This window comes from Euprymna scolopes, chromosome 3, assembly GCF_053919585.1.
Source record: "Euprymna scolopes isolate OS-2025 chromosome 3, ASM5391958v1, whole genome shotgun sequence".
Classification (NCBI taxonomy): Eukaryota; Metazoa; Mollusca; class Cephalopoda; order Sepiida; family Sepiolidae; genus Euprymna; species Euprymna scolopes.
The window spans coordinates 111,677,464-111,749,552 of record NC_136484.1 but is presented as its reverse complement, the minus strand read 5'-3'; positions in this window follow the sequence as shown (position 1 = coordinate 111,749,552).

Here is a 72,089-nt window from a genome sequence, read left to right as displayed (position 1 = left end):
AGAAAGAAAACATTTGAGAAAAAAAAACATACGCTGAAATTACGCGGAAATTTGACGTTTTTCAAAAAAAAAACACTAATTAAATATTCATTAATTTTAAAAGAATCGAAATCGGGAATCGTATCGGAATCGGAAGTTTAAAACAGAATCGGTAATTTTATCGGAATCGGGAAAAATTTAGAAATCGTCCTATCACTAATATATATATATATATATATATATATATATATATATATATATATATATATATAATTACAATAATATGCTTGTTGTATGAAAAATAAATGAGATTAAACATCGTTCTGTTATAAGGGGATTATAGTCAGCAAATATGTTGAATGTTTGTAAGAAGTGATCGTCGCAAGAAGTGCTCTGAAATACTTGTTTAGTCGGTATGCGTTCTTTTGCGCAGCTAGGCCACCTCGCCTGAAAGAGTTTTGCCAAATTAAACGCCAGTCTCAGCTGGTGTCGTAAGTTGTCGTTAATTAAAAGGGCGTTGTTTCTGAAAAGATTTGCCGAATTTTGTTCTGATTCGAAACTTAATCAGGCGGCAACAGATTGACAAGTGCACTCAAACATTGCACATCAGTAAAATACCCAAGAAAATTATATATATATATATATATATATATATATATATATATATATATACCTATGTATATTTACTATCATATAAAAGGAAGTGTGTGTGTCTGCGAATGTGTGAGTTCGTTCTCTATGGACTCGAAAACAGCTGGGCCGATCTTTATGAATTTCACAGGTAGGTACATTATGTGCCTGACAGTGTTCTTAGGTTTTGTATCCGATTGTCTTCAATAAGAATCGATAATAGATAATCAAAATAAACCAATGAAAGAATAAACAGGCGATTTTGACCAAAAGTAACACCTTACACAGCTATAAATCACAAGTGAATTTCAGAAGTTTTATTACCGCACAAGTCGAAAGGCTCAAAATCAACAGTTCGTTTTTTTACATGAAACTTGCGCGTTTGAAATAAATGTTTTGGTTTAAAGCTCAATTGAACCATGATATTAACTTTTTCATCTTAAACTTTAATTCAAGCCATTATCATCGTACAAGCAGTAAGGCCAGTCAGATAAAATTAACAGTAGCTTCATTGATATGACACGGGCGGGCGTTCGGAATGAATGATTCTATTAAGAGCATAATTGAATTATGATACTTTACTTTTTTCATTTTAAACTTTAATTCAAGCCATTATATATATATATATATATATATATATATATATATATATAAAATGATTTTATAAAATAAACAGTAGATTCTCTACAGTGCAAAGTAGACTACAATGTCTTGCAGACTATGTCACTGCGAGAGGAATATAAAGCTTCCGCCAGGTGTTTTGAGATTGATGCCCAAATAGAGCAGACAATCAATCGATTTCTGAGATTTTGATGACAATAAAAATATGTGTGTGTGAAATATTCGTTGATCTTCATTCAATCACGGGCAACGTCGCAGCAGCTTTGTAGTATATATATATATATATATATATATATATATATATATATATATATATATATATATATATATATATATAATTTAAAAATTATCCATTAAGATCGGAAAAAAGCAATAACTCCGTCGTTCTCAATCAGATGCGTTTGAATAATGACTTGCTGCGAATATATATATATATATATATATATATATATATATATATATAAAGTTCAGGTATATGGTTAACATAACCGAAACCCCACTATTTCTTCAAAAGTGCTCAATATGAGTATATAGCAAATAAAATTATATTTATATAAACATCATATAAATAGACGCTTTATAGTGTTATATATCATAATTATTAGCAATAATTTTTATACCTACAGATACTAGTGTTACATGCTTGTCGGTAGATTTAAACCTTGTCACAAAGCCTCGCTGGACTTCCTATGCTAGAATTTTTCCATTAGCAATTGACACAAGAATTGAAGGGAATTAATTACCTATATATGCCATGTCGACTGGCATTCATAGTAAAGGTATATGTATGTCTGCCTAAAACTTTTAACAGAGGCGACGAATTTTCACGTTTTGAAGCTCGACCCTCTGGACGACAACTATCCAAAAATTGTCTAAAAAACATTTATTTATTTACTCCCAACTGAACACTTTACTACAGGGATCGCTTTTTTCGCCGATATTTTCGAAAGTCATCACCATCTTTTCGGTTGACTAACCTTAATTTAAACCTACGTCACTTCCGGTTTGGCGATGGGTGCAACAGCAAAGACGTCACTTTTATCACGTTCTTTTCCTTTTTTTTGCGGTACGGGTTCGAGCTTGCCTACCTACTACCACATTTTTTCGTTCGTAATTTTCCTTCTTTTTTTTCTGAACCCACACCCTTACAGACACCTCCCCTTTCTTTTTCGCCTTCGCGTCACGGGTTCAATCCTGCCTGCCTACTACAAATTTTTTTTTTTGCTCAACACACCTACAAACACCCGGGCAACGCCAGGAACTCAGGACAGTCTATAATATAAATCTCACCTGTCTGTTTAAATCTATATATGTATGTATGTATGTATGTATGTATGTATGCATGTATGTCTCGCAAAACCTTTCGACAGAAGTGACGGATTTTAACGAGATCGGTATCATTTTAAAACGCGACCTGTCGGACGACAAATATCGAAAAATTGGCCAAAAACATTCATTCTTTCGTCCTAAACTCGGCCGTTTTGTACAAGAAATAGTCGATATTTTTCGCTGATATTTTAGCAAGTCGTCGTCACCGTTGGATTGACCTCGATTTATTCCAATGCTTTTGGCATCTGGTCGTGTCATGGAGACATCGGCTAAGATGTCAGATCTTCTTTCGCGTTTTTTCCGCTTTTGTGTCATGGGTTCGAGCCTGCCTACCCACAAGAACTTTTTTTTTTTGCTCAACACAAACCTTCAAACATCCAGGCAACGCCGGGCACCCAGGCTAGTCTATAATATATATCTTACTTGCCTGTTTAAATGTATGTATGTATGTATGTATGTATGTATGTATGTATGCATCACAAAACTTCCGATAGAGGGGACGGATTTCCACGTGATCGGTATCATTTTGTAGCTCGACGTCTTGGACGACAAATATAAAAAAAATTGGCCTAAACCATTAATATCTTCACTCGATCGTTTGTACAATGAGGGGTCGATGTTTCTCGCCGACATTTCAGCTAATAATCGTAACCGTTGGATTGACTTCAGTTAATTTAAATGGAGATTTCAGCTAAGACGTCAGATTTTCTTTCACTTTTTTTTCCACCTTTTCGTCACGGGGTCGAACCTGCTTGCCATACTACTATCACTTTTTTTTAACACTTCTCTTCACCCTGGTTGCCTACTGCTGTTTTAATCCCCTCCCCACACTACTACCATTTTTAACACCTCTTTCCACATTCAAGGGTTCGAGCCGGCCTGCCTGCAACCACTTTTGTTTTTGCTCAATACACTGACAAACAACACCGCACTGTTATCCCTGGGACGTTTACATGTGTTCCACTGTAACATAATGATTGGTGCAATTGTAACGTTTAATTAAACCATTTTATTTGAATGTAACCTCGTCACTCAAATAATCTTGTCTGAAATCAATTCTCTTCTACACATTTTGCTTGGTACTAATCACAAAATTGAATCGCAATCATCTTCATTGAAAGTGTATAGTTTAATTTTGAGGTGATATTTCTCCATAGGACACCTATTAAAATACGATGGACACTGGATTTTGGAACTCGTGTCTCTAGGGCTGATTGCCGAACAGATTTTATAATCTCTAAACGACTCCTCTTGCTTTTGTGGAGTATGTGGATGATCGTGTTCTCCAAGGATGGTTCTTATGAACATTCTTTTCTGTTCATTCTTCCACAAATTTATCTCGCAAACAAGTACTTGTGAGTCTTGTTCGTGCAACTCCGTTCTAGAATATCATTGCACTTCGCTTATCTTCTCGATCTTCGAGTAGCACTTTAGAATTAATTTTCCTCTTTCAAAGTTTAGTATTCTTTGGTCATTATTCAGATCTTAAAAAAAAGTTATTAATAATAAATGTTGGAATTGCGGTCATTTAAATAATGTATACATCTTATTGTACAACCATGTATATTTCTAATAAAGTGTTAGTATATGTTTTTCTGGAGTCGAAAGTAATAAAGTGTTAGTATATGTTTTTCTGGAGTCGAAAGTAATAAAGTATTAGTATATGTTTTTCTGGAGTCGAAAGTAATAAAGTGTTAGTATATGTTTTTCTGGAGTCGAAAGTAATAAAGTATTAGTATATGTTTTTCTGGAGTCGAAAGTAATAAAGTATTAGTATATGTTTTTCTGGAGTCGAAAGTAATAAAGTGTTAGTATATGTTTTTCTGGAGTCGAAAGTAATAAAGTATTAGTATATGTTTTTCTGGAGTCGAAAGTAATAAAGTATTAGTATATGTTTTTCTGGAGTCGAAAGTAATAAAGTGTTAGTATATGTTTTTCTGGAGTCGAAAGTATGCTATTATTCCTATTACCAGTTACGTTCAAAATGAATGCCGATGCGCAAAATGTATAATCATTTTGACCCCGTCCCCTTACTTAAAAATTAACCAAAAAGCAGGCAATTAAACAATTTTAACGAAATTTTCAGTATTTATCAAACAATGATCACGGAATATATTAAACTCATTACTTTCATTTCAATCTTGGTGGAAATGTATAATTTTCTTTAAATAAACAATGCCTTTAATAAAGTTATGGTTTTCTGTAGTAAAAAAATGAATTTAGTTTTGCTTTTTTATGAAAACAAAACATCATAAACAATTAAAAAGATGTATTTAATTTTTGCAGGAACATTGCGAACAATGCCACTAAAGTCCGTATTAATGAATTCGATATAACTTGAAGAAAAAAAATTCTAGAACTACCGATATTATCATTAAATTAAGCATTGTTTATTTAATATTATATAGCCAAAAATATTTCTATATTTTTTTTTATTACAGGTTTTACATAATTTGTATATGTAAGATTTTAATATTTTCCTTGTTTGTATAACATAATTTTTATATAATCTTGAACTATAATTTTTTAAAAATTGATTTAAAATGGTAAAAATGATACAAACGTTCAGGATAGGAATGTACGGATGCACATCTGGGAAAAAACGGAAAACTAACACCTCTCCTACATCCCTTTTAATTACATGACGTCATTTTCACAGTCTTTCGACTGGATGAAATTTTGGGCTTCCGTATATTCCGTGTTTACAAAACTTCTGTTTGTTGCGATTTTGAGAAGAGCAAAATCGCTCGCTTCTTGGGCTAATTAAGCTATTTTTTGTACAAACCAGGTGTTTTTTTTTTTTTGATTCTATATTTTAGGACTTTACTTTACTAATTATCTTTGAAATAGACCCAGAAAACTAAAATTTATCTTTTAAAGGATTTTTATAATGAATTTATTTAACTTTAAAATTTAGCTGAATTGGTTAGCTCGACGTGAAAACATTTTTTATGATATTTTCTTTTCACTTGTACAAATAGTTTTTGTCTTTTGGGAATTAACTTTAGTCCTTAATATTTCAAATACAATCAAAAAGTAGTCGGAAACCAACAAAAAAATTATGATAGATCAGCTTTCAAAACTAGGTCCCGCTATCTTTATTCGTCTATTTTGGCACGTACCAACTTACTAATGGAGATTCGGAATCTGTCTGCCTAAAGTCGAAACTAGACTATGATAATCTCATAACGTTCAATGGCATGATGTTATCTTTCCACACATTACCTCCCCTTTTGAGAGGGGCTACGTGGTATCTGTTATTTCGTTATAATACTGTCCTCCCACGAAGTCCCTCACTCTTTTTAGTTGTAGGGTAATGTCTTACCTGTTCTGCTATAATTAAATCATCCTCTCAAATATTACATTATCTTTTAGGATAGTGTAATCTAACTTTTGTTGCTATTAGATTGTTCTCATTTGTAGTACAGTGTTGTATATATTTGATCGCTATATATATATTAAGAAGGGGTGCGTATTTTTGCTTATATATGCATGCAGCATAACCTGGATATAAGAGACCTTAATATAAGAAAAACGGATATAAGAGAAATTTTCTTTGATCCCAAATTAGAGTCTGTATTAATGTACAGTGTAACCTGGATATAAGATCCCGGATATTATTGTAACCCGGATATGAAATGGATGTAGGGTTCGTATACGAAGTCTCTTATATCCGGGTTTCAATATACATATATATATATATATATATATATATATATACATGTGATTACTTCATTTAACCAGATAAATTAATATACGAAGATATAATTTTATGTGTAAATTTTCAGTATTTACTTCAACAGTGCTCAATGCATAGGTGGAGCTAGGTAGTAAGTTATGAAAATATATATGGCAATTAAGCTGCACAGAATTTTCCGCGTTTCGTTCTCGTGAGAATTCGTTAGGCTTTAAACGAGAATGAAATGCAGAATATTTTGTGTAGCTTAAATGCCATATATATTTTCATCACTTACTATATATACATATACACATATATATATATATATATATATATATATATATATATAGAGAGAGAGAGAGAGAGAGAGAGAGAGGGGGGGGAGTGAGAGTGATAGATAGATAGATTTTATTTGTTTTTGTTTTATCGATATGTTTGGAATGAACTCAATTATTTACGAAAGTGCATTTTTACCTAAATGCGAGTTGCGAATAATTTTCCCTTTAACCAATTTTGTACCCCTATATGGGGAGCGCCATATACATTGTTTGTTTGTTTGTTTTTAATATAATTATCCACTGACAAGTGTTTTGTCGTCTACAACTCATCAGAGTGCCTGATATATATATATATATATATATATATATATATATATATATATATATATATATAACGTTTTTGAATACTAAACGCACACACATATAATAAACAAGCATATCTTAAGAAACAATCTCTGTTGAAGGGAGAATGCGGAAAAGATAAAAAGTGATCGAGTTGAAATGCGATGCGCTTTCTTGTTGAGCCTTTTGTGAAAAGTACAAACGTAACGACCCCTGCTTCAAACTGAACGTTTCAATATTAATAAAACATGGCTAATAAAGTCTAAGGGGGCTGGTATACAAGCTAAGAAATGTCAACCAGTTATATCAGGACAGTTAAGAGTTTGTTTGTTTGTTTGTTTGTTTTTTTCCTCGTTTTTATTTCCATATTTGTTCTTCCGGCCTTTCATTCTTATCACTTCCGGTAAATAATGAGTGAAATAAAATTGCTCGTTTTTTTTTTGTTTTGTTTTTGTTTTTTTTTTTGTTTTTTTTGTTTTTGGTTTGCTTATTTTGTTTGTTTCTTTTTTTTGTTTTTAAGATGTTTTTCTATCTATGTTTTGTTTTCTATTTTCGAAGAAAAATGTCACTTTCCCTTAGTGAACCATTTTCTTTGCATTCATAAAACTTACATTAAGATGCCATATATTTCCTATCCCTGATCTTCTCGCGTAAAATATGTATCTTAGTCTTTATCATAATTTTATTTGTTTCTTCAATTATTCGTATGTAAGAAGAAGAAAAAAGCAAATTAATACTTGAAGATAAAAAGACAAGTAAAAAGGGAGAACTTCGCTAAAACATCGTTTACACTCTTACTTCCAAGTATATATATATGTGTGTGTGTGTGTGTGTGTGTGTGTTTGCGCGCATATATACGTGCGGTATGTATGTCTGTTATATATAAGTCAAACGGTATCGCATGTACTTGGAAGTAAATGACGTTTTTAGCGAAGATATCCCGTTGTAATTGTTTTTTTTTTTATTTTCTAGTATTAATTAAATTTTTGATAGAAAAAAATTAGCATAACCATATTGATTGCTCTCCAGAAATGAAACACGTCTGTAAATGTACCGAATTTTGATATGTTGAAAGAACTGATTGTTAAAATAAATACAACCTTGGATCTTGGAATATACGATATATATATATATATATATATATATAATATAGTCAGATCTTGCTACGTATTTGTGGGATTGTTCATTTTATATACCCTCACAAGAATGATATCAGCCTATATGGAGATGATGGATTAGCTATAATAAAGGATTCTAGCAAAGTCAAGGGGGAAATCTTTAAGAAAACCATACACAAGGAAATGAAAAAATGAGGCCAAAAAGTAGACGTACTAGCTAACATAAAAATCACAAAATTCCTGGACGTCACGTTAAATTTAGATAAAAACACATATGAATCCTACTTAAAAGTAAACGCTAATCCAATATACGTAAACCCTACGTCCAGTCACCCTCCCCAATTATAAAACAGATTCCTAACTCGATCGTAAGTAAACTCAGCAATAACTCAAATGATGAAAATGTATTTAACAAGTCAATCAACATCTACGACACAGCCTTATAAAATAGTGAGTACAAAAATATTGATAATAAATATAAGCAACAAAACACCGATAGCTATAATAAAATCAAAAATGGAAGAAAAAGAAATATAATCTGTTATACGCCGCCATACAATCAAATTATAAAAACAAAACTTGCCAAGAAATTTCCAGACCTCATCAAAAAGAACCTCCCCGTAACCAATCCCCTACACAAAATCTTCAATAAAAATAACCTAAAGTTAGCATACACCTGCTGATAATTAAAGCATATAATAACAATATATTACATAAGACCAGTGAAAACAATAATAACTAAATAAATAATAAAAAGTGAACAACGTGACAAAAATATAACTAACACAATAGACAAAAATGTAATTTGTAGAAATAATAATAATAATAATAATAATAATAATAATAATAATAATAATAATAATACACCAAACCTAAACAACATCCCCAATAGAAATAAAAATAAAAATACTAATAATGAACAAGATAAATTCAACTGTAGATCCCGCACACTTTGCCCATTTCAAAATAAATATCTAACAAAAAGCGTAATTTACCAGGCTACAATATTTGCCAACGAAAACCCTAAGAACAAGAAATATTACGTAGGCATGACTTCTTTAGATTTCAAAACCAGATATTATGACCATAAAAGTGCGTTCAAAAACAAAAAGCACCGAATGAAAACAGCACTAGCAAATCAATGCTGGGAACTCAAAGAAGGTGGACGTTCGCCGATAGTCGAATGGAAAATAGTAAGACAAGCAAGTAAATGTAGGGACCTAGACAATCCATGCCTGAATGAAAAATTCGCTATCCTATTCTTTACAAAAAAAAAACACGTAAAGAGTTATAACACCCAAAATATGACCACAGAAAATGAAACAATGCTTCTTGGGGAAAATGCAAACGAAAAGGCTCTCGAACTAAAAAAAAAAAACACGCCGCCATTTATGAACGTAAATATTCGTTTCTTAAACTATGATTTGTCACAGGTGTTAGTTAGTTTTAATAATTTTATCAATTTATTCAAGTTTCCCGATACTTTTTTATTGTTATTAAATTGTTAGGCGGAAGCACAGAATAGTTACAAACCATCCTCCCTTCCCCACGTTAATAATAGGTTTCGAAATACCGTTATTATTTCAGCGCGGTACCAAAAATACATAAGTACCATATTTGTTGGTTTTGTTTGTCTGTGGAAAATTATTTTGGTATTTTCTTACGACCTGCCCCAGCGTAGTACAAAAACACCAAACCTCCGCATGTTAAGAACGGTTGTCGGAATAAACACTCCCAACCTCCCCATGTTAAGAACGGCTTCCGAGATTTGGTGTGTTTATTCAGAAAGCCGTTCTTAACATGGGGAGGTTGGGAGTGTGTATAATACGTTGGCATAATGATATTCTGCCCTTTCTTTTCTTTTTCCTTTTAAACTCTTTCCTTTCCTTTCTTTTTCCGGAAAAACGAGCGTTAAACTGCAGAGGTACCTAAATTGTAAAATAATTGCACGTGTTTGTTTGTTTTTTATAATTTATATTTAAAAGCGTTGAACAATACAAAGTACAACTTTAGGTACTTATGTATTTTTTTTGGTACCGTGCTGAAATAATAATGTTTTTATTTACAAAGTCATTTTAACCTTGGGTAGGGTGTTTTGTCACTATTCTTCCACCTTAGGATTGAATAAAAAAAATTAGCATGAAACTTGAATTTAACCTGAAAACACTATTTACAAATAGTACGGTAATAAAATTGCATAAGCACCAAATTTTTAAGTAGACATTGATCTCAGATGCATATGATGGCAGGGCGTGATACCATCTGCCATTATATGCATATGAGAAAGCTAAAGCACAGATTAGTTACAAAACACCCTCCCTATGTAAAGAATGGCTATCAAAATAATAACATTATTATTTCATTATGGAACAAACAATACATAAATACCTAACAGTTAAAACTTACTCTTGCATTATTTCTTCTTTTTTTTTCAACAGCATTTATAGCTTAAATTAAAATATAATCGTATGGTTATATTTTACAATAACGTGATTAAATGTAACACATTTAAAGTTTATTAGGCAGATCAAATTAAAACAAACTTAAGTGCTTATACATTTTTGACATCGTGTTATTTGTAAATAGTTTTTTCGATATTTTTTAAATAATTATTTTTTCAGAATTATGTTATTTTGCTTTTTTGATGTAATTCAAATTATATTACTGAGAAAAAAAATTATTTTTTAAACGGAATAATATTAATTTTATGCCCAATTTCATTTACAACTTTAAGATAAGTGAAATAAATAACGGAATTATATATATATATATATATATATATATATATATATATATATATATATATATATATATATATATAAAATAATGCGCTGGTTGTATAAAAAATAAATAAAAGAATTTTTTAATTATTTGATGTTTACAGCTGTAAAAAAATGTTGACATTTTTATGAACCTACATTTATTTTGTTTAGTTTCCATTACATGAAATAGGGGGTGTACAACACCTAAAATATAATATTTCCTCTAATATATTTCACGATACCTACTTATATTATGTAAGGTTATTTAATAATGAATAAATATTGAAAATTCCATGAAAATAGGAATATTATTTTATTTTTTTCTAGATTTTTTTAAACATGGGTATGTCTACGGCTTCACAAACGTCACTACATAGGAACGTTGTTTTAAAGCGTCGATAATGTAAAGACGATTTTTATCTCGCGTTTTCAATTTTTTTTTTTAATGTTGTAAACGATTTCTAAAAGATGATAATATTAAATTACACTTACATAGTGTAACATATTGGGGGGTTAAGGCTGTAGCGCGTATTGGAGGTACCTATTATACACTTTTTAAAAAGGTAAAACAACCGATAAGCTATTTTGGCAATACAGACCCGTTTTTCCCCCTGCGACCTTAGTACATTAATTATTTAACAGGTTGATTATTAAAAAGAACATTACGTTTCCTTTTGCCATAGATATCGCTCTCGTGGTACTCTGTTTTATCATTAATTTTTATAATCATTGTCCAACAAAACTAATCTGTTGGTTTAATTGTAAAATAGATAAACTTCTGTTTATATTATGCGACTTATCGATGTCCACCAAACGAGTTACTTTCAGTGATTGTTTAAAGAAGTCATTTTAGGGGCCGTAACGTCCTGCGTTACACGTGGAGGAGTAGGTTAAAGCGTTTCCTTTATTTGCAAATCCTTCTACAACTTTCGCTGCGCGTTCGATCCTAACAAGTGCGGGTAATTTTTGTACTTTTTATTTATTTTTTTTTTTTTTCACATAAAGACTTGGATTCCTTTTTTTCATTAGCTTTTGGAAAACGCAAAAAGGTCTAAGACAAAAATATGCTGTTTCTTTCTATTTTGCCATTGTTTGTTGTTTAAATAAACTGTTCTGTTTATAATGTTTACTTTCACAGCTTACTTAAAATAGTCACTTTCTTAAATACCGTTTACATTTATACTTGGCAACGTACAGATGACTACAGCAATGTAGTTCCCTTTAAGGGGCACAGGGTTCGATAGTTTGTTTTTTTTGCCAACAAAAATATCTAGCCCTGAACTTTACCCTGAACCAAACCCTGAAAAATATCCTGAACTTTTCAGCAAATTTTGTGACAACAACACCCCAAGCACAAAATGGGGTGTCTATTCCGAAAGTCATTTTTAACATGTCGAGGTTGGGGTTGGCCAACAACAAAAACAACAGCCGTATTTTTAATTTTTACGTGGGTGGGGGTGCATACTACCTCCGGGCAACGCCAGTTAACGGGTCCTGCTAGTATATATATATATATATATATATATATATATATATATATATATATATATATATATATATAAAATGGGTTAATAAATTCCAACGAAAGAAAGATGTATATTTAAATTTTAAATAAGGGAGTAGTCACCAACAATGTGTATTTTTTAACATTATTTTATTATTCCGTGTCTTGGTTTTTCATTGAGAATTATGTTTGGATCATTGTAATAATGTTTTTAAGTCATTGAAATCAGTAATTGTATTGCAATCGGGAAAAATACTGGAATCGTCCCATCACTAATATATATATATATATATATATATATATATATATATATATATATATATATATATACTTAAAGAATTAAGCGTGTAGCTATATGGTTATGAGATTACATAACATCAACATTTTATCAAAATAAATAAAATATTACGAATCGATAGCATATAACTAAATATCCGGGTCAAGATCTAAGTGTAGTATCTGTTCTTCAGATGCTGCACTTCAATGTCTTGTTCTCTGTCGGTGGAGGAGAAATCCTCCACGACTGAGACAATTTTTATTTTTGTTCCTTTTCTCCACATTAAAAAAAAAAACGACCCTGGTGTCTAACTCTGTCCCGTGGGGGGGGGGGAGACATTGTAAATATGAACTTAAGCTCGTCGATTAGCAACTGACAGCAGACAGAGCATATAGGTTTTAATTTAGTAGATTAACCAAATATAACATCATTAATATTTTGATAGGAAAAAAAACGGTAAAAAAAATAAATAAAGTAGGCGAAGAACAAAAGTCTTACATGAAAGATTACGTTTTCATATTTAAATAAACCAAAAAAATCAAAATAAGAAAGAAAGATCAAGGAGAGGAAGAAAGAAAGAACAAGGCGAGATAATACGTATGGAACAAATTTCTTAAGTTAAATTGTTGGAGTCTTTAAAGCTTGAAAAATACAGGGTGGTCAAAAAGTCAGGTAACCTTTTAAAGAAAAACGATATTAGCAATACACGTATATTTAAGTACCATACATTGAAATATAAAATGAAACAAACATGAAATATGATTATTTTGTTAATTGTCGTCCATTTCTCTCTATCAATCGCTGGAAGCGATTAACCACTGATTGTGTAACACGTGTAATCATGTCAGCTGATATCCGCGCAATCTCCTCTTCAATAAATAACTTTAAAGACGCTATTGTATCAGGCTTCTTGCCATAAACGCTATCCTTTACATCGCCCCAAAGCCAGAAATCAGGAGGGGTAGTTCATATATTATACTCAAATATTTAAATAAATAATATTAAACGAATAGAGATTATAATGGATCATATTGTTTTTTCTACCTTTAACATGTTACCTGACTTTTTGACCACCCTGTAGACGGAATGAGATTAAAAAAAAAAAGTCAAAGTTAACAAAAAGGAATGATATATGCAAAAGAAAACGGCAAACGGAAAGAAAATATTCAGAATGAAATAAAGAAACGAAGACACACGCATCTTTTTTGTTTGAAGGTCAACACTTATCAAGGCCCAATGGCTATTCAAGGATAAAGCTGAATGGATGTCAGGTGGCCGGCGAGAGAAATCACGATTGTCGGTAATAGTGAAAATTGGGTAGAATTTAATTATTTGAGGAGACGGATCAGTTAGAACTGCTTTACATTGGACTTGGAAACGACCGTGTTATAGTCAACTTGGAAGCAGCCATACGGTATTGCGTGTCACAGACGCATAGTACTGGGTAAAATCTTTACTTGTGAAATTTCCGTTTAGTTTTAGGCACAGATACAGTGTAAGAGAAATTGTTGACAGTGGTTGCAGAGAGACGAGTGTTTGTTGTGGAAGTTTATCTTAATATTATATTTAATTAAATAAGACGTTTTACTTTAATTTTAATGATAGAAACCAAAAAATAGTGGGAAAATAGATATGTATGTGCATATGGATGAGAGAAATGTATTACACGAGATTGGCAATATATTCCCAACTCACCCGTCATATCAAAGAATTTACTGTTGATTTTATATGACTGGCCTTTTTGCTTGTGCTGTAATAATGGCTTAAATTTAAGTTTAAAATGGCAATTATCATGCTTCAGTCGTGCTTTAAGCAGAAACATTCATTTCGAACGCACCCCTGTCATATCAAAGAACCTACTGTTGATTTTATATACTGGGCTTTTTCTCCTTGTGTGTTAATAAAACTTCTAAAATGCACTTATGATGTTAGGCTGTATAAGGTGTTAACGTTGGTCAAAATCGCCTGTTCCTACTTTCATTGGATTATTTCGATTATCGATTATCGACACATATCGAAGATATATCGATACAACCCTTATCTAAGAACACTGTTAATTTTCATAAAATTTGACCTAGCTGTTTCGGAGTCCATATGGAACGAACTCATATACACACACATGCACACACACAGACAAAGTCCCTTTTATAGAGAGATGGAAATAATATAATATAGTAGATAAATAGAGATGATATTTAAAAAAAGTAGATAGGGATGATATAAAAATATTTAAATTAAAAAGTTTAAAATAAAAAGAAAAAATAGAACTAAAACACACAAAAAAGAATGAATTAATAAAAATAAAAGACAGGTGTGTGCGTGTGTGTCTTTGTTTTTGTTTTGTTTTTTACTTGAGGGTACTTTCTCAGAATCCAAGTGACCCCTTCTTCCGACCAACACTTAATGAAATAGCTGAGTGTTCTATTAAAACTAATGAAATAGCTGAGTGTTCTATTAAAACTCCCCTTCACTTCTCAAACGATGACTTAATAAAAAAAAAAATAATTAATTAAAACAGCTTAATGTTCCTTTCCCCAATTGGCGTGTTCAATATTGTTGTCGTATGTATTTCATGTAGTCACTTGGTCTTCCGGGATTCCAACAAAAAAAGAAAGAATTCATTTAGTCTAGTGGAATATCCAACTTGTGCTGTTACTTAGGGCAATATAACTTGGAGAATGTGCACTATTCTTCGTATAAGGCAGTATTTAAACGTATCAAAGGGACTTTACTTGAGCTTCGGATACTATGTGGTTTTGACGATTTAGTAACGGTTTATTTGTAGGGGAAGCATCATTATTCAAGGCAGTCCTGGCAAACCCCTATACAAAAAGACCTTGGACACACGAGGATAATGTTCAGTAGGTGTTCATATGTGTGTGTTGTGTGTGTATGTGTGTGTGTGTTCACGCGCAGTAAACAGAATTAGAAAAAGAATAGAATTAACGAGGATAGAGACAGAAAGAAAGAAGGTCGTTAAATAAGAAATAGAGAATGAAAGAAAGAAATACAGAAAGAAACAAACAAACAATCAATCTAAGAAAAAGAAAAAAGAAATTAGAAAAAAAGAGTGGAATATTCACAAGGATAAAAACAAAATGTTCTTTTTTTTGTTTTAGTTTATGTTGTTTCCTATTTATTTATTTATTTATTTATCGGTTTGTGTTTGTTTTTATTTTGTTTTATTTTTGTTTTTTGTTTGTAATTTTTTTTTTTTTTAGATTTCGTTATTACTATTTTTCAAAACGTATTCATTTTTTGTTTGTTTTAGTTGGCTTTTGTTCTTATTTTTTCTGTTTTTTTTTTTCTTTTCTTTTCTTTTTCTTTATTTTAGCACGGCGATGGTAATTACGCCCCGATTTGCCCAAGAGGCAAAAAGATAAAAAGAGAAAAGAAAGTTCCCGAAAGTTTTCAGCAATTACCTGTGAAAGGAGGACACAGATTTCACCTTATTTTGTATGCATTAGACTTTTGACTTTCCCAGCCGAGTGACGAGGCGAGGAAAAGGATAAGGTGTTAGAAAATCACGGAATCAGAAGTCGAGTGAGGTACTTATATATATATATATATATATATATATATATATATATATATATATATATATATATATATATATATATATATATATATATTACTAGCAAAAGTACCCGTCATTGACTGGGTTCAAAACCAGCCTACAGAAAATGGATTCTGATTTATGAAAGTATGATTGGTTATGAATAAGAAGGGTTGTAAAGAGATAGCTTCGAATTTGGGGATATCAAAACCAAAGCAAAAAGTAAAAAATAAAATAGATAAACCCCATAATTTATTATACCATACCTGTTCACACTGAAACACCTATCACAATATTCTGTGGATGTATATTAAAAAACCTTGTTAAACTTTGTGACATATTTGTGATATCTATGAAGGTCAGGCGCGAACGAACATCCCATAATTTTATTATACCGTATTTCTTCAAACTGAAACATAATTATCAAAGTATACTTACGCAGATAGATATGAAAAGTCTTTATTAAAGTTTGTGTCTATTTCCATTCTATGAAGGACAGGCGCGAACGCAGACCCCACAATTTTATCATACCATCCCTATTTAAGTTAAAACATACTTATCAAAGTATTATTATGTATATCGATATCAAAAACACTTGTAAACGTTTTTTTTATTTTTTTTATTTTTTATTTCCATACTTTGTGGACCAGACGCGAACGCAGACCCCACAATTTTAATGAACCACCGTTCTGCCACATCAAACATACCCATTCCTGTGTCTCGATACATCTTCTATCATTATATGTGATTAGTTTTCTATAATAGTCAAACATATAGGAGCCTATTCGTGATGAGACACACACACAGACGTTCAGCTTTATATTATAGATTTAACTAAATGCTAAATGTTATAAAGCGGTATATTTGTATGTATCGATATATTTATATGTATCGATAGCTTTATTATATACTTTAAGCTTATACTATGTATTCAGTATCGATTGTCAGTACTTACTTCAACAGTTCCTGATAAGTGAATAGAGCTAGGTAGTAAGTTATGAAAATATCTTTATGGCAATTAAGCTACACATAGTCTTTTGCGTTTCATTCCCATAGTCTGACAATTCGTTACTGGAATGAAACGCGGAAGCCTCTTAATTGCCATAAATAAATTTTCGTAATATTATATATGTCTTTCTCTCTCTCTCTCTCTCTCTCTCTCTCTCTATATATATATATATATATATATATATATATATATATATATATATATATATATATAATATATATATATATAGATTTTTTTTTTTTTTAAATAATTTCTGACGAGGACGCATCACAGACCGTCTGAAACGTGCGTAAACGATTTCAATGACTTTAAAACATTATTACAATGAGCCAAACATAATTCTCAATGAAAACCCAAGACACGGAATAAAAAAATAATGTTAAAAAATACACATTATTGGTGACTACTCCCTTATTTAAATATATATATATGTGTGTGTGTGTGTGTGTGTGTGTGTGTGTGTGTATAAAATTAGCTACACATACATATATATATGTGTGTGTGCGTATATATATATATATATATATATATATATATATATAGAGAGAGAGAGAGAGAGAGAGAGAGAAACTAGCAGTTCAAAGGAGCCTTCAGATAAGGAAAAATCTGGGAATGTTGTTTAATTAGTGTTTAATGGCTGTGAATCCGATTTCATGCCAATCTTCTCTTCTCTCTCTATGCTTTTATAAATTTGGATATTTTGTGTGTTGATATTCATATTAAAACATTTTTTTCTGTTTATTTAAAAAGAAACGACAACTTTGTTATATATGGTTCATAACATTGCATTAATCTGCAAAAGATTTAGCAAATTTATATATTCTTTTAAGCATTCATTCTAATTAATTCCCTATTAGTCTTTTCGATTTTCGGTACTAGTGCGCTTATTGATCCGTGCTGAAATAATAACGTTATTATTTAAAACCCCATTCTAACATGGGAAGGGGAAGGTATTCTATACTTTAACCTTACAATTGAATAAAAACCATATCATAAAACTTTAATTAAACTTGGAAATACGATTTAAAAAATAGCGCGGATCAGTAAGTGCACTAGCAGCCGATTTTCTTATGGGATGATCATCTTTCGTTAAGTATTTCGTGGAATTATATTCAGACAGATATTCTACATAATTCATACTTGCGTAATATTTGCGTAAAAATGTTGTAGTGAACGTAAACTTCTTTTTATATATATTTATGTATGCGTCTATATATTTGTTTAAAAAAATTCGCCTGCCAAACATCTCTGTGAGTTTTTGGGTTACAGACATAAAACTTAATATATAGGGTATTCGAACCCGTGCGAAACTTTATATTTTGGTTTTAGCCAGGGGAAAATCAAAATGCAAAAGTGTGAAAATTAAAGAAATTGAATTTGGAATTGAACAACGGCATTGCGAATATGCAGGCGTAACGTAATAGCTATTGGTTCATAGTTTAATGTTTAGCCTTGCGCAACCGTGTTTTTATAGCCCAGGAATTAACGTCAAAGGAAAAAATAAATCGTAAGCTAAACGTTTTGGTTTCGATTCTCGTGACGCACGAGTCATTTTTGAAAACTTGTAAAATCATTACTATATATTGGGTTCAATATAGCGCGTGTGTGTGTGTATACATATTAGCATATATGTATATATATATATATATATATATATATATATATATATATATATATATATGAGCTTATGTGCATATATACATATATGTATATGCATATATACATATATACAGATATACTTATATATATACATATATACATATATATATATCCTTATATATACATATATGTACATATATATACATATATATATGTATATATACATATATACATATATATTCATATATATACATATATATATAGTAAGTTATAAAATATATATGGCAATTAAGCTACACAGAATATTTCGGCATTTCATTCCCGTGAAAATCGTCCGGCTTATGATAATGAGAATGAAATGCGGAATATTCTGTGTAGTTTAATTTTCATATATATTTTTATAACTTACTACCGAGCTCTACCTATGTATTGAGCACTGTTGAAGTAAATACTAAAAGTTTATGCATTCGTACATTAATTTTTGTGATTGAATGAAGTAGTCATATATATATATATATATATATATATATATAAATATATATATATATATATATTGTTTTCATAAGTTTTGGTTTCGGTTTCGATTCAAGCTGATGCACCCAAGTCATACGGATATTTTTTTTTTCGAAATACCAATTTTATAATATATAAAAATCGATACAACATTAACTTTATAATGGTATACACGAAATCAACAAGAATTAAAATATATTTAAGCGTACTTTACGACCGGGCTACGCCGGGTGTCCCTGCTAGCTTAGATAACTACTTTTGCAGTTTTAACAAAAGAGCTACAATAATATCAGAGCGTCTCAATAAACGCTGAACATCTACCGAATGCTAACATCATTATATCACAAATGAATGAGTCTCCTGTGGAATTTACACAGGTCCCGCTAGTTTAATAATAAATAAGGAATCCGTATTAATCAAAATACCATATTTAAGTGTATTTTACGACCGGGTAATGCCGGGCAGCTTGCCGATCTAACACATTTTGATTTTCAGATGGGAGGTTGTACTGATATTATATACTATCACCCCTTTAAATCCCTTTAATTGCCACAAGTAAACTGAAGTATTACATACGCACGCGCAAACATACTTGACTGGACCAGACAATGTTGAAGTGAATGCAGAAGTATATAGATCTAATATTATTGGATTATATTATTATATGATGTATAAATTATTTGTTTTTATATACTCCCATGTGAGGGTCACCGCACTAGGCAATAGTTCCTCGTAAACATTATTTAAATTGAGATTATCGAACTGTCTTCCTCATCTTGGTTGTTATAGTTACAGAAACAGCTCACATGCTCGGACATAACAACCTACTGAGCAAACCAAGCGTAGAGCTGAATGCAATTTGGACACCTCTGATAGAGAGAGAAAACCTTGAATAACAACATAGGTTTAACATTAACAAAAACCAACTAAGAATCATCCTAGTGACATATGGCCGAGTGGTCCTAAATGTTGTATCAAAGTTTACAGTTACCCAAAGGTGCTGTGTTCAATCCTGAACGAAGGCAGTGAAAGGTAACACAGAGAATCAGCAACTATATCCCAGAGCCTAGCTGGAATCCGAACATGGTACCCCCGTAATAATAATAAAGAGTTGGGTTCGAGACTCCTACCAAACGGTTCCCCAGTTCGATACAAAACACCTGATGAAGGCCGGAGGGCAAAACGGCGGAAACGTTGTGACTATAACAACCAAGATGGGGAATTCAGTCCGACAATTTCAATAAATGAAAACACCTAATATCAAGGACAATTATTATTTAAATTGGTTCCTTTGTTAGCATCGTAAAAAATGCAGTATAATAATACAAATGAAAATGCGAGCATGAAAGGTAATATGGTAAAGGACTAGTCGTTAAAACTCGAACAGAAAAGGACATGATATTCTAATAAAAAATATAATAAATTTATAACATATAATATTGCAGCATTAATATTTGATTATATAATATTATAAATTGAATTAAAACATCTCTTAATGCTGCAAAATTTTAAGTTATAATTTTTTTACTAGAATATCTTGTCCTTCTGGTTTCCAGTTTTAACAACTAGTCCTTTACTTTTCCATGTTTAAGCTTAATCATATTACTTTTCATGCTCGAATTTTTCTATTGTAATCCATGATTTTTCCAGGCTTCCTGTAAATACACTTGTTCTTTGTTTAATTTCAGTCTTATTTCCCCCATAAACACATGTTATAACAATGTACGGCACTCGTCTGCTTTCAATAAAATCCTCTTTAATTATCTCCCATTCATGCTTTCTATTATCTCTGTTTCACTTACTACTTCTCTTTCCGCGACAGCAGTTAATTAGTAGCAACAGTAGTCGCTGAAGCGACGTGGTTGCTATGGAAACCAGTCATAAAAAGCGTCGCTCACCTCCTTACGAATTTTTACCATTTTAAACACCAGAAAATTCACCATAACTTTTGTTTTACTTAACGAAAACTGATTTTTTTTCACGATATAGCTGAAAAGATGATCTATAAACTGTAATAATTGTTTGAAATTTTGTCGAAAAATGAATGAGCGGTGAATCTTTAAAGCAGTTTTGAATGGCTAAAACTGGCACTTAACCATATATTCAAACACTACCGTGTTTGAGGGATAATTGACTCTAGTCTAATCCCGCGCTGTGGGACAATGTTTGGTTGGACGATGCTGTTTCACCTGTCATAGAGTTCTGCCTTGGTACTGTCAGACTTCTGCTTGTTCGGACCTCTAAAAGGCGCAGTACGAAGGCAGCATTTCGTCGACTACGACGCCGTAATCACTGCCGCGAAAAAATGTACCGCCTCGGCAGGCGCTGACTTTAAGGGCCGAAGCATCAAAGCTCTCATTAATAGCTGGGACTACGTAGGAAAATAAATTCTGACATATAAAATGTCGCTCGTTTTAATGGTATCTCTCTCATCTTCATAGCTCTTAAACTTTTTGAGTTTAAATAAACTTACTTTTGGAATCCTTCTCGTATGTTAATATATTTGTATGTGTAGAATCCACTCCCAAAGTAATTAATTGTGAATTTTAGGATACGCTTGCTTTTCGCAAAATTTACAAGTCTAGGTATATTTCGTTTAATTTAGTTGCATGTAAACAGCGTTTAGGCACTTCGTGAAAATTTAGATAAATTGTAATGTATAAGATAGAAATTAATAAAAGTCCCCTACATTTAATTAATACTAGAAACAGATACATAAGCTTTTATGTAGATACATGAAATAATGTGTGTGTGTGCGCGTGCGTGTGTGTGTGTGTGTGTGTGTGTGTGTGTGTGTGCGTGCGTGCGTGCGTGCGTGCGTGCGTGCGTGCGTGCGTGTGTGTGTGTGTGTGTGTGTGTGTGTGTGTGTGTGTGTGGTTACATTTGCCGTAACTATATAAGGCCAGGTTTTCAAGCCCATGATTTCGATATCTGGGGTTTACACAGTAAACCGTCTGAGCGAATTTTCACTTCCAGCTGTTCTTTACCTCTTCTCAACAATGAATGCAATTAATTTTTAATACTCCCAGTTGATATTATGCAAGCTATTATTTCTTTATTAGATCGACACTTATCTTATGCTAAATGTGCATTTTTATAGATCAAAGATAAGTAAAGTATGTGAATACAATGTTTAAAACAAGATTACGCTGATATATTTTAACTTTTGTTTTTATTTCATTTGATTCTTTTCAATTTATAGATTTTCATTTTCTTTGTGGAACGCTAGGTTTAAACTATTTTAATTGTTGCATTAGCAAGAGAGTAAATGAAACCGGCGTTGCTCGGGAAGTACAATTTTTAAACTAAAAAAAATATGTAATTTTTTTTTATCTGTTTCGCACTCATTCACATGTTGTTGGTCCCCCGAAAAAAGGAGGGTGAACCTATAAATTTACCCTTTTCCGTTCGTCCGTTCGTCTGTCTGCATTTTTCTCATTTAACTACGCCTTGGAATTTTAAAAAAAATTGTACAAACATTAAACATGATATGAGTAAAAAAAAAGTAACTAAGCGGATTTTCCTGGAAAACTCTGGTTGTACCCCTAGGGGTACCTTTTTTGTTAAAATGGCTAATATTGACACTTTTGTGCTTATTAAAAGAAATTGATGCCTTGGATTTTTAAGAAAACTTTCTGAAACGTTGTAAATAACTGATCTCTATATAATTTTGTTTGGGTGTGCCCCAGGGGCTCTTTTAGGGCTAATAAAAACACTCCATTTTTGGGACTATTTTACCATATTTGTCCAAATTTTTCTATATATGTCTATTTAGCAGTTTTGCATGGTGCTGAACTCAAAGTTTAATATGTTACGGCCTTGGTGACTTTTGGGACTAAATGGGTGAGGACAAATGATGGACTTAGTCATTTCTTTTTTTTTTTTGCATGGTGCAGAACTTAAATTTACATATGTTAAGGCCTAAAACTACACCGTTTGTGCATTTTCACTGGGATTTGACTCCCCTGGGGATTTTGAGAGCTAAATTGGGGTGGAAAAAATGCTGAACTTAGTCATTTTTTTTTTGCCTCGTTCACTGTGCATTCATTGGGGGACCATGTATGATTCACTTGTTTTTATATAGATTAGTTTTATATTTAATAATATTTGTTTTAAAAACTTGCTTTTACATGATTCATGAGATTTTTTTTAGTAGATTTTCACCCCAAACAAGGCAGGTGACAATTTGATGTAAGGGGCTACTATCAGGGACATAAGTTGTAGGGATACTATGTAAGGAGTTGAGCAGCAAGATGTCTGTTCACATTACACTTGAACTTCTGCATGTCAGTATATTTTGGGAAGCAGGAACCTCGAAGGGAATTCCAAAGTCTAGCAGTTCTGGGAAAGAAACTATTAGAGTATAAGGCTTTCTTAGATCTATGGATCTCTACTGTGTGTGTGGGGAGGGGGAATTTTGTTGCTCGGGAATATTTACGTCGAGGAGGTACAAGGGCTTGGAGTTCGCCTCATCATCCACCATTAAAATACATGTAAAACAGTCAGAAGGATGCAATGTTTAGTCGATGGGACAGAGGTTGAAGCTTAGATGACAGTGCAGGACGTATTAGGTTGGCGACTCTCTTTGGAAACCTGTCCAGGAGTGAGAGACTAGTAGCAGATGCCCCAGCCCAAATGTGGCCACAATACTCCATACATGGGCGAATGGTAGCCTTGGGCAGGTACAGGATACTTTCAGGCGTAAGTAACTTTCTAGCACAGTAGAGAGAGACCACCTTCTTCGCAGTAGCCTTGGCAATGCTTTCGATGGTTGCAAAGCAATCTTTTTAGTCTCCTTGTGAATAAAGAAAGTTTACATTATATAAAATAGACTCAAGCACTTCTTAAGAAAGCAAGAAGGAAATTCCTTATGGCGTACATTAATATGGTGGAGTTTGGTGCCAGACATCCTCAAAAACCTAAATACGTCAAAAATTCCTACGATTTAGAATATGGATCTTCGACCCTGTAAACTACACTACTTAAAGTGCTTAAATACGTATATTTCATTCTGATCAATGGGATTACAATAATAGTGCAGGGTAGTTCTTTTTTCCTGGTCGTCCATAAAAAAAATTCACAAACTCATTTTTTTTTTCAATAGACATCAAAAATGTCTGTAAAACAGGTGCGCTTCCTCTGCCGTGCGAGAAAAGTACTCACACCAGAGAGCATCCTATATTTTTACAAAGCCACGGTTCGCCAATGCATGGAGTATTGTTGCCACATCTGGGTAGTAGCATCTGCCGCCAGTCTTTTAGTCTAAGATAGGGTTAAAAAAAAAAAAGAGTCTCAAATCTAATAGGTTCCGCGCTATCGGGCAAGCTCCAGCCCCTGCCTCATCGCCGTCATGTCGCATCCCTGTGCATATTTTATACGTACTTTAATGGAATATGGTCTAATGAAATCGCAATAATTGTGCTCCTTCAACGTATATACTCTCGACTAATCTGATAAGCAGCAAAATCTCACCCCTTTTCTATTGTAGGCCCTAGATACCGGGAAGCCTTTTACTCTAATAGTTTCTTCCTTTGGACTGCTAGACTTTGGAATTTAGTCCTTGTTTCCTGCTTCTCTGACTTGTACCAACAAGCAGAAATTTAAATGTAATATGGACAAATATCTCGCCGCTCAACTCCCTCACAGTCATCTGCAAGACATGATACCAAATAGTATCCCCTAACGCCCTAATTTCGATATGCATTGTTTGGGGTGAAAATGATTAAAACAGATTTATTATACGGCATAATCACGTTGACACACCGCTTCCCGCTGGATCACCGAAGTTAAGCAACGTTGAACCTGGTCAGTACTAAATGGGTGGCCATTTGGGACTTCCAGGTGCTGTATGTGCTCTCCGCTTATCTCGGCATTGTTTCCAGTCGTCTTGCCACTGGACTCAAACAGTGCCGATTCAGAATAGGTGTGGTTGTGGATTGGGCAACCCTTGCCTCACAATTACATGCTCAACTGCTCCTACAGGAAGTGTTCTTTGCCTTTCGAGACTGAACGGAGGCATCGATATATGTTATTAACTCAATTACACAGGTTATATATGTAGTAGCACAACTACGAACGACCACGGTAAAAAAAAAAACAGTTGCAGCAGCTACAGACCTCGGTTAACGATTGTGTAACTAGGCTTTATTTTCAAGCTCGGCGCTAATTGGTGCAAGAATTTGACTTCCTTTCTGGCTTGTCAAATCAGAGATCCGTTCTCAGGCAAGCTGATCACGTGAAAAGAGATTGTAAAAGAGATAACACCGTTTGAGATAAACCGTGCATTCTGCGTACCAACTCCCCCACACGTCTTCCATAAAAAAGGGACCATTTTTTGTTTACTTTTCAACCGCTCCCTCATTCAATTGATATTGAGTATATCCTTGCCCTCACCATCAGAAAACTGAAGATTTTGAGCATGTAAAATATAATATATAAACGTCCATATGTCTGTCTGTCGGTCTGTTCGTCAGTCTGTCTATCTCCATATTTTCACATATTTTCATTAAACTCTATCTTCTTGGAAACTTAAAGTCGCAGAGCGAAGCTAGGGGGATCAAATGATTGGATTTTTATGGGTCATTCTTTTATGAGTCTTTAGTCGGTTCAAATTGTTTTTAAGGGGTCAAAAATGGGTAAAAATTGGAAAAACTCTTTAAACATTTTGTCCATTGTTCTTAGTTTATTTTTAATTCTTAATTTTTAATCGGTTTATATGCGTGTCGCGTTGGTGCAGCGGTAACGTCACAAGCTGTGTATGCTAGTTTCGGTTTCAATTCTAAACATATATATATATATATATATATATATTTTTTACTTTTGAACTCACGACTTTATAATAATATATACGAAATCTGGATGAATTAAAATATTATATTTAAGCGTATTTTACGCCCGGCAAAGCCGGAGGCATTCTCCCCCCACGTATCCGTTAGTACTTAATGTGAATGTTTCGAAAATCACTGACATTAGGTCACACATATGGTCGCTGATGACCTTCCTTTGTTTTCTTTTATATTTAAATAGTGGCAAAAGTTTACCTATTAATTAAAGAGTGACGATGTACTTAAAAAGTAGTGCGACTGAGTGTGTTTAAGAGAGAAAGAGGGATGTTACACTTTTAATTATGCTTAAGGGCTTAAGAGGGTAACGACACAGACTACACGCCTAGTAGTGCCAAGTTCGAAGTCAGTTCGTTCCGCGGACACATTCACTAAAATGTTGACAGCGTTCAGTTTGCTCCTTCTTAAAGTACCCGAAGCCTCCACAGAAAGAATTCTAACTAGAAAGATATGGTGGAAACGAATGCCAACAAGAAAACCGTCTAGTTCATGTGAAATGAATGACCGAATTGTTCAAGGTAACGTGTTTTAGTTACCTGTTATGAATGTTAACATTTTTTTAATATGAAAATTGACAGACCGAGTCACTCTAACAGAAAGAAAGAAAGAAAGGAGTAAAAGACAGTAAAAAGTGTCAAAAAGATGGGCTCTGATCACAGTGTAGTATCTGTTCTGATGCTACATATCACCTCTTCTCTCCTCGGTCAGTGGAGGAGAAATACTATATGACAGACAGATTGTATTTTTGTTTTTATCCAGTTTTGGAGAGCTGAATGTTCCTCATATTAAAAACCGACCTTGTGTCTAACTTTGTCCTCGGGGGGGAGGCAAGTAAATAAGTAAATAGGAACAGTATCACAGATAGAAAGAAAGAAAAATAATCATTTAAGAGGCAACAAGAACATGCAAAAAAGGGCGCTATTTTACAATTTGCCATTGTGCAGGGGGAGACAACTCTCGTTTACTAAGAGATTCGTTCATTTTTTCATCTCATAATTTAGGACGCTCGATATGACGATATTTTTTATTAAATAGAAACATTAAAAAAAGAAAGTTGTCGCCATTTTTTTTTAAATGCAACAAAATCGATAACATTAATAATACAAAACTGTAGTCTTTATGCGACTATTTAGAAAATCGTTTCTGTTTTGATATCATAATTTACGACGCTAAAACCAACGAACCAACGATTTTTTTTTATTAGATGAAAACATTAAACAAACAAAAAAAAAAGCTGCGGCAACATTTTTTTTTTTTAATTAGAAAGTAAATGTTATGGTGATGTTTGTAAAAAAATATATACAAAGAATTAAACTCTTTAATAAAACAAGGGTGAAACTTTTAAAGCCGCGGCGACTTTCATTTACTGTAACAAAGTTTATGATATTACCAAAACCAACATCTAGCTTTTAACATCACAAAAACATGAAAATGCGGCGATAGTTGTAGAGGAATCGTAAACAATGTTAATAACGTTAATAATACAAAATGTATCTTTACGAGATAAAACAGCGCCAGGAAAAGGAGAGAGTAATTACGTACCAGAAAAGAAAAAGAAAGAAAGCAATAATCTGCTATTTAAAACTAGAATAAACGTATATAAACGAATATAAGCAAACAAAGACAGGAGGATGAATAAAACGTAAATGAAAGTCATAAATAATTTTTTTTTAAAGTGAAGAACAGCATATTCATGGTCATCATGGGGGGGGGTGATCGATGACATGCGCTGTAATGTGAATCAAGGGTTGTGTTAACCCTAACCAATCTTCTCCTGAATCGGCACTTCATCATTCCAGTGACAAGCAAGAGTCAATGACGACAGGAAATAATGCTGAAGTAAGTGGAAACTACATACAGCACCTTGAATTCGCAAATGGTCATCCATTTTAGTACTGACCAGGCTCAACGATGCTTAACTTCGGAGTTCTTACAGGAACCCGTGTGTTAGCGTGGTTACGCCGTATATAAAGAAGATTGAAATAAAGAAAAAAAAAAAAAAGAAGTAGATAAATCTAATTTATAAACCTCAGTATTTCTGTCTGTCTGTCTCCATATTTTTTTAACTCTATCTGCTCCGAAACTAAAAGTCACAGAGCGGCGCTAGGGGCCTCAAATGATTGGATTTTCATAGACCGTTCTTTTATGGGTTTTTAGCCCCTTAAAATAGTTTTTAAGGGGTCAAAAAAGGGGTTAAAATTGAAGAATAGCGGTATACTATTTGTACATTCATCTTAGTTTATTTTAATCCGCTCGTATGCGTGTCACGTTGGTATAGTAGTAACGTCACCAGCTTTAAATGTTACCATTTTGCTTTTGGTTTCGATTCTAGCTGATGGCACCCAAATACTTTTTCTTTTTACTTTTGAGATCACGACTAAGACTAACAGGCCGCCCGGCATTGTCCGAACATAAAATACGCTTAAATATGATATTTTGATAAATGCAGATTTCGTATTTATTATTATATTATATTGGACCCAATATATAGTAATGATTTTAAAAGTTTTAACATAATAAATAAGTCATAGCCACCACTGAGAATCGAAACCAAAACGTTTAACTTGCAACTTACTTTTTCTTTTGACGTTAATGCTGACCTATGAAGACATGTTTGCTGCAAGGCTAAAAAATTAAAACATAAACCAATAGCTATTACGTCAAGCATGCATAATCGTAATGCCGTCTTTCTGCCTTCATCTGGCAAATTCTTTCTTTTTTTTTTTTAACTTTAACACATTTGCACCGATTTTCCCCGGCTAAAATCCAAATCTAAAGTTTTGCATTTGTTCGAATACCCTATGGATTCAGTTTTATGTATGTAGACTAAAAACTGGCAGAGGAGCGTGGTAGGAAAAATCTTTTAAACAAATATATATACGCATATATAAATATATATATAAAGCGACTTGTATTTACTATAACCTTTTTACGCAAATATTACGCAAGTATAAATCATGTAGAATATCTGCATGAATATAATTACACGTGATAGTTTGCTAAAGATGATCAGCATATAATAAAACCAAAAACCTAATAGGGAATTTATTAAAATTCATGTTTAAAAGAATATGCAAATTCGCTAGATCTTTTTCAGATGAATGCAATTGCACGACCCATATATAACAGCGTTGTATTTTTTTTTAATAAATAGAAAAAAGGGTTCTTTTTACCCTTGTTTTAGGGGAGCTGGTTTAACCCCACATTAAAAACGACCTTGTGTCACATTTTGCTTTCGTGGGGAAATAAATAAATACATAAATAAACAAAGGGTTTTAATATGAATATCAATACACAAAAATAAATTATAGGAGGACGGATATACGAAATTTTGACATATTAAAATAGTATACTTAAGTATATTTTACAATCGGACAAAAAAAAACTCCAGCTAGTAAATAAATAAAAATGGCACGTACAAACGGAAGTAATTTGACGACACTTCCGCCTGTGCGTAAATTGAGCCTGTTAACACACGAGCGTGATAAAGGACTAGCAAATGTATGCAACGTGACATAATTACGAATTTTTGATATTCAGAAAAATAAAAACATGTGAGACTATAAAGTAACATTTTTACATCATCGGCATTGTTTTATTTACAGACACAAGATATTTATAATATTTTCTCTACTCCATATTAATTTTACTGTTTTTTTTTTTATGTACAAACGTGTATAGAGACAATTGTAAGTATTCAGCAGTTTCCTAAAAAGTGGACCGAAGTAAAAAAAAAATAAAAAATAAAAAATAATTTAAAATAATACTCACTGATCTGGCAATCAATATTAAAAAAAAAATTTTTTTTGTAAAACAATTGAAATATAAAAGTTTAAATTTATATGACGAGAAGTATGTGTCGTGCTGCGAGAAAAGGGGGTAAGGAGAGGAAGGAGGAAACGGAGAAGAGGGGCAGAGAGAAAGATAGAGAGATAAAGGTTTTGTTAGAAAAAAACGTAACCATTGTTTAACCTCTTTTACTTTTGTTTATATGTTCCGGACAACGCCATGTAACATTGCTAGTAATTACAATAGCAGTAAAACGTATTTTCCGGTTAGTAGATGCCAAGCACGAACGCAAACTTCAAAACTATTATTTTTATATATAAAATGCGGTAAAACGAATTTACGATTTATGGATACCAAGCGCGAATGCATACCCCACAAAATATTATTTTTATATTTGTATATATTATAAAAGTGAACTAGTCTGTGTGTATGCATGTATGTGTGCGGAACGGTCTCTGCTAATTTACTCTCCCAATTTTGGTTTACAGACTTGAAACGTGATATGTAGAGAGTTTTCAACATGTGGAACAAATTCGATTTAGTTTTAACCGGTAAAAATAGCTGCTAAGGGGTAAAAATTTTTTTAAATGCAACTGTGCAGGTGTAAGTCGACTTAAAGTTCTTTCTACGTATGTGCAAATATAGATTTTGTACGTTAAAGCCGGTTATTTTTTAAGCTTTTATATCAATCTGTCGTTAGTTCAGACGATAACGAATAACGTTGTAACACTTAATGTTTTTGTTTCGATTTTAGCCGATGGTACCAGAGTCATATTTATTTTTAAGTTTTGAAATGACTTCTATATATTGGGTTTAACAGATTAATGAATAAAGAATTGACTCAATAATAACAAATACGAAATCTGTATGAATCAAAATATTATATTTAAGCATATTTTAAGATCGGGCAATGGCGAGCGGCGTGATAGTATAAAATAAAGCGTATTCAAATTTATTAATGTCAAGCGCGAACGCGTACCTCACAAAATTATTATTCTAATAAAATTAAGAGATACATATTTCTATTTTATCGATGTCAATAGGAAACGCAGGCCCCACAATATTATTGGTATCAATAAAATGAAAGTAAAACGTGTCTTTTTATATGTGTAAATTAATGCAATGTTTTCCATTTCTAATAGTTGTTAAGATCACTGATATTAATATTTCGAAATGAAACGAATTGTGCAATTATTTATTATGTTAAAAAAAATGTGACTGACGCATAGATTGAAAAAATTCTTCATTGTTTTATTGTGTCTTTTCTGTTTTCTGTTTTCTCTTTATTTTACCGCATAATCAAAAACTACTAATGTCTGGCATCGGATAGGATGTCCCATCTACACCAAAACAAAATGATAAAAACTTTTAAAAAGACGAACGACTTATTTCGTCTTAGTGGTATGACGTCACATTTTTCTACGCATTTTAAGCTCATCATTTATAAATTTAGATCATTACTCGCACTGACATTAAGATTAAAACGTCAGATTTATATTCACAATAGAAGAACAATGGGCGTCTCATATACTGAACATGTGCATGCGATGTAACCAATTTGCATATTGCTTTTCGAAACGGTAACTTATTAATACACTAATATTTTCAAATTAAATGATAATTATGTTACTATTGTTTTGCCTTCCCAGAGATAGACACAAGATCGGTTTTTCATGTGAAAAAAATCCAGCTTCCCCCCAAAAGAGTCACTCTAGATAGTTTCAGCCATGAAGGGTTTCTTCTCCATTAACCGACGACCGAAAATGATAATTATGTTTCTGAATTCGTAAGATGAGGATTGGCAGTTTAGATTGTTCACGTTACTGTTCTCACATTGAGTGTAATTTTCACAACGTTTCGCCCAATGTAACCTTCGACCTCCTTGTTTCGTTGCGGTCCTTGTTGTAGCGTAACAGATAATGTGCTAGATAAAATTTAGTTGTCAGAGACACTCTTTTGAAGGTCCAATCTTTGATGCGGGGTGATACAAAACATGCAATTGCGAATTACTTAGCACTTCTACCCGGCGATGGCTGACGGAACAAGAACATGCTACCCTCGTGGAGTAAATAAAGAATTCCATTCGGAATTCCATGCAAATTCCAGATTTCGATAAAAGACACTTGAAGAATGCCGTAGGATACATCGGCCGATACGTTGTGAAATTAACACTCAAGATTGACGATAGTAGTCCGAATAATTCAAATAATTCAATAATTGTTTTGATTTAAATATAAAATATAATTATGTCCATAAATATTTGCATATCTTGAATAAAAGAACTTGCCCTTTTGATTATAAGGGTATTTTCGTTTTTTTTTTTAATGGTTAATGTCCTACTTAGGTTTCTGATTCATGGCTTCCTCGTAATTCCTGGGCAATGTCGATACAATACACAGGTTCCGCTAGTATCGATACCTCCGTTCAGTCTAGAAAGACAACGGATACGCATGTAATTGTGTGGCAAGGGTTGCGCAATCCACAACCACACCTCTCCTGAATCGGCACTGCTTGAATCCAGTGGCAAGGAGAAGTACAGGACGACTGGAAACAATGCCGAGATAAGCGGAGAGCACATACAGCACCTGGAAGTCCCAAATGGTTACCCATCTGGTACTTGCCAGGCTCATCGTTGCTTAACTTCTGTGATCTGACAGGAACCGATATGTCAAACGAGATTATGCCGCTAGTATATATACTTACATATTTATGTATACACACACACATACACACACACACACACACACACACATATATATATATATATATATATATATATATATATATATATATATATATATATATATATATATACGAGCAAACAGTTAATAAAACATGTCAAAAACACTTTGAAATTAATTAAAAACATATTTAATCTGAAAAGGAAACACTAGATAAGTGGATAGTCCTTAATCCGCGGAGTTTCGAAGAAATACTTTCCTTCTCATCAGAGGGTAGGAATTAGCAAAATGCGGGATCGGATTTTGCATGCAAATACTTGTTGTTTCACCAAATACTTTTGCATGTAAAATCCGACCCCGCATTTTGCTAATTCCTACCCTCTGATGAGAAGGAAAGTATTTCTTCGAAACTCCGCGGATTAAGGACTATCCACTTATCTAGTGTTTCCTTTTCAGATTAAATATGTTTTTAATTCATTTCAAAGTGTTTTTTTAACATATTTTATTAACTGTTCTCTCGTATTATAATCTCTATTTCCTATTTGGTTTTATCGTGCTTTTACATCTGGCTGAGATAACTTTATAAATATTAATTCTTTAATATTTATAATATACTTTAATTTTACCATCTTGGATCATTTTGGTAAATTCAATTGTAATTTTTATTATATATATATATATATATATATATATATATATATATATATATATATATATATAAAGAGAGAAAGAGAGAGAGAGAGAGAGAGAGAGAGAGAAATAAAAAGGAACAAACCGAGTTATCTGTTTATCCAGCGTTTCGTCTTTATTTCGAAATGTTGATGAACACATAACTCAGTTTGTTCCTTTTTATTTCTTTATTTTGTCTGAATACTATTTACATTATTCTCATCATATATATCATGTGTGTGTGTGTGTGTGTGTGTGTGTGTGTGTGTGTGTGTGTGTGTGTGTGTGTGTGTGTGTGTGTGTGTGTGTGTGTGTGTGTTTCTTGCTTGTGCATGATACAAGGCATAAAGTTACTATGCTCGCATCCGTTCGGACTAATTAAATTTTCATCTATTTCATACTTCCTATTTCCTGATATAATGAATTACTTTCATAGCGATCTAGAGGTACACGTGCATCTTTTCTAAACGACGCACCCGATGTGCTTTCGATGAAGTCTCTTTAACAGTTGTCAAACTTCCACGCCCGTTTCCTTTTTGTCACAGATTCGCTGTCATTTCCACGTTGATGGACAGAAGATTCGACTGTCGGATGACTGAAATTCGAAAGTTTAATATTTAAAATACAAGCTGAACGAATCTACAAACTTGACAGATAACTCATTTGAAAAGACAATGCGGATTTCAAGCTATTCCGAGAAATTGCAAATGATTGCCAGTTGCGTTCCTTTAACACTCACGTTTACGCTGCAACTTAAAAGTTGAAGCCGCATCTTAAAACTTTCTTCGATCGGGAGATCAAACTTGTACTTCTAAAGTTCATTTATATATGTATATGTGTGCATGCGCCTGTCAGTGTCTATGCGTGTATTTCTAAGTATGTCTGTGAGTTGGTATGTGTGTTCTCTCGATTAGAATTATGTGTATTCCAACATTATATTTTCATTAATTAAATATTATTGAACACAGAGTGTTTCTGCTGATTATTTTGTTTTATTTCGATTAAAACAAAAAAATTACCAGCAATATAAATAAATAAATATATATATTTTATTATTATTATTATTATTATTATTATTATTATTATTATTATTATTATTATCTCACAAGGAACTTTCAAACAGGTCGTCAAAGATCTCTCCTTGACAACAGCCTGTGGTGTTCCCTGGAAGCTGAGTGACAACAAGTCTCTCCAGGTTTCTAGTACTCTCCACCACTTTCGATAACATTTGCAAATAAATTTGCATTATTGTAACAGCTGCCTGCCATTGATTTCTCGTTGGCAGCGACTATTATTGTTCACCGGAATTTGAGTCAGCTCCTCGGTCTTTCCTTCCTCCTTGACTCTACTTGGTTATTTGGTTTTACTCTTTGGGGGAAGAGGGGCATGATGTGGCAGTGGGAGGTTTAGGTGGGGTTGTGGTTAGAGAACGTATAGATATGTGACTTCAGTGTTCTTGTTTTCATGTAGTGTTTCATGTTTTGCCTTTGCAGTAGTTTGTCTGGCCCGCACTTGTTGTTCCCGTGTGTTAGTTTACACAGTCAAAGGTTTTTTTCTTAATATTTCAGCTGTTTTCATTATTGTTGTTCGTTGTATTTTTCCAGTCATTCCTTTGATTCCAATTTCTCCCATTCTTTTTTCAAAGTTTTTCGGGATTGTTCCTAGTGCTCCTAGATATTATTTTGATTTTCTTCATTTGCCATATCCCTTTCAGCTTTCTGGCTAGCTCTGTGTATTTGTTCCGTTTCTCCTATTCTTCGATATTTATCCTGTCATCAGCTGGATGATTATATATCTACATAAAATTTTATGCAAATACTTTCAATATTATTCAATGTATTACTTCGACACTGATCGATACCTAAGTACAACTAGGTAGTAAGTTTTAGAAACGAATATGGCAATTAAGCTATATAAAATCTTCCGCGTTTTATCCTCGTTGGGATTCGTCAGGCTATTGCATGAACTTCATATTGCTTCGTGTTTTTATATATGCCTAGTCAGTCAATTAAATTTTTAGTTATTCACACACCCATTTATTGTAGTCAATGGTCGCGCAAGCATCTGTTTCTTTATTGTTTTCACGAGAACTTTTTCTTTTCTTTGTGATCGGAATGGGTGTATGAATAATAAAGTATCTGATTAGCTGACTAGCAAGCCCAGTACGACGGGGATGTATGTAAAAACACGAGGCAACATGAATTCCATGCACATGCAACTGCTTGAGAATCTTCACGAGGATCAAATGCGGAAAATTCTGTGGAGCTTAATTGGCATATATATTTACAAAACCTTATATATATATATATATATATATATATATATATATATGTGTGTGTGTGTGTGTGTGTGTGTGTGTGTGTGTGTGTGTGTGTGTATAATTTACATACCTTATATAATAATAATAATTATTAAGAAAGATATATAAGGTATATAAAATTCCTAAATAATTATACATCTAAGGTGTGTAAATTATAGTTATATGCATACATACATATATATATATATAAGTGCGTGTATCTATATATCTATAAAAGTGAAATTGTCTCTGTGTGCGTGTTTCTGTATGTGTACATTTCCCTACCACACTACTCAGTCAATTTTCAGTCTACAGACTCGAGATTTGACATAAGGGGTATTGAGATTTGGGAAAATCTTTTTAATCGGTTTTCGGCCACAAATTTAGCTGTCAACGATTTGAACTTTGAAACCTCTACCAAACTCCTCCACGAATTTTGGGTCTAAACACTTGAAATTTTAGATGTAGGTTACTTTGACGTGGATCAAACTTTTTAACTTGATTTGAGCTCAAAAAAATAAATGTTCAAACGGTCAAACTTGGGGTCAAAATTAAGGTCTAAGTTTGAAAAAAAATTACCTCTGCGGTGTCTACCAAATTACTCGGTCAATTATTAGTCTAAACATCTGAAATTTTACATAAAATGTATTCAGGCAAAGGGCAAGGTTTTAATTGGTTTTGGCCGAAAATTTAGCTGCCAAGAGGTCAAAGTTCAAAAAATTTAAGCTTTGCAGTCTTTAGCAAACTATTTAGCACATAAAATTATGAACGGTACATAGGGCCCGAGTAAAGCTGGGCTAAACTGCTAGTATATATATATATATATATATATATATATATATATATATATATATATATATATATAAAGCTGAACATCTGTGTGTGTGTCTGGTCACGAATAGGCTCCTATATGGTTGACTATTATAGAAAACTGATCACATATAATGATAGAATATGTATGGAGACACAGGAATGGGTATGTTTGATCTGGCATAATCATGATTCATTAAAATTGTGGGGTCTGCGTACGCGCCTGGTCCACAAAGTATGGAAATAAAAAATTAAAACATTAAAAAAAAAACGTTTAAAAGTGTTTTTGATATAGATATACATAATAATACTTTGATAAGTATGTTTTAACTTAAATAGGAATGGTATAATAAAATTGTGGGGTCTGCGTTCGCGCCTGGCCTCCATAGACTGGAAATAGGCGCAAACTTTAATAAAGACTTTTCATATCTATCTGCGTAAGTATACTTTGATAATTATGTTTTAGTTTGAAGAAATATGGTATAATAAAATTATGGGGTGTTCGTTCGGGCCTGACCTCTATAGAATGGAAATGTGTCACAAAGTTTAACAAGGTTTTTTTAATATAGATTCACAGAATATTGTGATAAGTGTTTCAGTGTGAACAGGTATGGTATAATAAATTATGGAGTTTATCTATTTTATTTTTACTTTCATCATATTTTGCTTTGGTTTGGATATCCCCAAATTCGAACCTATCTCTTTCCAACCCTTCCTTTTCATAACCTATAATACTTTCATAAATCAGAGTCCATTTTCTATAAGCTGTTTTTGAACCCAGTCAACGACTGGTTCTTTTGCTAGTATTATATATATATATATATATATATATATATATATATATATATATATATATATATATATATATATATATATATACACACATACATAACTGATAGATATATTTTTATATGACAATTATTATTATTTAGAAATCGATTTTTTATAAAAAATAATTTGGTAGCTTTTCGTCATAAAACAAATGCTAGTCGAGAGTAGATAGTGATTATTTTGAGGATGTTTTTTTAAATGATTAGTCCATGAAGGAAAGGTCAAGTATCACATATAGGGTGAGTCACATGAAACGGATGTGTTCACGACTGCACGGTAACATGAGCGCAATTAACTGAAAAGGAATACAGTTCAAAATTAATAACTAATTAAAACAAAATATAACGTAAAAGAGAAACAACCACCAACAAACTAAACGGCATCTATAGCAGGTTTGAAGACTACTTTCCTCACTCCCTATCCCTTACTCCAGAAGAGTAGGGAGCGTTCTAAAAACATCCCTTTCCCGTGACTCACTCTGTACAAATATCAGTTATCCAATATAAACGAAATATATCTGTAAATTTAACTAAGTTTTGTTTCGAAAAAAAAACAATGATTGGTAATATAAATAAAATCATGAACTTTGAAATCCAGGACAATTGCTATATATATATATATATATATATATATATATATATATATATATATATATATATATATATATATATATATATATATATATATATATACACACATGTATATATGTATGTATATATATGTATGTATATATATGTATATATATATATATACATATGTATATATATATGTATGTATATATATATGTATATATATACATATATATATGTATATATATGTATGTGTGTGTGTGTGTGTGTGTGTGTGTGTGTGTGTGTGTGTGTGTGTGTGTGTGTGTGTGTGTGTGTGTGTGTGTGTGTGTGCGTGTGTGTGTTTAAAAAAATACATATGTCGCTGTTTGGGGGTACCAAATTGGTCAAAGGGAAAATTATTTCCAATTCGCATATATATATATATATATATATATATATATATATATATATATATATATATATATATATATTGGGAGAAAAAAATCCTCAAGATAAAAACGCATAGTGATGTAGCAAAAAAAGAATACGAATAGAAACAAAACAATTTCCATCAAATTCATTTCCAGTTGTAAGAGTTCTTTAATCACTATCTACTCTCGACTAACATTTGTCTTATGACGAAAAGCTACCAAAAGATTTTCTACTCACACAGACACAGCTGGTATGACTACATATAACTTCTCTATATCACATTCCCTATCACAGATGGTTACGTTTCCAACCCGTTTCCCAGACCAGTAATAGCAACACGCATCACTTCTAGATCTGTTTCCGACCACAGTTCCCGATGACTGTGTAACTAATGCTCACAGCCCACTTCGGAACGCCGATCATGCAGTGGTAATTGTTGAAATAGCCCTAAACTTTAGAGCCAAAACTGAAGAGTCACTGCTCAAAACAACGAGATATTATAAAAAGGCTGACTGGGAAGCCATCAGGTATATCAACAGGGACGCCCCATAGCAAAATATCTTTTCACTTCCTGTTGAACAGTGCGCAAATGAGACCACTGAATGGTTCAAAACAGAAATTTAAGCACATGTGCCCACACGGAAATTTTATAGTAAGCCCCACTCTCCCCAATGGTTTACTTCTACTGAACAGAGCTGAACAAGGCTTGAAACGCTTTATAAAAATATTTTAAAATATTTAAAAAATGATAAAAGTCTGAAAAACCTACAATTGTTGATGGTTACACTCTTTTAAATATACATTTTTTTCTGTCGCTGGAACTACACAACAATCACTTCATGAATATATATATATTTACAAATTTCCTATTGAATATATATATATATATATATATATATATATATATATATATATATATATATATATATAATATTCAATAGGAAATTTGCTCTATAATAATAAATACAGAATCTGCATGAATTGAAGTATATTTTTTACTCCATATACTACAACCTCCATGTTGGTGGAGGGGGGATCATAAAGATCCTGGTCTTGGAAGTATTGCCACAATTAGTAGCATCGTCTGCATAAATATCGACGAATAATCGCAGTATATGATTAGGAAGATCGTTGATGAAAATTAAGAAAAGTTGGGCCCAGGATGAGCTTCCGATTTTTGTCCAACAACGACTACTTTAATAAAGACTAAATGATCTGAAAGTGATTAAATTCGTGCCCTCTAATGTGCATAGCAACTCACATTGGAAAGTTTTCTTACTATATCATATTGTATACATATTTGTATAGTCATTTTTTTTTTCAAAAGTATTTCTTTTTTTTAATCTAAAAGTTAAGTTTGTAATTGATGAGATTAACCTGAAAAAAATTTTTTAATTGTAAATTGTGGAATTTAGAGATAGGGATCAATTTTCTGAACGTCCGCCTGTTCTTTTCTTCTGATAATTTTTTTGCATAGTAATTACTAGGACTATTATCACAGAATATCCTTATCATTGTTTTGACTCTCAAGTATATATCTGACACAGTTAGACACAGATAATCAACTGAACCACATCACTCTATATAAAAGCATAAAAGATATCAACAGATACACACTTGAGAGTCAAAACAATGAAAATAATATGCTGTTGTCCTAGCCCTAGTCATTATTAAGGAAAGAAAAATAAGTTTGGTCACCTCATCAGACAGGAGCCTGAAAGCAACCTATACCTAGCATTCAAAAAAGAATTTCGTTGTAAATGTCATTGTCGTGAGCGTCCAAAGCACCGGATTGACCAAATTCACCAACGTGTAGGTTTTTTTTTTTTGTTGTTGTTTTTTTTTCTTTAAACAATGAAAAGGTCAGCAACACAGTCAACAATGTGAAATAACTATGTATCCAGAAAGTCTACAAGAATCTTTTGAGAATTATGTAATAAAGTAAGTAATCGACATTGGATTATTTTATATCGAAACCTCACATGCAATGGTTGAACAAAATAACTAAAACACCTGACGAATGTTGTATCAATTTTAAAAACCTATAAAAACTGAAAAAAAAAATCACAAAATGTTGGTTTCATGTTTATCTTTATGGTTATTGTTTCCTTGAATTAATTTTCACATCTATTTTCTTTTCTTTTTTTTATTATTTCAGATAGTGCATATTAGTAATCAAGATTAAAAGGAGAGATCTGTGCGATTTCCAAAGAGGGCAGATTGTTAGTGCATGTTACGGAAATTGCCGAGACAGTAGCCGTATCGAGAGGAACTATCTAGAAGATGATTACATCTTATGAAAAAGAAAGGGAAACATAAATCTATACAAAATTCTGGAAGAAACCCGAATTTGTTTGAGAGAGATCGTAGAGCCCTTGTAAGGATTGAGAAGAAAGAGCAAAAATACAAGGCACCCAAATTCCAGGAGAACTTGAGAATAATCTGAATAATTCCGTTATAACAAACCCTGTTCGCCGAGACATTCTGCTTTCGATTATTTTCAGTTATTTCGTCCAACCCATATATTTTTTTTTATTACGATTGTTTTATAGATCAATTTCGTTTCTAAGCAAATATTTTGTAAACAAATAGTGAACGTTAGTTTCTATTTAGCACGTAGATGGGGCCATGATATGCACAACCTTTCTTACTCAAAGTGGATCTGGTAGTACTCCTAGTTATCACAAGATCCCAAATCAGGTATCACCACCAGATGAGCATAGCTAAGATCAAATTAAACTATATATATAAGATCAAAAGAGAACAGTATGTTACAAAACGAATGTGATAAAAAGCTTCTCCAACGATCATAATTATCTTTTAGTGGCGCTACAGTACGAACCCATGCAGGTATATCCCCGGATGTAGCGCAGGTGTGCGTACCTGTTCTCATTTACCTTAATTAGCTGTAGATGATACGTTGAGCAAGACCCTCTCTCTCTTTCTCTCTCTTTCTCGCTCTCTCTTTCTCTCTCTCTCTCTCTTTCTCTCTTCTACTTTCCCTCGCAAGGTGTCTTTATCTCGCCATTAACGTCCCTTACGTGGGCATCTAATCAGGTGGATGTTGTAAGCGTCTCTGAATTCGATGTGCGTGTTCGGTGAGGTGCCCGTATCGTGTGCATGTATCTTTCTAAATTTAATTAGATGAGATGCATACACACATATAGCTCAGTTCCAATTTGTGTTTCTGTAAGGGGTGGGGCAAGGAAGGCGCTAATGGCGAGGGGATGGGCTGAGGTAATGATCGCCACTGAAAATAACTCGCAAATATTGCGACAAGGATCATCCGTTGTTATTTGTTGCTAATAGTTGATTTACTGCAGATTTGCCACCATTTATTGTCGAGGTATTTTGGAAATAATGAAAAAACTAGCAATGAATGTTGTTAGGAGTTAAAAAGAGTTAAGGAAAGAAAAGAAAGGAAAGGAAAAATGCGGAAGTGTTAAGGGGAATGCAAAAGGGAACGGAAACAGAAAGGAAATATAAAAAAGGAAAGTAAATTAAGAATATAAATCTATCGATCTATCTGTCTGCTATTATATAAAAGGAACTGTGTCTATGTGGTTAAGTTCGTTCTCTATGGACTCTGAAACGTATGGGCCGATTTTTATGACATTTCACACAAATGTACTTTATGCATCTGTCAGTGTTCTTAAATAGGTTTTCTATCAGAATATCTTCGATAAGTATCGATAATAAAAAAATCCGATAAAAGAAGGAACAGGCGATTTTGACCAAAGTTAACGCCTTATACAGCCTAACAGAAACAAGTGCATTTGAGAAGTTTTTAGCCACACAAGCCGAAAGCCTCAGCATAAAACCTCGACAGTAGGTTCTTTGATATGATAAGGGCGCGTTCGAAATAAATGTTTCTGTTTCAAACACAATTGAACCATGATAATTGACTTTTTCACATAAAACTTACATTCAAGCCATTATCATCGCACAAGCAAAAAGCGCAGACATATAAAATCAACAGCAGGTTCTTAGATATGACAGAGATGCGTTCGAGATGAATGTTCCTGTTTAGAGCATAATTGAACTATGACACTTGACTTTTACGTTTTAAACTTTAATTCAAGCCATTACATATAAAAATAATTTTATGATATCAACAGAAGGTTCTCTACAGAGCAATGTAGACTACAATGTATTGTGGCCTAAGTTACTGCGGGAAGGCGTATTAAGCTTCCATTTGGTGAATCGCGAGAGATTCCCAAGTAGAGTAGGAGTCAATCAATCTGATTGAAAAATGGTCGATTTCACTAATTTCGATGACAATAAAAATATGTAAAATATTCGTTGATCATCATTCAATTTCGGAAAACGTCGGGTCTCCCTGCTAGTAATGATTAAGAAAAGACTAAGAAAAGAAGGGAGACAAAAAAAGTGGATGGTGAGTGCTGGGAGGAATCAAAGAGGGGATTAAAGAAAAAGACAAAGAGGAATGAATCAAGCATAGTTGGCAGAAGGGTGGAAGTAAAGAACGAAAACATTAATGGAACATAGCGAAAAAAATGGAATGGATAAAAATCGGAAAGAAATTCTAAAAGTACAGAAATGGAAAACAAAGAATATAAATGATACAAGAAAACTTATGTTTTTCTTTTCATATATGACTCACCCAATACAAGGAAAATTGCCACTAATACGTAAAAGTCTACTCTGGTCTAAAAATCAGATTAATAGAGACATCTTATATTGGGACTTGTGCAATAAAGATGTTTATTCACATTACATTTAATTTTTTCCATACCGGTACAGTTGAGAAAACAGAGAGTAGGGACGGAATTCCAAAGGCTAGCTTTTCGATGAAAAAGTCGATTAGAATAGGGGGCTTTTTACCATCTGCGGACTTCCATAGTGATCTTGGGAGACAACCTGTGACATGTTAGACGCTTTTTTGGACCCTGTCTTAGAGAATATAGCAAGCGATCGGTATACTAACCAAGATGTAGCAACAATAATCGATGCATAGGTAGATGGTTACTTTGCTTGGATATCGGATACTGGAAGATAAGTGTTTTCTAGCTTTATAGAAAGATCTCACATTCTTTACAACTGAGTTGACAGTATCTTCTATGTATTTGTCCCAGTTCATGTTATCTGTGAATACTATGGTGGTCGAATTTTACTTTAATAACGGTTATAATATAGCTAAGTTTTATTATGTGAACAATCCTGGGCAATACTCAATTGCCTTGCTGAATCCAATTATTTTGTCGATGATGCAACCCAAACAAAAGAAAAATAACTTCAGTTAGCGGATTTGGGATTTATAATAATATTTTAATAATGACATTGTTTGGCGAAGAAAGCAATTGATTTCGAGGGAATAATATGAAAAGTTGTTTGGGCTAAGTTTGGAAGCAGAATCTGACCCTGAGGGTCAACTTCCAAGGACGGTCGGCGGTAGAACAAACTTGATGGAAGATTATTTCGATACACAATTATGCATGGTTGGTCTCTCTCTCTCTCTCTCTCTCTCTCTCTCTCTCTCTCTCTCTCTCTCTCACTCACTCTCTATCTCTCTCTCTATCTATCTGTCTATCTATCTGTAGCTCTCTCTCGCAAGCTGAATATTTTTGTTACATATCGTATTTCGCACAAACAAACATAGATTTATGTTTGGCTAAAATCCTCCACTGCTGATGACCATCGCTTGACATTATCGCAAACAAAGGTTTCCACCTCCTACCCACACCTGCAGACTGTTGGTGACAACATAGAGGAAAAAGAAAGAAAGGAAGAAAGAAAGAAAGTCAGATTCACGTAATTGTGGTTGTCAATTTCCCACCTATCGAGATTGGCGATATACGAAAATTGAATCCAGGATTATGGGTGACTGTTTTTCCAGGTGAAAGTGTTGTCGGTTGCAGATGATACGCCATGTGTTGAACTGTAGACTCTGAAGTGATTTTATTCCAACCGCCTATACAATTATCGTGTACAGTTGTATTATATTAGAACTTTGTATTTATATAGTTTCTGTTAACATAATTTTTATAAAAAAGAAAACCAATAACTGGAGATTTTACTTGTTGCTTTTGCGAAATTGTTTGCATTGCTACCAAACCGGACGATCAACTTGCGTTATTTTTAGGAGTCATCTATCAGGAGAGGAGTTCCTACCTTGAAGCCGGGAAAGAAATGTGGCGTACGAATCAACAAAAACAATCACGTGTAGTAGCACATATCTCCTTGGATTGGCGGACTTTTCTTGTAAAAACAGAATAACCAGTATCTCCCGTCAAATTCTGTCTCTGTGTAGACGATCAAAGCCAAACTGTTGTGTTGTGAGAGTTGTTCTGGGTGATCAGAACAACTGTTGAACGTTTTGGGGTGTTCCGTGATCGGAAAGGACTAATACGAACTCATATACCATGATTAATTTCAGTTAATAGTGCCAAACCTTGATGTAACTATTTTCGGAGTATAGTCCGAGGAGATTAAATGGCCAACTAACATATGGTCTGCAACAACAAAAAAAAGAAAACCGGTTTTCAGCAAACGGAAATGGAATCATGTCGTCTTTTTTAGGGCGACAATTTTATCGTTCCACCATTTATTATAGAAAACTGCTATACCAATAACATTATATGCGTCTGTGTGTGTGCGTGCGCGCAAGCGTGTGTGTGTGTGTGTGTGTGTGTGTGTGTGTGTGTGTGTGTGTGTGTGTGTGTGTGTGTGTGTGTGTGTGTAATGAATCTATTTCCCATATTGAGTGGTATATGCAATCGCTATTTTCGTGGGAATTATTTTCGAGTTCAAATCTGATTTTTTATGATAGATAAATTTGTAAAAAAATCCTTGGCTCATTTTGGAGAACAGTTCGTTGCTGTTCCGATTATACTTCTAAGAGTTAAGAATACTTGATCTAACGTAAGAGTGTTTTGTTATTACTTTATATGCTGGCAATAAGTATCCGAAACTGTTTTTTTGTTTGTTTTTTGGGTTTTTTTTTAATTTTTCACCTCATAAATATTGCAATACTGATAGATTGAATACGATAAGCGAACAAAGATACCCTTTTTTTAAGCGACATTCTTCGGGGAATTTGCTAAATAAAAAAAAAAGCACCTTTTTATCGCCAGATTCAGAGGAGAGAAATAACTTACCCGTCTCTATAAATAATTAATGAGTCAAGTAAATATTAAATTTCACTTCTTAACACAAACAAAAAAAAAAGAGAAAATTATTTAAATTCTTTAATATTTAAAATTAAAAAGTTATTTTCCATTAGTAATGTAAGGAAATTCCAAAATGGATTCCAAACCTGTTAATCACGGTTTCGAATTCGATATTCAGCTACTTTATATAAATACTAGACGATATTTTATACAAATAACTAGCTGGCATCCCGGCGTTGCCCAGGCGTACAATACGCTTAAACATAATATTTTAATTCATACAGATTGCGTATGTACTATAATAGAATCAATCCTTTATTGATTATTATGTAATACGAGGAATAATTTGCCTTGTGGACTAATTCGCAAAAAAAAATTATAATAATAATAATGATAATGTCGTTCATCAAATTTCGTCTGTGTTTGTTTACAATATCACGTCAGCTGATATTTGGACTTAACGATGAATGATTAGTGTTTTAATAATTTTATTAATGCTTTTAATTAAATTTAGTTTTACAGTATGCAAACGAATAAATAATTTAAAATGATATCTCTTCTTTCATCGTAAATTGAACTCATTAATAAGAAAAAATTACAATAAAATCGTGAGGTGCATCCGGGTTTGAAGAGTTGGGGATCATTCGATCTGAAGTCGAATGCTCTACCGTTGAGTTATGTCTCCGGATGACAATAGACTGTTTTTTAAAAAGAAATGGGTTGGTAGAAATGTATTATCTCCTTTGCCGGTGTAACGTAAAGTTTTTCACTATGAAAATGATTTTATTTTATCTCTAAAAGAGGAAGACTATTTTTAAGATCGGACTTTTTCCGATTTTCGATATTTTACGGATGAATTTCTGTACAAATCATATCTAAGAACAATACCAGACATATAAATTAGCTTTGTGTGAAATTTGCAAAAGATAGGCTCAGCTGTTTCGGAACCTATAAGGAAAAAACTCACACACACACACACGCACGCACATAAAATGATTTTTATATAATTAAAGAGATAGAGATTAGTGGCTCGTGATTAATTGAACCAGACTTGGTACATTGTGCATAAGCTTAATAGGCAGATGGATAAGTGTTACAGGAAAAGGGCTGTCCCTTTCCATGTAAATAAGAAGAACATTAGATAAGTGAAAATGAGATCAGGATAAGCTGAGACTCGAACCTTGTTAGCAAGCTTAAGAATTGGAATGTTAGAAAATAAGGTCATTGTTAATTCTGAATATTAAATATGTTAGTAAAAGAATGAACAATGAAAATTTAAAATATATCGTTAAAAAAATAGGTTAAAAAATAAGTTAGGAGAGGATTCTTTGTTTGCAAAAGTGTGTTTTGGACAAACATGCATAGCCACGTGAATTAGTCACGTTTGAAAAACACACGTCTGACGTCATAGACAAAGGACACTTGCCCATATAGTTCGAAGGGTTCGAATTTGAGAGACAGATCAGTCAGTCAGAGAAAGAGAGAGAGAGAGATTTGAGAGTCATCCAGTTGGCAGTCTGGTCAGCTGACCCTTTGAAAGCAAAGGGTAGAAGATTAACTATGTAGATCCAAATCTGAATTCCTGACGTCATCAGCATTTTACCGGTCCAATGAATAAAGAATCATCATTGTGTTTTTGTAACTGTTGTCATGTGTCATCTTTCAACACTCGAAGGCTAACGTGTTAATTATGTGTGATGAACATTATGTAACCCTTCAAGGATTATGCATCTCCCCTCCTCTGTGTTAAGAACTTGTATACATCTCTATTCAGTATCTATATGAAGTCCCAAGCATCCCAGACAGAACTGTAATATGTATAAATGTCTCTCCCTCTCATCATTGTTATGAATCCCCCGTCATATCCCTTAAACATGACCCCACACACACACACTATAGAATATAAGTAAAGAAAACGAAGCGAAAAGTTAGACAGATTCGAAACGTATAAATGTTTAATAATATGACAGAAAACAGAAAAAAAGAGAGACAGATGGGAGTAAGAGGGAGAGGAGGTAGAGCTATTATAACTTGTGATGGGATGATTCCAATGTTTTCCCCGATTCCGATACAATTATCAATCCTGTTCTAAATTCCTCATTCTCATACAATTACGGAATCCGATTTTTTTTTTTTTTTTTTTTTTTTTTCAAATTTTTAAATATTTAGTTATGCGGTTCTTGTTTCTTTTTCGGATTATCGTAAAACCCACGTAACATCCGTATGCATTTTTTTGCAAGAGTAAAAGTGCATTTATTAGTGGAGCTACATTACGGCTATTCTTTCTCTAATCTTTTTCTCGTAAGTGATTGAAAATGTGATTTGATAAACATTTTTCACTTGTGCCGATGTTTTTTTTTTTTTCATATAATCCATTCCGGATATTTTACCTTTGCAATGACTGACGACGTGCGTGTCCCAAATTCGAATCCAGTTCGTTCCACGAAAAATAACTTTCACTTAGGATATTGGCAACCTTCTTGTGGTCCCTCCCGTAAGTAACCGATGTATTTCTAGAAAGAATTCTGACTATAAAAATATCGGGGAAACCAATGCCAACAATAGAATCTTCGGATCCATACGCGATGATGATGATGATGATGATGATGATGATGATGATGATGATGATGACTTGTGCCATTTTACCTGTTCTATGTTACCGTGCCATTTCTTCCCACGTCATTCTTACATATATTCGTTATCATGATCGATATACTTTAGTTTTCCTAGTAGTTTAAAAGCAACAAATATTTATCATTTCACCATTAGTACTAGCAATGGAAATATATTTTTTAAACAAAAACAAATTAAAAGAATCGATTTTGGAATCGGAAATTCGAATTAATTTTTCGGATTCCGATATCGAGTTCGATAACCCAAGAAGTTTCGAGTTTTCCGATTCCGATTAATCATCGCAAACTGATTATAACACCGAAATGTATGCTGAAATGATTTGACTTTGTCCAAATTGGAAGTGTCAGAAAGCAGATGCTGTTGCAGTTGCTTAAAGCATTGAGTAAAAGTACAGAATAGCTAACACTCGGGAACTTGTAAACAAAAAAGTAGCAGCAGCTCATAATTTACATAAAACGCGTTAGAATAAAATTCTGTACCGAATTCGTAAATTAGTTGCAATGTTTTTTTAACCATAATATCACAGAAGAGTTAAAACTCGGAATTCGTAAACCAAAAAATGTGGCGGAATCCGTCTCATTTTAAGGTCTTGATGGAATTTGTAAGATTTTGTAAACGGTAAATGATCATGCACACCGGTTACGGCATAATCACGTTGACACAACGTTTCTCAGCGAAGTTAAGCTACGTGGAACCTGGCCATGGTGATCATTTCAGAACGCCAGGTACTTTATACAGAGGGACGGCGACAAATTCCTGCAAGAACCTTACGTCGTCATCTATCTTGATGGCGATATGCGGTACTGCGAAACCTTCCATGAGGAGCCGGTTCTGACTCTCTGGTGAGACATGTCCTGTGGTCTTTACTTATAGGGGCCTGTTTCATCCCATAAGCGGATCATTTCTCAGGGCGCTTGGTCTTTCCGCTCGAGGTCTCGGTGATCTTTCGGTTTTGGTGATGATCGGGACACTCTAGTGCTACGATACTTACATGCGCGGTACTTAGTTGCTCGATTATCAGAGTGATTCCGGTCACATTGCAGGCGCCCGAAGGCCTTTCCATTGCTATCTGTGCCTGGTCTGGATAAAGGGGCACCCTCAACCCGATGGAATGCCGAACAGCTGCCTCCCGACCAGTAGGTTACTGTTGGGTTCTAGGCATCTTTTGTGCCATGTTGATGAAACTTTCTCTATCTGAGTAAGTGCTGCTTTTTTTTAAATTGTTTTCATGCATTGAACCTTAGCGGAAAAACTTTCATTTTAATGTTTTTCATAAAAATTGTGTATTGTTATGGTTTTCGACTCACCCTGTTTCTATGTCATCACTTGTATTCTTTTCTCTTGTCGTACGTATTAGTGATTAATCTAATGTCGCTAAAGTAAAATATTACAACTTTACTCTTGTCCCAAAATTTTATCGCATCGTCCAGACGACTGTAAACTTTTTAAGTAAATACACGTCAACAAGTGACATTCGCTTTTATTGATCTGAAGAAGATTTCGCTGACAATTATCTTTACGCTAAGAAGATGGGGGATACTTTTTTGTTTCAAACAGAATTAAATTACTACAATTTTAAATAAATAAAGAATAGACACGTCTGTTTTATGTATTTAAAACGTATTAGCTGACAATGGCAATGATTTCTTTTTTACGGAAGAAGAAGAAGAAGAAGAAGAAGAAGAAGAAGAAGAAGAAGAGGAAGAAGAAAGCATAATTATTTTCCTAATAGTATTCGCCCTAATAAATATTTATTGCTTCAAACGGAATATTATAAACAGTAAATTGGCAAAGATTGATGTTGAGAGACCCCGCTGAAATTCAACCGTGTTCTGTTAGTATCTATCTATCTATCTTTCTATCTATTTATCTATCTGTCTATCTATTATTATTATAATTATTATTATTATTATTATTACTATTATTACTATTATTATTATCATTATCATCATCATCATAATCATCATATAAAAGGAATTTTGTATCTGTGTGTGTTCGTTCTCTATAGTTAAAAACGGCGGGGCCGATTTTTGATAAATTTCACACGAAGGTACTTGATGTGTCTGGGAGTATTCTTACGTAGGATTTTATCGGAATGCCTCCGATAAGTATTGAAAATCGATAATCGAAACAATTCGATTAAAGAAAAGAAATCTGATTTTGACCAAAATTAACACTTTCATATAACAAGTGCATTTAAGAAGTTTTTTCACCGAACATGCAAAAAGGCTCAGTCTGCAAAATCATTAATAGTTTCTTTTATATGACAGGAGCGCGTTTGAAATGAATATCTCTTTTTAGCCTACAATTGAACCATGATACTTGAATTTTGTACGTTTGACTTTAATTCAAGTGATCATGTAAAAATAATTTCATAAAATCAATAGTTGATCCTTTTATAGGACAGGGGCGCGTTCGAGATGAATGTTTCTGTTTAGAGCACGATTGAACCATGATACATGAGTTTTGTATTTTAAACTCTAAATGAAACTATTATTTACAGATAATTTTATAAAATCATCAGTAGATTCTCTTCGGTGCAATGTAGACTACAATATATTGTGGACTAAGTTACTGCTGGGAAGCATGTGAAGCTTCATTCCGATACAATGCGGTGAAGGGGTCCCTTACTAGAAGTAGCAATCAATTGATTTGATTGATCGATTTCACCGATGATGACAATAAATGTATGGTACGAGAGAACATTTTTTATTCTCTTTTAATCCCGGACAACGTCGGGCATCTCTGCTAGTTTTAAACACTGTTAATTCGTTTAATACATAATGCGTCGTTAAATTGATTTGATTAATATGTTCCATGGGCATTGATATGTTGTTGATATAAAGTCCGAATTCGATAATCATCGAATCCATACGTCTATAGCCTTATAGGGTAGAAGGATACAATTGTCGCCCGGAGGAAAACAAGACTACACTTTTTTTTTTAACTTTTATTTTAAAAAATCAATTAAGTTAACTTGGTTTTGTAGTAGCGCTGACATCTATCCAATGTAGTCGCCTTCAGTCTTAATCGCCGGCTCCAGACTCGTAATATGCCTTTTCTACAAGCGCCGGCGGAAGCTCGGCGATTATTCGGCGGATAGCGGCGATCGGGTTTACTTTGGTGTTGTGGAAGGTCATGTTGGTGATGTTCTCGACGATGACCAAACGAAGTAGTTCATCGAGTTCATGTCGGCGGGTGAAGGGGAGCAGTGAGAGAAGAATACAAAGTCGTAGCACTGCTTCTGAGGCCAAGCCTGGGTCTCTTTGCACTTATGGGCCGGTGCCGTCCTGCAGCCACACCCAGGATTTGCCAGCGGCCACCTGATCGCATCAGGGGATCACTACACTCTTCAACACATCCAGGTATACTTTGGTGCTGAATTTCAAGCCGACTTCAAAGATGCTAGATGCCATGATGTGGCCCTCACTTGAAACCATACCAAAGACCATAACCCTGGCCGGAAACTTTGTTTTTCCTCACGCTTGGCATGCCCCCGTTATTCGTGGCAATCCAGCAATGCATTTTGAGTGTGCTGGCAATGGTCCTGTTGTCATAACTTGGATCGATAGAGAGCATGAGTTTTACAGCAGTGCATGTCCGATCTCTCTTAGTGGACATTGGGTTACATTCAGACATTATAGAAGGTTCCTATCGCTCTTGGAATTTGTATACAACTAGCCAACTAGTGGATAGTCTGCAACAAAAAATAAATAAAACCGGTTTTCATCAAACAGAAATGGAATCATGTTGTTTTTTCTAAGGCGACAATTTTATCGTTTCACCCTGTACATGTTACTTTATTCTACTCGTTTTAACCCCCAAACAAGATCCATTGCCAATTGAACGAAAGGGGCTACCATATGTGACCAGTGCTACAGAGGACTGTGAGGAGTTGAGCAGAGAGATGCCAGGTCGCATTACATATAAATTTCTGCATAGTAGCACAGTAAACAGAAGGAAATTCCAAAGATTAGCAATTGGAGGAAAGAAACTATTACAGTAGAATGCTTTCAAGCGTCTAAAGACCTCAACAGTGAAGGGTGGGGTTTTGCTGCTTGGCATGTTAGTTAAAAGTACGTACGTCCAGGGGCGCAAGTGATATGAGCACATTCTATTAAACATCTGTAAAACCGGCACAGGGGTGCTACATTGCGTCAATGGGGCTGAGGTTGAAGCTTGGCCGATAGTTCAGTACCTTTTAGATTAGGCACTCCGTTTTTGGATCCTGCCTATAAGGAGACACTGGTGGTGGATGCGCCAGCTCAGATGTGGAATCCATACCCCAAGCATGGAATATACATGGGTGAATGGTGGCTTTCTAGAACTATGGGATGTATTGAAATGTGAGTTATTTTCTAGCAAGGTAGAGGGAGCCCACCTTATTTGCAGCAGCCTTGGAAATACTCTGAATATATTTGTCTTAATTCATGTTGTCTTTTTTTTTACACGGTGGTCACCACTTATCAAGGTCCGGAAGCCATTCAGGGATAAGGGTTATTGCAAGTACGTTACGTTAGTGTGGAGATTTGATGAAGTGCTTACTTAAGGGGGAGGTTAATTAGGAATTTGTTAACGTTGGACTTGAAGACATCCAAGTTGTAGTCAGGTGGGAAGCAGGCAGACGGAACAGAGTTGCACATGCGTGCAGTTCTAAGAAAGAAGCTTTGTTCATGGAATCCACGTTTTGATTTAGGCACAGATAAAGAGTGGGGGAAATTTTTCACATTGGATTCAGCTAGACGGGTGTTTTTCGTGAAAGATTGGCGAGGGGGGACCAGAGATTGGAGTTCAGACGATCACCTGCCATGGAAATAACGATAAAACAAGGATAGGCTCGCAACGTCTCTTCTGTTGGAGAGAGGTTGTCTATGAGTGTTACGCCGAGAAGTTTGAATGATGAACTCTCGGGTAGCGTATTATCAGTCATGGCAATCGGTGATTGGGAAGTTGTCTTGTGTCAGGTTGTTGCACAAGTTCCCGCCGTTTCATAAAAAATTGTTCTAAAACATGTTTTGATATATGGCAGAGTGTTGTATATCATTAGATAGCACTATTCTGTTCTACAAGATAATGGTCATCGTTTTTTGCTCATATAATTTTTATCGTTTTTCAGAACTGTCAAATGAATTGTCAAATAGATAAAAAGTTGCATTTTCGACACCTCCTTTTTTTTCGCCTTTAATCGAGTTCAAAAACTGAGTGAAGTGACCAAGGGTATTTGTGCTGTATATGAAGAAAACGCTATAGCTGAGAGAATTGTTCGAGATAGGTTTACCAGATTCAAATACGGTAATTTGGAACTCAATGACGCTCCTCGATCCGGAAGACCAATCAAGGTAGAGGAAGACCAACTCAGGGTTTTTCTGAAGGAAGATGGCTATCAGACATATAGAAAATAGAGAGAAAAGATGAAGTGTGATTTTGCGACAATTTCACACCATCTTCAGTCGATGGGATTCACACAAAAACTTTGAGCTTGGGTCTCACACGAAATTACTTTTGCTGTTAAAGTTCTTTGATTTTCTTTTTAAAAAAGCGGTGAGAACTTATACAAGAACCTAATAATTGTACTAGGAAAGAAGCTTAGTCTTAGTAGCATTACGTTATCATTCATTTACAGGTTTAAAATGATTTGTAAGCACGCTTAAATTACATGTTGTGTTTAAATCAGTTTACAATTAATTATTTGTTTGGACGGTGCATATGGTCGTGAATGATGGAATTGATTAGCTCTGTTCAATTTTTATCGGATCTATTGTGTTCAATTATGCACTAATACTTGGGGAAAATATAAAACTACATTTCTCCTCAGCTATGAGTAATTTGTGCTCAACTCACCATACATAATTATTCATTCCTAATAGGCATTGTGCTATTTACTTGCCTCCCCGCGAGGGCAGAGTTAGACATAATATATATATATATATATATATATATATATATATATACATATATATATATATATATATATATATATATACAATTTAACATTAGCGTATGAAGCGATAGGCACTTTGAGCAATGTCAAAACATATATATATATATATATATATATATATATGTGTGTGTGTGTGTGTGTGTATATATATATATATATATATATATATATATATTTTATATATATATATACATATACATATACACACACACAAATTACCATTAGCGTATGAAGCGATAGGCACTTTGGGCAATGTCAAAACATATATATATATATATATATATATATATATATATGTATATATATATATATATGTATATATGTGTGTGTGTGTATATATATATATATATATATATATATATATATTTTATATATATATATACATATACATATACACACACACAAATTACCATTAGCGTATGAAGCGATAGGCACTTTGGGCAATGTCAAAACATTGCTAATTCACAGTCTGCATAGCAGCAGCCGAATAGCGCAAATGTTAAAAGTTCCGACTATCACTTGGGCGGTCGGGTTTCGATCCTTGTTTGAGGTAAGTGATGTCTAGCCGAACTATGAGCTGCGAAACAGTACCATATGTGGATAACTATATATATATATATATATATATATATATATAGTATTTCCCTGGGTAAAATTATGGCAATATAAATATTTATATATAGGAAGTTATGAAAATATATATATGGCAATTAAGCTACACAGAATAATCCGCGTAGCTTAATTGTTATGTATATTTTCATAACTTACTTCCTAGCTCTACCTATGTATTAAGCACGGTTGAAGTAAATAATGAAAAATTTACGCATAAAATTATATCTTCGTATATTAATTTATGTGATTAAATAAGATAATTATATATATATATATATATATATATATATATATATATATTAGCATGGGCGGGTGTTTAGATGTGTATGTTGAGCAAAAAAAAAAAAAAGTGGTAGTAGGAAGGCAGGCTCCAACGGGGTAAAAACTAACGTTTATGCTGTTATGACCACCGCCAAACCGGAAGCGACATTTTTAAAATTAAGGCTAGACAATCTAAAGGAGAGGATAACTTTAAAAAATATCGGCGAAAAAAGTGCCCCCCCCTGTAGAAAAGTGCCTAGTTGAAGGGGAAGATATTAATGTTTTTAGCCAATTTTTCGATATTTGTCGTATTAAAGATCGAACTTTAAAACGATACTGATCTTGGTAAAATCCGTCGCCTGTATTGAAAGTTAACGGCAGAGCTAAAACAGATATGCATACATACATTTATATATTGGTAACTAAAAACTTTCGACCCAAACTGATGAAAAAGTTTGCCCTATCTCTGAATACCCTTTATGTAAAATTTCAAATATTTAGACCAGAAATTTTCTGAGTAATTTGGAAGAGACCGCAGAGGTCAATTTTTTTAAACTTTCACCCCTATTATGACCCTTTAAAATTTATTGTTATGGTCTCATATCAAGTGATTATGTTAGATCCATGTCGAAGAAACCTATCTCTAAAATTTCAAATGCGTAGACCCAAAATTGTCGGAGGAGTTTAGAGTTCTCAAAGGTAAAATCGTTGAACTTTGACCCCTTAATCGCCAAATTCCTGGCTAAAAATCGATCACATCGATTATCCCAAATCTCAGTAACCTGTATATCCAATTTCAAGTCTGTAGACTAAACATTGACAGAGTTATTGCGTAGGGAAATGTACACAGGCACACAGATACACAGACACGTTCACTTTTATAGATATATAGATATAGATATATATATATATTCTAATTATTTATAATTAACGTAATATCACAACCTAGTAACAGTTTTTTTTAATATTAACTATATATATATATATATATATATGTATATGTATATATATATATATATATATATATATAGTTAAAATTATTTTAAAAAAACTATATATATATATATATATGCATCTAGTATTTCTGTGCTTAAAATTAAGAAAAAAATATATATACACATAATAATTATATGCATATGCATGTATATGCATATATATATATATATATATATATATATATATATATATATGTATATATATATATTTATAGTGAATGAATGACAAAAGTCTATATTCCAAAATGCATGATGTTGACCATCTTATAATTTAATCCTTTAATTTAGTTGACATTTACAATTCTTGACAGTATCTGTTTCGTAGCACAAAATCAATCACTTAATTATTATATCAATTAGTGAATCTATTTTGCCCATAACTCATCAGAAGAAATAGCAACAATCAATCCATCAAAAGGAGATAAAGTGCGTTTTGACATGATTAAAAATCAGAAAATTGGAAGAGAAGCTGTAAATGCCTCATAATATGTTTGCATTACGCCATTTTTAATTTAGAAATAATTTTACTAAACCCATCTATTCGTACTAACAAGCTCTATTTATTTATATTAATTGCTATAGTCTTTTGCCATTTATTCACTATATTGCTCTGTAATTGCATTAGCTTCTTAAATAAGGATTGGTATATATTATAAGGAAATAAAGTAGGTTTCCACAGAAATATGTATTGCACGGGCGACAAAAGGAAAGTCCGCACTTGTAATTTTTTCAAAAACTGCAAATTTAAGCTAAATTTAATGTAACTGTTTAAAACAGCAATACCTCATTTGATTGGTGTTTTATTCTTCTATAATTTTATCTGTTCTTATTTGACTTTTAATTGAAATATTCTAATGTTCACATCAATTTAAAAAAAAATAACTTGAAATTGAGGAGGCAAAAAGAAAAATTGGAAAATTGTTATTTAAGTGTAATTTTAGGACGATAATTCAACACAAATACAACGGGAATACAATGAACTAGTTAATATTTAGTAGCATAGCCCTTCTGCAGTTTTACAGCCTGCAACCTTTTGGAAAGTCCTTGGATTAGACTGCAGCAATACTCTGGGGAAAGAGTATCCCACTTTTCTTTAATTTTTGTCCAAAGTTCTTCCAAATTTGAAGTTTTATCATTGCGTAGCGGTTGCTTTATGTAATGCCATACGTTCTTTGATAGGATTGAGGTCTGGAGATTGTGAAGGTAAATCCAAACATGAAATATCATGCTCTTCCAGGAACCTTTTGATATTGCTAGCAGTGTGAATGGGAGTATTATCCTGCATAAAGATGGGATTATCATCCAAATTCCGGCCAGAATAGAGTAGAATATGGTACGTCAACATATTAATGTACTTGGTCGAATATATTCGACCTTGCAAGCGAACTATAGGCCCTAGACCATTGGTACTAATAATGCCCCACACCAAAACTGAACCTCCACCAGTAGCATTGAAACTGAGCACTTAGTATTAAATTCTTCGTCTTTCCTCCGAGGGGCGTACTGCCTACCATCACTGACTAGCCTATTGAACTTGGTTTCGTCGCTAAAAAGCATTTTTGACCAATATGAAGAGTCGTGATCTTCATTGCATCTGACGAAGTCCAGACGGCGCTTTCTGTTTTTCATAGAAATCATTGGCTTGCCTCTTGCAACATATCCTCGCAAATTAAATCCCTTCAATCTGTTCTTGGCAGTAGAAAGAGAGCACTTTTTAACAAGGTTGCACTGTTGTTGGATTTGGGGAGCCGTTTCAAATCTGTTTCTTAGGCTGCGGATCTTGATAGCATTGTCCTCCCTGTTGGAAGTAACTCTAGTAGGACCAGATTTAGGAGTATCACGAACACTGCCGGTGTTTTGGTGCTTTCGTGCCGTTTTCTCGTCACATTTCCATTTGCGGCCGATTTCTCGATTGGATAATCCAAAAAAGTGGAGATTAATGAGCTCCTGACGATCACTAAGAGAAAATTGTGGCATATGGACTAAATGTTACGTTGTATAACCTGGAATAACAGCAATTACAATTAGAGATGCTTTGTTGCCCGTTGGGGGATATTTTAAACTGATTTAGGGGCAATAATTTAAGCTGGTTTTAAGCGAATTTGCTGCTACAGACCTTTTTTTTTTTGCCTCCTCAATTTGAAATTTTTTTTTAATTGACGTGAACACTAGAATATTTCAATTAAAAGTCAAATATGAACAGGTAAAATTATACAGGAATAAAAGGCGAATCAAATGAGGTATAGATTGTTTAAACAATTAAAATGAATTTAGGTGAAACAATCTTTTTGCTGTATATATATATATATATATATATATATATATATATATATATATATATATATATATATATATATATATATATCCGCTAATCGAGCCAGAGATGTCTCGTGTCGCGGGGTTCGAATCGTTCGACTGGTAGTAATCGTGACACGCTGCACTGAAGAATCCCGAAAGGATGAAACACTAGTGTCTGTAGGTATTTAATTAATTATTATAGTAAAAAAATAATTATGACAGCCCCTTTAAGAAATTCGTTTCTTATCGTTGAGCACTTTCAGTGGAATTAAAAGTCGGTCAATTTAGCTCTTATGCGTAGATCATCGTATAACGATTTGATCACTGTCTGTCTGGCGTAATGAACATTTAAATTAAAATGTTTAAAATTCAACGCTATTTCACACGGTTAATGGTAGCCGAATGGATACGGCCTCCACTAATCGAGCCAGAGATGTCTCGTGTCGCGGGGTTCGAATCGTTCGACTGGTAGTAATCGTGACACCCTGCACTGAAGAATCCCGAAAGGATGAAACACTAGTGTCTGTAGGTATTTAATTAATTATTATAGTAAAAAAATAATTATATATATATATATATATATATAATTATTTTTATATATATATAGTCTTAATTTTATTTTACTCACGGAAATAATAGATGCATATTCCATAAGTTAGTAAGCTATAAATTTTGTCTGTGAGAGTTTTAAAGACAATGCGCGTATTTTTTTAAATATTTTTTCCCCGTATTATTTTCTGTTTGTTTATTTCAACGTTCTTGGCGTGTCTGTGAGTAGAGGTTTTATGTTACTTTTCGAGAGAGAATTAAGCGAGACTGTGTCCAAGCTGCGTGAATCGACATTGCGGCAAGACTGGCCAAGCCTCCTTCTCCTCATACTATCCGCTAATTCCGATTAATTATTCAACCTGATCGACTCGAGCGAAATAGCTTACGGACACAAATGTTTATAGGCAAGATTACTGAAATAAAACACATCGTTCGCTATCTTACTTGTTCATAAGCGGTGTCAAAAAAGTACAGAATGAAAAAAAGAGAGTAAAACTTTCGTAAATAATATTACTTTATATATATATATATATATATATATATATAGCTATAGATTTTTAGTTAAACAAGGCATAGGGCCTCTTAGTCGTTATCGGCTACTATTTTTAAGGGTGTTGTCATCAAGGGGGTACTAATGCTCGGAGTTCGTATGTGGATGACTATATATATATATATATATATATATATATATATATATATATATATATATATATAGTCATCCACATACAGTACTGTTTCGCTGTTTCACAGCTCATCAGTGCGGCTAGAAAGGCAACTACCTAAAACCAGGATTGAAACCCGACCGCCTGTATGACATTCACCATTACGCTAATCGGCGGCTGCTGTGCGAGTCGTGAATAAACGATGTTTAGACATCGTCCGAAATACCTAAGCTCGATTTGTTTACACAAAGAGCATCGCTTTATACGCTAATGGTAATTCGTGTATCACTTCTCAATATGTTCAACTCAAGACAAGGAGCATTATAGTCATTCACATGCAGTACTGTTTCGCTGTTTCACAGCTCATCAGTGCTGCTAGACTGGTAACTGAGGTATCTCATCAGAAGTGGTTATGTTATATACTCAGAAAAACAACAGCGAGAGAATGCCCGACCGCACATGGCTAAACCAACCCTGCAGAAGTTAAACGAATTGGCCTACAAAACTCTGCCTTATCCGCCATATTCTCCAGACCTCTCACCTACCGACAACTACTTTTTCAAGCATGTTCTTTTTTTTTAATTACATTTTCACCCCAAGGAAGTCACATTGCCACTTTGATGTAGGGGCTACTATTAGGGAACAGGCTACAGAGGTACTAGGTGGGGAGTTAGGCAGCAAGATGTCGGTCCACGTTATGCTTGAACTTCTGCATGTCAGTACAGTTGGGGAAGCGGTAACCTGGCAGGGAGTTCCAAAGTCTAGCGGTTCTGGAGAAGAAACTACTGGAATAGAAGGCTCTCTTACATAAAGGGATCTCTACTGTGAAGGGGTGGGATTGTACTGTTTGTCGGGTTACGTAGAGGGAGTACAAGTGCTTGCAGCTCGTCGGAACATACACCGTTAAAGTACTTGTAGAACAGGCAGAGGGATGCTACATTGCGACGATGGAACAGACGCTGAAGCTTGGATGATAGTTCAGGACCTATTAGGTTGGCGACTCTCTTTTGAACCTTGTCTAGGAGTGAGATACTAGTAGCAGATGCACCGGCCCAAATATGACAACAATACTCCATATATGGGCGAATGGTGGCCTTATAGAGGTACAGGATACTTTCAGGGGTCAGTAGCTTTCTAGCACGGTAGAGAGAACCTACCTTTTTCGCAGCGGTCCTGGCAATGCTCTCAATGTAACTGTTCCAACTCATGTTTCCTGTGAACGTTAGGCCGACAATTTTCTGTGAACGTTGGGCTGACAACTTTCTGCGCGTGAAATGGTTAAAAAAAAAACAAGCGATATCAAAAACGCCTTCAGCGACTTCATCACCACCAGAACGCAAGATTTTTTACGTTACTGTCATGAATACACTTGTTTTGCGTCGGCAAAAGTGTATTGATTCTGATAGTGCTTATTTCGATCAATATTTTTTTTTTAGCCGAGTTCATTTTAATTTAAAAGTTCAAACCGCAAGAACTTTTTGTCAACCTGATATATATATATATATATATATATATATATCATAAACAATTATTTTATATAAACAGATACTAGCGTTCGATGCTTATGCAATCATCAGTGCAGGAGATGACGATAACATGACGCACGCACGCACATGTATCTATATAATTATTACTATAATTATTATTTTAATACCTCTAGACAATAGTGTTTTATTCTTTCGGGATTCATCAGTGCAGGAAATTACGATTACAGCCAGTCCGGAGATTCGAACTCGGCTACGAAACTACCTCTAACTCCATTAGCAAGGAGCACTTTAACCATGAGAAATACAATTGAAATTAACATTTATACAACGCGTAAATATCAAGACGGATGAGGGTGATCTTATGTGTATAACATCATGATCTGCGCACGTGAGCTTAAGTGATCGACTTTAATTTCAGCTTAGAGTGCTCAACAATAAGAATCGAGTTTTTAAAGGGGATAACATAATTATTACTATATTATTATTTTAATAACTATAGATAGTATTGTTTCATCCTTTCCGGAATCATCAGTGCAGGAAGTTACGATTACACACGGTCGGGGGATATTCATTGAAGAAGTGTACTCTTCCTCTTATAACTATACAAAGTAAACTTTACACTTAGATCTTATTCCTTAAGCAAAAATCCAGCAAAAAAATAAAACCCCGGTCGCTGGAATGATGGTGGGATCCTTCTACCGCTCCAGAAGATATCTCACTACTGATGCAATTCTCTATCTATATAAAAGTCAAGTACATCCAAGGATGGAATACTGCTGCCATATCTGGGCAGGAGCTGCTAAAAACAGCCTATCCTGCCTTGACAGAGTACAAAATAGACTTCGTGGTTTAGTGGGGGGTGCCCTTTTCTCTACCCTACAACCTCTCTCCCACAGAAGAGACGTTGCGAGCCTATCCTTGTTTTATCGTTATTTCCATGGCAGGTGATCGTCTGAACTCCAATCTCTGGTCCCCCCCTCGCCAATCCTTCACGAAAAACACCCGTCTAGCTGAATCCAATGTGAAAAATTTCCCCCACTCTTTATCTGTGCCTAAATCAAAACGTAGATTCCATGAACAAAACTTATTTCTTATAACTGCACGCCTGTGGAACTCTGTTCCGTATGTCTGCTTCCCACCTGACTACAACTTGGATGTCTTCAAGTCCAACGTTAACAAATTCCTAATGAACCACCCTCTTAAGTAAACACTTCATTAAATCTCCACACTAACGTACTGTACTTGCAATAACCCTTATCCCTGAGTGGCTTCCGGGCCTTGATAAGTGGTGACCACCGTGTAAAAAAAACACAACGAACAACGCAATGTACCTTGCTTCTGCTTTTAAATAAAACCGATATTAATTAAAGTACTATTCATTTGAACTGCATTTCAACAACGACGCTTCATTTGTGCATTTTTTTTTTTCTTATTTTCTTTCTATTTTTATTCCATTGTGTTTATTGCACGCACTACATAATTCTTTTTTTCGTGTAACGCTCTCTGGGCAGTCATTTACATCGACTCCGAAAATCCTGAAGCAAACTCCAAAGGACAATACCGGAAAACTCGCCACAGTTTTCACACCATACATCAAGATCCTGTCCGAAAAAAAATTTAAATATTATGCAGTCCATATGACCTCAGAACAATCTTTAAGGGTGTTTCGGCTCTCCAAAAAAAAAAAAAACGTCTAGTAAGAGTTAAGCTTAAAAAAATTGCGTGTATGAGATTTCATGCAAATGCGGAAAACCATACAAAGGTGAGACCGCCCCGCCTCCGCCAAAGATAAAGCTAAAAGAACTCGTGATACGGGGGTGGGGGTCAAACAGTCGGGACTAGCTGATCACATATGGAAAGAAAAAGGAACACACTTCCTATTTATAGAACGAGATCAAATAATTGACAGAGATGCGAGATAAAGGGTTAAACTTAAAAAAGCAGCACATATGCTTAACGAAGAAAGATTACTAAGCAAACCGTGCATAGATATCAACAGTATATGCGAACATCTAATTATAAAGTAAAACAAAAATTGTAAAACGCCTCCATAAAATTTCAACGGTAAAAGTGATATAATCCCGTCAAACATTATTAAAATTACCTCCCCTTGTCACAGCCCTCCCCCCCCAAAAAAAAAAGAAAAAAAATTTTTTCACACATACGAAACAACAACGAAAAAAAAATCTCCAAGAATACAAAACCGTCTACGGAGCCAGTCACTTTTCTCTTTTCTTTTCCAAGATGGCGATCACTATGCTTGACGAAGGTCGGAAGCTACACCGACCGAAACCTTGCACAAATAATAATCAAGATGAGGACAATAGTCTGATCCAAAACAAGTAATACAAACAATCAGCCTTCATTAAAAAAAAAAAAATGAGAACTTTTATTTCGTTGTAGCTTTTTTTTTTTTTTTTTTCAACTTAGGTCTTTGAAATAAAATGAATGATATCATGGACATTTTTCACGACAATATATTATTGCTTTTTTATTACTTTCGGTTGCGTGTAATAATATTATTTGGCTCGAGGAACTAAAAGGAATATACAAATACATGTAATAATTATATTATAAATAGTATATAATGCATTTTCTTTCTTATCAATTAACTAGCAAGATAACCCGACTTTGCCTGAGATTAAATGATGATCAATGAATGTTTCATGCACTCATATTTTTATTGTAATCGAAATCGGTGAACTCGCCCATTTTTCGATCAAATCGCTTGATTGCCTGCTCGAGTTAGGGACTAAACTTCACATGACTTAGTCCACAATACATTGTAGTCTATTTTGCACTGTAGAGAACCTACTGTTGATTTTATAAAATTATTTGTTATATATAATGGCTTGAAATAAAGTTTAAAATGCAAAAAACTCAAATATCGTACTTCAATTGTGCTCTAAATAGAAGCATTCATTTCGACCCCGCCCCTGTCATATCAAAGAACATACTGTTGGTTTTATATACCTGGCATATGCGATGATAAGAGTTTTAATTTAAGTTCAAATTATAAAGCCAAGTATCATGGTGCAATTGTGCTTTAAACAGAAACATTCATTTCGAACGCGCCCTTGTCATATTAAAGAATCTACTATTGATTTTATATTTCGGGCTCTTGCACCTGTGATGTTAGGCACTTTTAAGGTGTTAACTTTAGTCAAAATCGCCTGTTCCTTCTTTCATCGGATTTTTTCGATTATCGATACTTATTGAAGACATGCCGATACAAAAACTATTTAAGAACGTAGCTAGGCACATGAAGTACTTTCGTGTAGAATTTCATAAAAATCGGCCCATCCGTTTTTGAGTTCATGGGAAATAACTCACACACACAGACACACACACACACACAGAAGCACATACAAAGAAAGTTCTTTTAATATAATACATTGTGGAACGATAAAATTGTCGCTCTAGAAAAGACGACATGATTCCATTTCCGTTTGATGAAAACCGGTTTTCTTTTTTGTTTGTTGCAGACCATCTACTAGTTCGCCAGTTGTGTACAAATCCCAGGAGAGATATGAGTCTTCTATCATGTCTGAAACTGACACAACGCGCCGCTGAATAACTTATGCTCTTTACTGATCCAAGTTATAACAACAGGACTATTGCCAGCACTCTCAAAATGACAATTCGAACGGTTCAATGATTGCGGGCACAGTTCAACGAAGCTTCTGGCCGCGGTTATGGCCTTTCATGTGGTTTCAAGTGAGGGCCACATCATGCAACATCATATCTTCGAGGTCGGCTTTAAAGTCAACACCAAGGTGTACTTTGGTGCCCTGAAGAGTGTGGTGATCCCCTGGTGCTATCAGGTAGCCGCTGACACACCCTGGGTGTGGCAACAGGGCTCAGCGTCGGCCCAAACGTCCAAAAAGAACCAGGCTTGGCTTCCGAAGGAGTTTTAGGACTTTGTACTCTTCTCTCACTGTCCCCCTCTTCTCTCCTGAATCCGTTGAACTACTTCGTTTGGTCAGTCGTCGAGAACATCAATAACACGATCTCCTACAACACCAAAGCCAGCATGATCGCCGTGATCCGCCGAGTGTTCGCCGAATTTCCGCCGGCGATTGTAGAAAAGGCATGCTTCCAGTTCCGGGCCCGTATCGACGCGGTGATTGAAACTGAAGGCGGTTTTATTGAATAAATATCATCTCTACTAAAAAAATCAAGTTACCTGAATTGATTTTTTTTAGTAGAGATCCATATCGAGGCGGTGATTGAGGGTTAATGCGGCTACATTGAATAGATGTCAGCTCTACTACATAATCAAATTACATGAATTGATTTTTTGAATAAAAGTTTTAAAATAAAGCTGCAGTGTTGTTTTATTTAGGACAACACTTTTATCTTTCCATTCTGTAATTGTAGAGATGTAAATTTTCAAGAAAGTAGTTGGGCTCATAACCATTTTAAATTCTCCAAAGGCAATAAAGTTTAGTTTATGTTTATGAATCGTATCTAATATTGTTTGTTAAATTTTACAAAAGATCGAAGGTATCTAAATTTTCACGACTGGTTCCCATAGCTTACATTTTGGATGATTTAATTCTAGTAGCTGTGTTTTAAAAAAGGTCAGTTAGTTACTATAAAAGTGAATACTCTGCATACAAATGCATAAGCACATATGTAACTTTATACAGACTTAACTGAAAGAACAGTTGGAAATTACTTATATACTATACATTACGACCATGTAATTCCTACAGCCACCTACCTTGAAAATGCTGCTGTGAAACCTAACATAGTTATATGGAATGAGTCAAAGAGAGTAGCAACCTTGGTTGAAGTTATTGTTTCTAATGATGGCGGTCTGAACAGAGCTGAAAAGGAGAAAGAGACCAAAAATCAACACTGGAATCTTAGGGAGTTATCAATCATACCAGTAATTATAGGTGTTCCAGGGCTTACGAAGAAGAATCTGAAGTCCTATCTATCTAATATTCCTGGTGAACCAAGCGCAAAAGAGATTCAGACAATTGCACTTAAGGGAACAGCAAGGATACTAAAAAGAGCTCTCGGTTGGTTTCAATAAAAAACAGGACAATGTTGGCAGCTGGTTCGGCTGTCTTATACCCAGCATTACAATCTTCAAAGAAAGAAAATTAAAAAAAAAAACATATATGTATGCGTGCGTGCGTGTGTGTGTGTGTGTGTGTGTGTGTGTGTGTGTGTGTGTGTGTGCGTGCGTGTGCGTGTGTGCGATATGTATATTATAAACAATTTAAGAAAATGAAAGCCGCTTCAATACGCGGGAAACAATGGACAATTATGAATTATTAGAGAACATTCGCGATCGTAACGATAATATCAAAGAAATCTTTAAAAATATCAATCGTTTCATTTCCTGTTTTCAATCGGTGGGGACGGTTTATTTTAATTCCAAATCCTTACCGCCATTCGAAATTGCATGCATAAATAATTACTGACACTTACTCAATATATGTAATGGGGACTGCTACGGACTTACCGAGCTACAGCTATAGAAAAGAACTTTCCTTTTTCACTTTTTTTAGCAAATATCAAACGAAACTTTCATGAACATTTTTTTTTCTAGAACGTCCCATTTGTGTAGAGAAATTTAACGAGGCTACATCCCAACCGACCACAATATGGTCATTCTCAAATTTAATGCAAACAAATAAGTTTAATGTAATCAAAAATTGCTCCAAAGATATTGAAAACATTGCAAAAGGCAGCTACAAAGAAGATTGGCTTCTTCTGCCGCTTCTCTGCTAGTATCCCTGCAAAACCATTATTCGCCCATGCATGGCGTATCGTTGCCACATCTGAACAGATGCGTCTGCTACTAGTCTTTCTTTTTCTTAGATAGGATCCAGAAAAGTGTCTCGAATCTAATAAATCCCGCGTTTTCAACCAAGCTCCAACCAGTGTCCCATCACCGAGTATTTTAATGGAATCGACACTTACGACGTTTTAGCACTGGTGTCGTTCTCGACGTAAATGCCCCAGACGAGCACCAAAATCCCACCCTTTTTGCGGAAGAGGTCTCCAAATATCGAAAGTTTTATACTTTTATCGGCTTAAATTGCTAGATTTTGACATTCCTTCGCTGTTTCCTGCTTCCCTGGGTGTACTAACACGCAGAAATGTAAATATGATGCGAAAAGATATCTCGCTGCTCAAGCTCCTACATGGTGTCCATGTGGCACCTTACGTCCAATTTGCAATATGCCTTGTTTGGGGTGAATAAGAGTATGTGTCTCTATTATTATATAATAATATTAGTGTGTGAGAGAGAGTTCCTTTTTTTACACAGGGTCACCACTTATCAAAGTCCGGCGGTCACTCGAGGATAAGGGTCAATGGATCTACATTAGTCAATGTGATTATAGCGTAGTAAAAATAAGTAGTGGGAATTTGGTAAATTGGATTACTTAGGGAGACGGTTCATCAAGAACTTGTTTACATTGGACTTGAAGACAATCAAATATAGTCGGCTGCAAATCAGGCAATCGGAAGAGAGTTCTACAGGCGTGCAGTGCAAGAAGCTTTGTTTGTGGAATCTACATTTAGGTCTAGGCACAGACAAGAAGTGTAAGGAATTATTGATAGTGGTTTTGGCCAGACGATTGTTTTTCGTGAAAGTTTGGCGAGGGGGGACCATAGATTGAAGCCCATATAACCACTTGAAAATAACTATAAAGCAGAGACAGGCTCGCAACGTCTCTTCTGTGGGAAAGAAGTTGCAGGGAAGAGAAAAAAAGGCATCCCCACAAAGCTCTTGCATATGTTCCGAAACGGCTGGACCTATCTTCTGCAAATTTAGCACAAAGATAATCTATATTTCTGCCAGTTTTCTTGGATAGGTTTTATACAGAAATTCATCCATTAAGTATCGAAACTCGAAAACTTCCAATCTTAAAAAAAAGTCTTTATTCTTTAATAGATAAAGAAGAATTTTAAAGGGGAATATTTTACGTGACACTGGTGTAACTTCGGCCGGTGTGACGTAAATATTGCCCTTTAAAATTCTTCTTTTTTATCTATAAGAAAAGACAGATTATTTTTAGATCATCAAGCCCAAATATCAGCTGACGTAAAGTGACATTATCATTTTTGTTGGTGTTGTTGTTGTTATTATTATTATTATTATTATTATTATTATTATTATTATTATTATTATTATTATTATTATTATTATTAGTTTATTTATTTATTTAGCGCTTTCGTCCACCGGGCAAAAATATCCCTCGTAATACATAATATTCAATCGGTAAATGATTCTAGTATAATACATACGAAACTGCATAAAATAAAATATCATGTTTAAACGTATACTACGACCGGGCACCGCCGAACGTTCAGCTTACACACACACACACACACACATATATATATATATATATATATATATATATATATATATATATATATATATATATACAAAGTTGTGTTTATCGATAGTAGAATCATTCACTAATAAATTTTCGGGTATGCTCCAAATTTTATGCAAACGATACTAGGTATATGTTGAGATGTTCAATTTTCGAACCTTTCAGTAATCTTGCCTATGTAGTCAGCTGCACACTTACAAAGAAATTTATAAATGACGAAATTCTTTTAGTCAGTGAGCAAAACATTCTTTCGTGAAGAAAATGTGAAGGTTCAAGTCTTGTAGCCTACTCTCAGCACGGTAAATGGAAAACAGCGTTTAGATCCTTCCCACAATAGCATATCCATCCGAACGTAAGCATGGAAAGCTCTAATAAATAGGGCAGCGAGACAAGCTAATTAATTCATCACTATTGAATGTAGTAACTTTTTTTGTGTTTCATGATTCCTTTTACAATATCCATCGAATATCAAGGAAAATATGTAACATTGATTTTTACATCGAGGTTATTATTAGAACAAATCATAAGAGCTCGATGGGTAAGGTTACTAATAAGATTAATTTTTATTGATTTAGCGCCACAAGGAAACCAATTCACATAACGTGGTCTACAGGTTAGTTTTCTATACACAGAGCTTTCGAACATTAAGCCGATCTTGGACACTAAATGAATTGGAGAGAACCGTTATCGTAAACCTCCATTTTTCTTCGGCCCCAAAGTCAACAGACAGTAGACCATCACTGTAATTATTATGTTCCCTGTTGGTTGCGATGTAATGTCAGTTATGTGCAATTATTGTAGGGGGTCCACCCTCACAGCTTTTGCCTTCCTTCTTTGAGAAAGATTTAGTCTTTTTTTTTTTTTTTTTGCTAATCGTTCGAGGCGTTTCTGCCAAGGAATTCCTGGAAATGGGTGCACAGGCAACGTTTTACAGTGTCAGAATCCTCCTTCTATATGGCGCTAATATTTCTATTCAACTTTCCGGCCCTTGTGTCACATTCCTCACGGTGGGAGAGAAATGAATACATCTCACTATTAGAGGAAAAACAAGAAAAGGGTTTTCAATATAACGTGTGTAAACAGATTGCATGTAGCTTTAGAAAATTATTGTTTTCGAAACAGAACGTATCACCACTTATCAAGGCCCGGAAGCCACTCGGGGATAAGGGTTATTGCGTGCACAGTAATCAGTGGGATAGTATCGTAGTAATCGTTAGTATTGGAGATTCGATAAAGTGTCTTACTTAAGGGAGCGGTTCATCAGGAATTTGTTTATGTTGGACTTGAAGACATCCAAATTTTAGGTGGGAAACAGGCAGACGGAAGAGAGTTCCACTGGCTTGCACTTCTAAGAAAGAAGCTTTGTTCATGAAATCTACGTTTTGGTTTTGGCACAATTAACGAGTGGAGAAATTTTTTGAGGGTGGTTTCAGCCAGACGGGTGTTTATCGTGAAAGATTGGCTAGGGGAGGACCAGGGATTAGAGTTCAGACTAGCACTTGCCATGGAAGTAACAATAAAACAAAGACAGGCTCGCATCGTCTCTTCTATGGGAGAGAGGTTGCAGGGAAGAAAGCTAATGTAGGACCATGACTATACTATCAATTTGGTGATACATTGTTGTAGAAACTGAAATGAACTGATTTAGTAGCTGGTTCCATCAATTTACCAAATATTTGTGCGAGAAAATGTGATGATTTAAAGTTCTTACCTATATCAATGGTTTCATCAAATTGACCTTTATAAAAAATACTTTTGATTTCAAATGTGCATTCATAGGTCAGTTCTGTATCCAAGGTAGAAATTGAAAGAAATCACTTATACAATGACGAGACTAAAAATTAAGTTCAAACATAAGGATAGCAATTTTGCGAATTCATGTCATGCAAAACCCAACATTGATAAGTCTTAAAAAGATGTGTTTGTGTATTTAAGGAAAACCGTACAGGGTGGAATGATAAAGTTCTCGCCCTAATGAAAACAATACTTTATTTTAAAACTTTTATTGAAAAAAAAAAACAATTCAGGTAACTTATGTAATAGAGCTGACGTCTAATCAATGTAGTCGCATTCAGCCTCAGTCACCGCCTTGATACTGGTTCGAAAGCGCGGGTGGAAGCTCGGCGTATGCTCGGCGGATCGCGGCGATAGGCTGGTTTTGGTGTTGTGGGAGGTCATGTTAGTGATGTTCTCGACGTATGACCAAACGAAGTAGTATAGCGGATGCAGGTCGGGAGATAAGAGGAGGGTCAATGAAAGAAAGATACAAAGTCGTAGCACGCCTGAAGCCAAGCCTGTGTCTCTGTGGACTTGTGGGCCGGCGCCGAGCCCTGCTTCCACACCTAGTATGTGTGAGCGGCCACCTGATTGCACCAAGGGATCACCACACTCTTCAGTACATTCAGGTGCACTTTGGTGTTGAGTTTCAAGCTGACTTCGAAGTAGTGTCGGGCATGATGTGGGATTCACTTGAAACCACACCAACGACCATAACTATGGCCGGAAACTTTGTTTTCATCATCCTAAGCTCGTCTCTGTTATTCGTGGCAATCCATCGATGTATTTTGAAGATGCTAGCATTGGTCCTGTTGTCAGAACCTGGATCAGTAGAGAGCATGAGTTTTACAGCGGCACATCTCCGATCTCGCTCGTTGAACATTGTGTCACTTTCAGATATGATAGAAGGCTCCTATCGCTCTTGGGGCTTGTATACAACTGACCAACTATTAGATGTCTGCAAAAATAAAAGAAAACCGATTTTCATCAAATGGAAATGGAATCATATCTTTTCTCGAGCGACAATTTTATCGTTCAACATTGTTCATTCTAGACTTCTGTGAACCGATAGGTCGGATTCTCTTATTAACCTTTTTGACAAAAATGTGTTCGGATTTAAGGTGTAGCAGTCTTTTCAGAATTTGTAATTCTATCGAAAAAATATCATTTTCTCTTAAATCTGCAGGTTTGACAAACTTTTTTTAATCGTTATTAATTAGTTTTTAACCGTCTAAGATATCAAACATCTTGAAGATATGAAGTATCTAAAATGTCGACCATCTTGAAGATATAATCGACACTATTTAGAATAACGGCACCTAAAAGTTATGGACACATTTCTCACCTGGCTGCAATCCCATTGACTATTTCTGCAGTGCGTGATCGAGGCTAAGACTAACAAGCATGCTTACAACATTGTAGATTCTTTAAAAGATGCTAAAGTTCAGGATTCGCTGCTGTAGGAAAAGACCAGTTTACCAAAGCCCGTGACTCATTTTGCGCTTGCTTTGAGATTATCGTCTTTGCTTTCGTAGCTACATTGAAAACATATTGCTACAACTACAACTGCTTCTCATTAAACTGTCGGATCTTTTCATACATAACCTTTTTTTTTTCATTGTTTATTTCGTTTTCGTGTTGTTAAGTGGCAGATATTTTGATCCAACATCCTGTACATTTAAGTATTCATTTAATATCTGATGGAGTCCAAAGCAACCATCTAGTTTTTGTCGTTTTTTTATATTAATAAATCACCATTTACTAGGGCCAAAATGTTACTCGAGGATAAGGGTAAATGGGATTGCTAGTTGAATGAAAAGCACTATTATGAGAGCATTAGATGTATGGAAAAGAGTAGTATGTAATTATTTAAAAGTACGGCCCAACAAATATTTGTTTGCCATTAAACTTGAAGACGAGCATGTTGTACACAGCAGGGTAACAGTCCTGGTGTACTGTGTGTTGATATATGGCAAGTTCTTGAAAAGTAACTCTGCTCACAGAAGTTCAGTTTGGTTTTAATAAATATACAAAGGAGAAATGGAAAATTTTTGTAGAGGTTGTAGGTAGACGTGTGCTTGCTGCGAATATTTTTGTGTGCTTGCAGTTTACTAACGGCGCTATTTTTAGATGAGAGTCTCAAGTTAAATTCAGCTTTCGTTCATTAAATTGTTGGGTTAAAGTACAACATGGTTAAAATGTCCGATTCCAATGTTTAGAATGGTTTTCTAAATAATAACGTTATTATTTCAACACTGTCCGTAAACTGCACAAATA